Below are 55,411 nucleotides of genomic sequence, written 5' to 3' on the forward strand. Positions count from 1 at the left end.
AGAAAATAATTCTACCTACACAGTGCAAACGCACCTTATCCATGTATAAAGAATGTTAAAAAAAAAAAGGAATATTTTAGGGGCTCCTGGGTGGCTCTGTTGGTTAAGCATCAGACTCTTGATCTCAACTTAGATCTTGGTCTCAGGGTCATGAGTTCAAAGCCCTCATTGGGCTCCACATTGAGCGTGAAGCCTACTTTAAAAAAAGAAAAAAAGAGAGAAAGAAGAAAGAAAGAAAGAAAGAAACAAAGAAAGAAAGAAAAAAAGAAAAGGGTGCCTGGGTGGCTCAGTCGGTTAAGGGTCTGACATCAGCTCAGGTCATGATCTCGCGGTTCAGGAGTTCAAGCCCCACGTCAGGCTCTGTGCTGACAGCTCAGAGCCTGGAGCCTGCTTCCCATTCTGTGTCTCCCTCTCTCTCTGCCCCTCCCCAGTTCATGCTCTGTCTCTCTCTGTCCCAAAAATAAACAAACGTTAAAAAAAATTTTTTTTTAATATAAATAAATATGTACGTACCTAGTGACAACAATCCCACTGTTGGGAACCTTTCTACTCAAATAAAAATACTAACATAAAAGAATATCCCTACCAGTACAAGCAAGTTTATTGTGAATTGTTCACGGTAGGGTGAAAATAGTGAACAACTGGAGTGGCTATGAATAGGAATATTTTTACTGAATGAAATAAGGATGATAAAAATGATAGGTGACGTTTAATGAGAATTTACCATGTGCTGGAGATTCTCGAAAAACTTAAAAAAAAAAGACACAGAGTAAAAAGTAAGCTGAGAGATGAATGAAAATGTGGAAAGGACCCAGGGGCAACTTACAGTGACTCACACTGGCTGACCGGTGACAACGCAGGCACCAAAATGAACAATGGTGGGGGCGCCTGGGTGGCTCAGTCGGTTGAGCCTCTGACTTCGGCTCAGGTCATGATCTCACAGTTCGTGGTTCAAGCCCCGCGTCGGGCTCTGTGCTGACAGCTCTGAGCCCGGAGTCTGCTTCGGATTCTGTGTCTCCCTCTCTCTCTCTCTGCCCCTCCCCCATTCATGCTCTGTCTCTCTCTGTCTCAAAAATAAACATTTAAAAAAAATAAATAAACGTGAATCTAAATCAAAGTAAACAATTAGAGACAGGTGGGCAAGGGGTTCTTAACCGTGGCACTACTGACGTTTCAGGCTGGATAATTTTTTTTTTAATGTTTATTTATTTTTGAGACAGACAGAGAGAGAGAGAGAGAGCACAAGTCGGGGAAGGGCAGAGAGAGAGGGAGACACAGAGTCCGAAGCGGGCTCCAGGCTCCAAGCTGTCAGCACAGAGCCTGATGCGGGGCTCAAACCCACAGACTGTGAGATCATGACCTGAGCCAAAGTCGGAGGCTTAACGGACTGAGCCACTCAGGCGCCCCTGGATACTTTATTGTAGGGACACTTCTAGACATCGTAGGATATTTGGAAGTGCGTCTGGCCCCTCCCCGTCACATGCCAGTAGAACATTGCTGTAGACTGAATGTGTCTCCCCAAAATGCATATGTTTATGTCCTAATCCCCAGGGTGGTAACATTAGGAGGCAGGGGCCTCTGGACGTGACTAGGTCAGGAGTGCAGAGCCCTCACGAATGATATTAGTGTCCTTTATAAATGTTCCCTCTGCCTTTCCCCATCTGAGCTTATAGCAAAACAACAGCCATCTGTGGGCCGGGAAGCGGACCCTCGACAGACACTGAACCTGTTGGCCACAGCTTGGACTTTCCAGCCTCCAGAACCGTGAGGAAGAAATTTCTGTTTTTATAAGCCACGTGTCTCAACAGCCTATGTTATTTTGCCAGAGCAATCCAAAAGAACTAACATACGCCTCCCCAGCTGTGACCCAAAATGTCCCCAGGTATTACCAAATTTTCCCCTAGGGGGCAAAATCACACCAACTGAGAAATGCATTCTACAAGAGTGAGTTGTTCAAGTCAACCTTGGGCGGCGGGGCAGGGGGGCGGGGGGCAGGGGCAGAGGCAGGGGAGGAGTTGTCTGCTTTACAGTGAAAGAGGTATTCAGGGCCAAATGTAATAGAAAAACTTTAACTGGATCTTGGATTTAAAAGAAAGACTTTGGGGCGCCTGGGTGGCTCAGTCGGTTGAGCGTCCGACTCTTGATTTCTGCTCAGGTCATGATCCCAGGGTTGTGGGATCGAGCCCCCAATGAGGTTCCGAGCTCAGTGTGATGCCTGCTTGGGATTCTCTCCCTTCCTCTTCCCTCCTCCCACTCTCTGTCTCTAAAATAAATTTCAACTTTTTTTAACTTAATTTATTTTTTAATCTACATCCAAATTAGCGTATAGTTCAACAATGACTTCAGGGGTAGATTCCTTAATGCCCCTCCCCCATTTAGCCATCCCCCCTCCCACAACCCCTCCCATAACCCTCAGTTTGTTCTCCATATTTGTGAGTCTCTTATGTTTTGTCCCCCTCCCTGTTTTTATATTATTTTTGCTTCCCTTCTCTTATGTTCATCTGTTTTGTCTCTTAAAGTCCTCATACGAGTGAAGTCATACGATTTTTGTCTTTGACTAATTTCACTTAGCATAGTACCCTCCAGTTCCATCCACGTAGTTGCAAATGGCATGATTTCATTCTTTTTGATTGCCGAGTAATACTCCATTGCATATATATACCACATCTTCTTTATCTATTCATCCATCGATGGACATTTGGGCTCTTTCCACACTTTGGCTGTTGTCGATAGTGCTGTTATAAACATGGGGGTGCATGTGTCCCTTCGAAACAGCACACCTGTATCCCTCGGATAAATGCCTAGCAGTGCAATTGCTGGGTCGTAGGGTAGTTCTATTTTTAATTTTTTGAGGAACCTCAAACCCACCTTAACAGTCTTGGTCAAGGGCATGGCCCCCCTCTCACCGTACAAGCTGACCTAAACTGCGGATCAGGAGCTGAGGAAGAAACAGAGGTGAAAGAAACAGCAGAATCCAGCATCTGGTGCCACGATGCCACGGGTGGCCCCCCAGTCTCAGTGCCATGAGCGACGTCCCTGCCTCCTTTGCCCCTCCGGGGTGGCAGTGGTGGTGTAGTGTTGAGGATGGTTCTGTGCCAAACCTTCGGTTGTGGTTCTTGCCCTGTCACCTCGAACCTGGCTCTCCAGCTCTCCCAGAAACGCTTTGGGCCAACCGATGTCTACGCAATAGACATTTATAAAATGGCTCGTCAGCAATCATAAAACCACTGGTTCGTTTGCAGCCCGAGTGAGCAAGTTGGGTTTTCGACAGCCAGTGTATTTCATGGCCTAAAGGAAGGAACAAATACGGTCTGTCTAGTAATTATATTTTACAGGTTTTATGGTTATCCCAAGTCTGTCGTTAAAGGTTACGCTCCTGTGCGATTAAACGGACGCAAAAACGTCTTGTGCTCTGACGGGGTGGATGTCTTGTGGAACCCCTTCAGTTCCTTCTCCCTGAACGACAGCAAACACGTCGAAAGGACCTGCCAGCACGAACACGAGGAAGCAAGCGTGTCCGGTTTAATCATAAACGAGATCTTCGGTGGCACCTGGCTGGGTGCCTCTTCCTCCTTCTCTTGCCCTGGCGGCCTGATTTCAGCTCAGGTCAAGATCCCAGATCGAGCCCTGCTTGGGATTCTCTCTCTGTCTCCCTCTGCCCCTACCCCTCACCCCACCCTCGCTTGCATGAGCACACACTCTCTGTCATCGCACAGAGCCCGATGTGGGGCTTGATCTCACGAACTGTGAGATCATGACCTGAGCAGAAATCAAGAGTGGGATGCTTAACTGCCTGACCACACACACACACACACACACACACAAATCACTTTTTAATTTAACATGGTTTTCATCTTAGTACTTAATTTGTGGACCTAATTCATTTTTGTAGTATTTTATCTTATTTTAGTGTATAAATGTACTATAGTTATTGTCCATTATCCTACTAATACCTGACTTCTTTTTCATTTCAACCAATGCTGCAGTGATAAATAGTAGATTCAGAAATACGGCTTGGCCAGTGAATGTCAACAAACTGCATCCCTGTAAGTAAGGTTACTTACAAAGTGGTGGCACACTTGAAAGTATTTTTGCCAAGGGGCGCCCTGGTGGCTCAGTCGGTTAAGCGTCCAACTTTGGCTCAGATCATGATCACGTGATTTGTGGGTTCGAGCCCCACGTCGGGCTCTGTGCTGACCGCTCGGAGCCTGGAGCTGCTTCAGATTCTGTGTCTCCCTCTCTCTCTGCCCCTCCCCCGCTCACACTCTGTATCTCTCTCAAAAATAAACATTAAAAAAAATTTTTTTAGTCTTTTTGCTAAAAAAGAAAACATTTTTGCCAAAATTTTCTCCAAAACAATTTTGCCAGTTTACATTCCCACCAGCGGGTACCCATTTTCCTACATGCCCATCGACACTGTATTCTATCAGTCCTTTCCAATTTTTGGCAATCTAAGAGGTGAACAATGGTATTCAGTTTTACTTTGCATTTCTCTTACTACTGGCTTCTTCGTAAGTCAATCGTCTGTTTTTATTATTTCTAGTCTTGAATTGCCTGTTGGTTTCTTTTTACCTGTCTGGATCGCTGAATAATATTCCATTGAGTGGACGTGCCCCAGCTTCTTTATCTATTTGCCCTGAGTTTCTTTAATTGGTGTATTGGTCTTTTTATTCATTTATAGGAGCCCTTTACATGTCATAGATAGTAATCCTTTGTCTGCTATATGTGTTACAAATATATTCTCACAGACTCTTATCTCTCACTTTTTTTTTTAAAGTAGGCTTCATGTCCAGCATAGAGCCCCACACAGGGCTTCAACTCATGACCCTGAGATCAAGACCTGAGCTGAGATCAAGAGTCAGACATTTAACCGACTGAGCCATCCAGGCACCCCTACTCACCTTTTAGTATCTATCCCAGTATGGAAGATTCTGGTTTGTAATATATATAAAGTCAGGCTGGTAAATATTTTCTGTATGGCTTCTAATCTTTATAAATGTGTGTTGTATCTTGCCATTTAACTAAATTGAGCTCAGTCTTCAATGACGAGTATAGTCAGCAGGGTGAGGACAGAGAACAGTATGCCAAATGGAGAGACCAGAGAGGCAAGTCCACAGACAGGAGCGAGTGCCAGGGTTTCTTCCCTGGGCTGGCTTCCTCCCAAAGTGCATTTCCGCCCCAGGGCAATGTGACTGTTCTTGCTGGGCTCCAAGTAACCTGCTGTTTAGCTACAGGGCGGGGAACCAGAAGGAAACTGTGAGTCTTAGACCTGCCCTCATTTGGCAGGTTACCTTGGCTAAGTCACCAAGCCCCAGGAATGTTTCATGTCATGTATCCATCCATCCGTCCATCCATCCATCCATCATCCATCCATTATCCACCCATCAACCATCCATCCACTCATCATCCAACCACCCATCATCCAACTACCATCCATCCATCCATCATCCATCCGTCTGTCCATCCGTCCATCCATCCACCATCCATCCATCATCCATCTGTCTGTCCATCCATCCATCCATCCAACTACCATCCATCCATCCATCATCCATCTGTCTGTCCATCTGTCCATCCGTCTGTCCGTCCATCCATCCATCCATCCATCATCCATCCGTCTGCCCGTCTGTCCATCCGTCTGTCCATCCATCCATCCATCCATCATCCATCCGTCTGCCCATCTGTCCATCCATCCGTCCATCCATCCATCTATCCATCATCCATCCATCTGCCCATCTGTCCACCCGTCTGTCCATCCATCCATCCATCCATCATCCATCCGTCTGCCCATCTGTCCATCCATCTGTCCATCCACCCAGCCATCCATCATCCATCCATCTGCCCATCTGTCTATCCATCTGTCCATCCATCCATCCATCATCCATCCGTCTGCCCATCTGTCCATCCGTCCGTCCATCCATCCATCCATCCATCATCCATCCGTCTGCCCATCTGTCCATCCGTCTGTCCATCCATCCATCCATCCATCATCCATCTGTCTGCCCATCTGTCCATCCATCTGTCCATCCATCCATCCATCATCCATCCGTCTGCCCATCTGTCCATCCATCCGTCCATCCATCCATCTATCCATCATCCATCCGTCTGCCCATCTGTCCATCCGTCTGTCCATCCATCCATCCATCCATCATCCATTCGTCTGCCCATCTGCCCATCCGTCCATCCATCCATCCATCTATCCATCATCCATCCATTATCCACCCATCAACCATCCATCCACTCATCATCCAACCACCCATCCATCCAACTACCATCCATCCATCATCCATCCGTCTGTCCATCCATCCATCCATCCACTATCCATCCACCATCCATCCATCATCCATCCATCTGTCCATCCATCCATCCATCCATCCACCATCCATCCACCATCCATCCACCATCCATCCGTCTGTCCATCCATCCATCCATCCATCCACCATCCATCCACCATCCATCCACCATCCATCCATCATCCATCCGTCCGTCCATCCATCCATCCATCCATCATCCATCCGTCTGCCCATCTGTCCATCCGTCTGTCCATCCATCCATCCATCCATCCAACTACCATCCATCCATCCATCATCCATCCGTCTGCCCATCCGTCCATCCATTCATCCATTCATCCACCATCCATCCACCACCCATCCATCATCCATCCATCATCCATCCATCATCCATCCGTCTGCCCATCTGTCCATCCGTCTGTCCATCCATCCATCCATCCAACTACCATCCATCCATCCATCATCCATCCGTCTGCCCATCTGTCCATCCGTCTGTCCATCCATCCATCCATCCAACTACCATCCATCCATCCATCATCCATCCATCTGCCCATCCGTCCATCCATCCATCCATTCATCCACCATCCATCCACCACCCATCCATCATCCATCCATCATCCATCCATCATCCATCCATCTGCCCATCTGTCCATCCATCCATCCATCCATCTATCCATCACCCATCCATTATCCGCCCATCAACCATCCATCCAACTACCATCCATCCATCCCTCCCTCCCATACTTAAAGAGCAATTACTACCTACCTATACTATTTTAGGTACTGGGGATAACTGGATAAAAGAGAAAATGTTCCTGCTCTCACAATACTTACCATCCGGTGGAGAAGATGTAATATATAAGCAAATAAATACATAAATAAATAGGCAATTTCACACAGTGATAAGTGCTATTTCTATAAACACCATGAGGTCACGTACGCAGCCAGTATGTGCGGCATGTTGGGGGCATAGAGGAGAGTGAGGATGCTACCTCGTTAGGGTGGTGGGAGAAACCTTCTCTGAGGAGGTAGTATATGAACTAGGAAGGGAATGAGAAGGAAACAGCCATGTGAAAAGCTGCAGAACGTGTGACTCTTGATCTCAGGGTTGTGAGTTCGAGCCCCATGTTGAGTGTGGAGATTACTTAAATAATAAAGTACAATAATCAATAAAATACGTCCTGCCTCTTTCATCTGCAACCGTGTTTGGGTTCAGACATCACTTGGGGGCCACAGTAAGGGGCTTGACTATTTTCCCAACGCAACGAGAAGCCACCGGAGGGTTTTAGAGAATCGAGGATCCCATCTTGGAAGCTTTCCGGCAGAGACGGCTGCTGCCGTGGGCCTGGCCTCCGTCTCCAGGGGTCTACAAGATGATCCAGCTGGGTATGACTTTAGATTAAATCTAAAATGGTTAACATACATCCCACGTGGCTCGCCTATGCTATGTGGATTGGCACCCGCATACTGGTAATCTGGCATGTAAGCGAGAGGCCAAGGGAAATTATCAGAAAGAATACATATTTATATCTACCGCCATTAACAATGCCTCTCACCCTTAGACGGTATGTTGTCTGTTTTAAGAAAATAATAATGGTACAGGGGGGGCCTGGGTGGCTCAGCTGGTCAAGTATCAGACTCTTGACTTCGGCTAAGGTCATGATCTCACAGTTCATGGGTTCAAGTCCTGCGTCGGGCTCTGTGCTGACAGCTCGGAGCCTGGAGCTGCTTCGGATTCTGTGTCTCCCTCTCTCTCTCTGCCCCTCCCCCGCTTGTGCTCGTGCTCTCTCTCTCTCTCTCTCTCTCAAAAATAAATAAACATAATTAAAAAATTTTTCTTTGTTATTGAATACACCAAGCCAGAGCAGAGGGCAGGAAGCAAAGAGAGACTGTCTGCCCCAAGGCAGTGGTGAGGGAGTCTGGGAACAGACTGAATTTTCTTTTTGGGTAACTGCCCGGTGGTGAGTAGCCATGGGTTAGTTAGGGCCTGGGGCTCTTCCGAGGTGGGTCGGTGGGTCACTTAACAAGCCCGTCTGCCTCATCTCCACGGTCCCTGTGGTGTTTTAACCTTGATCAAGTCTCTTCACTCAAGCCCACTGCCTGCCTGTGGCCTCTCCACCCACCTCCCCTCCGGCAACCACCAGCTTGTCCTCTGGTTCTGCCCGGCCGCCTCCGTTTTGTTTAGTCTGTTCATACGGCCGCACTTCTTAGCCAGGCACACGAGGCGGGCAAGGGTAGGGTCCTGCCACCTCGCAGATCCTTGCCTCACCTTGTCCCAGCCCCCGTGCTCCCCTCACTCTAAGGGCCTAATATCCAAACTCCTTTCAGTCCCTGAAGCCCGTCCTTCCCACCCAGCAACCCTCTCTGGCTGTATCCCTCCTGCCCTTTGAGACTTGAGTGTGGATGGGACTGTCTTCCAGCAAGCCTTCCCCACCCCTCCCCTCCCCTCCCCTCCCCTCCCAGCCCAGGGCCGGTCATCCCCCAGGGACCTTATCGGAGGGCTTTGTACTTTGGGATGCAGTGTTTTGGTCTCGTCCTTGGAAGCAGGATATGGGTCAAGGTTGCAGTAAATATCTGCTGCCCGAATGAACACATAGGAGAAAGAACGGAGCGCTTGTGTGGGGCCTGTCCTGGGCTAGTTGTCGGATGTCAGGGAAGGTTCCCTGCAGATCCCCCAGGGGGAGAGCACACCCGACGGGATGCATCCCTTGGAGACGTAGTCCCCCTGCTCGGCTCTCAGCCTTGCCCCCGGCTTGGGGCTTGGCCCCCTGCTTTCCCTGGGCCATATGCTGCCTCCCGCCGCCGCACCCCCTTTCTCTGCGTCACCAGGCTGCAGCTGAGCGCTGAGGGCCATCCCGCATAGGAAGCCAGCCAGCCGGGCAGCCGCGGTTATATTTAGATTTCTGTCACCTGAATCGGGGCAGCGGTGGCATCTCGGGAGGGAGCTGAGGCAGGAGACCAGGGCCGTGAGGACACGGGCAGGAAAGTGGGGCACGGACGTCAGGCTCCCTGAAGCAAGTCAAGGGGCAAAGCTGGAGAGGCGAGGTCAGAGGTGACTTTAAAGAACGATCAGTGCCAGCTGGGTGGAGGACGGTGGCCCCGGGGAGGTGAACTCAGAGCCGCTCGCCGGCCCTGGAGGCAGGGCTGAGGCAGGATCCGGAACCCCCACCCCCCCAGCCAGGGGAGGCCGTGGAGTGAGGGGTCTGGGGCGGGCAGCAGGGACATGGCCACAGGACCCTAGACACTGGGAGAAACCAGGAGGAAGCAGACTAGCAGGGTACTTTTTTTTTTGAGCCCCAAGGCCTTCCCTGCCCCAGGTCGGATTGATCAAGTTACAGCCCCAGGGGCAGGGACTGAGGTCCCAGTTATCACCGATGCAGTTTTTCCTCCCTCTGCCACCTCCCGAAGGGGCTGCTTCCAGACATCGCTGCCCCCACCCCTGCTCGTCGCTGCCCCTCAGGCCGACCCCCAGTCTCCGAGTGCCCAGTGCAGACACCCAGCCTCCCTGCCAGACTCACCTTGAAAAACAGCTCTACTGTGGTCTCACTGACATAAAACGAGCTGAGCCTCTTTAAAGGGCACAACTTGAGGGGCGCCTGGCTGGCTCAGTGGGTGGAGCACAGGACCCTTGATCTCCGGGTTGTGAGTTCGAGCCCCACATGGGGTGTAGAGATTACCTAAAACTAAAATCTTAAAAAAAAATAAATAGGGGCGCCTGGGGGGCTCAGTCGGTTAAACGTCCAACTTCGGCTCAGGTTGTGATCTCGAAGTCCGTGAGTTCGAGCCCCGCATCGGGCTCTGTCCAGCTCGGAGCCTGGAGCCTGTTTCAGATTCTGTGTCTCCCTCTCTCTGACCCGCCTCCATTCATGCTCTGTCTCTCTCTGTCTCAAAAATAAATAAACGTTAAAAAAAAATTAAAAATTGGGGCGCCTGGGTGGCTCAGTCAGTTAAGCGTCCGACTTTGGCTCAGGTCGTGATCTCGCGGTCCGTGAGTTCAAGCCCTGCGTCGGGCTCTGTGCTGACTGCTCAGAGCCTGGAGCCTGTTTCGGATTCTGTGTCTCCCTCTCTCTCTGACCCTCCCCCATTCATGCTCTGTCTCTCTCTGTCTCAAAAATAAATAAACGTTAAAAAAAATTAAAAATAAATAAGTAAATAAAATAAATAAATGAAGCATACGAGTTGATAAATTCTGACACATAGCCATTCTGACAGGTGTCTGGATCCCTGAGGATTCTGTTTGCACCCCCTGGTCACTGAGGATGATGAGGGGGGTTTTGTGGGCATGCTGGCCAGTTGATGAGATGTCTGTTCCAATATTTCCCCCGTTTGTTAAATTTAAAAAAATTTTAGGGGCGCCTGGGTGGCACAGTCGGTTAAGCGTCCGACTTCAGCCAGGTCACGATCTCGCGGTCTGGGAGTTCGAGCCCCACGTCGGGCTCTGGGCTGGTGGCTCAGAGCCTGGAGCCTGTTTCCGATTCTGTGTCTCCCTCTCTCTCTGCCCCTCCCCCGTTCATGCTCTGTCTCTCTCTGTCCCAAAAATAAATAAACGTTGAAAAAAAATTTTTTTAATTTTTAAACATTTACTTATCTTTATTTATTTTTTTAATGTTTTTATTTATTTTTGACAGAGAGAGAGAGAGAGAGAGACAGAGCATGAGTGGGGGAGGGGCAGACAGAGAGGGAGACGCAGAATCCGAAGCAGGCTCCAGGCTCCGAGCTGTCAGCACAGAGCCCGACTCGGGGCTCGAACTCACAGACCGTGAGATCATGACCTGAGCCAAAGCCGGACGCTCAACCCACTGAGCCCCCCAGGCGTCCCAGTCCATTTTTTCTTCATTGAATTGTTTTCTTACCGTGAAGTCTTATATGCTTGAATACTCCATACACACGACTCTCTCGAATACATGACTTTCAGATATTGTCTTCCAGTCTGTGGCTCGTCTTTGCATGCTCTCGAGTGTCCCCGAAGTGAAGCTTCTAACTGTGATGAAGTGCTCTTTATTTCTTTTTTTTCCTATTACGGACAGTGCTTTTGATGTAGTGCCTAAGAAATCTTTGCTGAGCCAAAGGTCACGAAGATTTTGTGCTATGTTTTCTTCGACAAGTGTCATAGTTCTACGTTTTACATTTTATGTTATTTATTTATTTAGCGAGCTGGGAACGGGGTGCCCTCTCCTTCACGTCAGGCTGCCCGCTGCTCCCCGTGTTACCAGCATCAAGCTCCGAGCCTCCACGGTTCCGGGGTTGCAGGCTTCCACCGTCGTTCCCAGCTCTGTGTTTGGGAACCACACTCCCCCTGTTAGCAGTTTCCAGATTAGAAGGTGTGGACCACCGCGCCCCCAGCCCAAAGCATTGTTTCTGCCCTGATGGCCCCATCCAGCCCTTTCTTCAACTGCTGTCATGACAACGGTCACCGGGCACTCGAGATGTAGCACTAGGGGGTGACCCTCATTCTACGTGTGATGTGGCTGCCGTGGGTGCCGACATGGACGTGGGGTCACGGGGTGAAGAGTGGACTGCGTCCCCCTCCCAGCTCCCTCCAGTCTGACCATCTCAGGTTCTGTGGCTTCCAGAGGTGAGGGTCTCTGGGGCCAGCCCCCTTTGGAGGACAGGGCGGGAGGACGCTGATGGGGGGACAGAGGCACCGCGGACGGCCACCAGGGGGCGTCTCCCGTTCTCCCGGAGCCCTGGGGCCTCTTCACCCGCCTGGACCTGCAGAGTGACCCCTGCCCAGGGCAGAAGGAAAGCCAAACAGACCGCCCAGCCTCCTGCCCCATCTCGTGGTGGCAAGACAGCGGCGGGGCCAGGGGAACAGTGCGGGCAGCACCACAAGCCCTGGTGAGGGCCCCGAGCTTTGCTCTCCAAACACTAGGCCTTGGTCTGTCCGCATTCTGTCTACTGGGTGAACTCCTACGCATTCTTCAAGGCCCACTTCAAATGCCCCCACTGGACCACCCAGCCCTGCCACTGCTGTGCTCCCACAGGGTCAGCATCCATTGCTCCCAACAGTAACTACGCGTGTGCCCTTCTGTCCTGGAGAAGGTGGGCTCCACCGGGGACCCTGACCCGCCGGGCTCCGAGTACAGACCCGTGAGCTCGGGGCCCGCGTTCTGTCCCGCCCTCACCTTCCTCCTGCACTTTGAGAGACTTCCCTGGGGGCAGGAGCTGGCTCTGACCCCCTCCCCACCCAGCACCGGGCCCGGTGAAGCAGGAGTTTGCTGGAAGGAGGTCGCCTCCTTCCATGTGTGTGACTCACTTGTCTGGGTGGACGGCGTGGGTTCTTGTCCCAGGCAACACACCCCAACCGGGCGTTCTCTGTCACGCCCAGGGCTGTGTGGGCGCCGCGGTCCGGGAGGGGAGCTGCGAAGGCACCCCGTCCCCACTGGGGACAGCGGACGATCACAGCAGAGGCTCCACGGCTCCGTCCCCGGGGCACCTCGCGTCACCAGTCAGCTCTCTTATTTCGCCGGCGAGGAAACTGAGGCTCAGCCCCGTACAAGGGGCTGTTGTCGAACCACGCCTGGGATTCTGACCCGCCGACCCCGGGTCTGGGCCTGGCGTGCCGGATGCACGTGGGGGTCAGCAGGTGCGTCGAATCCGCTGTGTCATTGGCACAGGGCCAGCCCCGAACGCAACTGAAACCACTTACCGGTGAGTCAGCGGGACGCAAACCGAGGAGTCAGAGGATGAGCTCGGCCCACAGAAGCACGTGTTCACTTCCCAAAAGATCAATTTTTTAGTGTTCATCTATTTATTTTGGGGGCGGGGAAGGGCAGAGAGAGAGGGAGGGAGAGAATCCCAAGCAGGCTCTGCACCAACGCGGGGCTCGAACTCACGAACTGTGAGATCATGACCCGAGGCGAAGTCAAGAGTCGGACGCTGAACTGACTGAGCCCCCAGGCGCCCCCAAAAATCATTTTATTTATTTATTTTTTATTTTTTTAATTTTTTTAACCTTTATTTATTTTTGAGACAGAGAGAGACAGAGCATGAACGGGGGAGGGTCAGAGAGAGGGAGACACAGAATCGGAAACAGGCTCCAGGCTCTGAGCTGTCAGCACAGAGCCCGACGCGGGGCTCGAACTCACAGACCGCAAGATCACGACCTGAGCCGAAGTCGGACGCTTAACCGACTGAGCCACCCAGGCGCCCCCCAAAAGATCATTTTAAATGTGCCTTTAGGGGGGGTTCTGAGCAGCCCCACTTTGGCTCGACCCTCCTAAGAAAGAGCACAGACTTTGCGCTCGGACAGCCGCGGGGCTCCAAGTCCTGCCCCGGCCCCGGAGCTGACTCAGGCTGTAACCTCCCAGAGCTGAAAGGCGCTGGTGACGGCCGCCAGACCAGTGGAGATGTGGAACAGTCCCCACCCAGGCCAAGCCGGGGACCGTCCTGGGGGTGGCTGGAAAGCGGCCAGAGCGGCAACTGTCCAAATCCTGGAAACTCGCAAACCGTGCAGATCAGGAATCTTGTTTCCTGAAAGCCGGCGGGTAAGCGTTTGCCAGAAAGCCCAGGGTACCGTCACGGTCACGGGCAGCCGGGCAGACACAGCACACCGGGGTGGCTATTTTTACCGCCAGGCTGTTTGTTTCAGCGAGAAGGGTCAGGTCAACAAAATGGTTGGTCGGCTGCCCGCCCCGGCCCCCCGTTGTGAGCGGTCGTGGGCGCCCCTGGCGACTGTCCCCGTGCTGGCGGGGACCCGGCCCTGCCGGGACGGCCAGCGGGGCCCGGGGCCCAGAGCAGCAGGCTCCTGGCCTCCCCACAGAAGCTGGCCGGCAGCCCCAGGCTTGGCCACAGTGTCCTCCAGCGTCCGTCCCACGGGAAGCTCGCCGGGGGTGTCTCGGGGTGGGAACCAGCGTCCTCGCTTTTCTGGGGCCCCTGGCCAGGCTGCCACAGCTGGGAATGCTCGCTCGGATAGGCTGGTGTGCGGGGACCCCACGGCCGCCCCAGCCACACTGCCCAGCCTGCCCCCGGGCTTGACCCCCCACGACCGGTCGGTCCTCGGCGGGGCCTCGCAGGAAGCGATCGTGCCCCCTGGAAGCGTCGGGACCAGCTTCCCTGGAAGGGGGTGGGCTGCCTGCCGTGCGGGCGCCAGGGCCTCCCCCACCCGAGGGCTGAGCAGGAAGGGGAAGTGTGGTCTGGCTGGGGCTCACTGCTCCGGGGTGGGCGGGAAGCCTGTGGGCGAGGAAGGCCTCTCCCTAGCTGTGCCTGAGCCACCACACTCGGGCCCCTGCTGTCCCCTCAGCCGCTCACAGATGGACACGCTCGCCACCCAGGTAAGCATCTGGGCTTGGGGCACCCGAGCGGCCGCCTGGCGAGGGCTGGGGTTGCAGCTCAGTCTGAGGCTGGGCTCGGAGGGTCCCCTCTGCCCCTCACGGGCTGGGGGACCTCAGATCCCTGCGCCCGTCTGCGCCTCCCTTTCCCGGGGGTATGTTGGGGCGGGGGAACCTGCCTATCGGGTTGAAATGACACCCGGACGGGGACAGAGACGCCTAAACGGTACACAGGTGGTTCCCCCTCTCTGGATTCTGACGGCGACTTTCGGTGCCTGATAAGCGACAAGACCCGAATGGGTCTGCGTCGGGGACGGGGTGGGCGAGGGGGCGACAAGGCGGATCTCAGGCTGCATCTTGGGACTCGGCAGGAAAAACCTAGAACTCCCGCAGCCTTGGCATCTCTGTGCCCGTGTCTCTCGTGTCCAGCGATCTGTAAGGCATCCTATGTGTTCCCGTGGCGGTCGCGGGTCAAGCTCGGCTGCGCCCCGGGGTCAGATCCCCATCTGGCGAACGGCCGCTGCCCGCTGGGAAATGACCTCCGAGGCCTCCCCGTGGTATTTCCAGTTCTATCTTGTCTCGCATCACTGGTCCTGAGAACCACTCCCGCGCCCTGAGCGTGGTAAGGACAAGGCCTGGGGCTTCCTGTTTTGTTTTTAGTTGTTTTTTGTTTTATCTTTATTTATTTTTGAGGGAGAGAGAGAGAGAGCAGGGGAGGAACAGAGAGAGAGGGAGACACAGAATCCGAAGCAGGCTCCGGGCTCCGAGCCGTCAGCACGGAGCCCGACGCGGGGCCCGAACTCGCAGACCGTGAGATCGTGACCTGAGCCGAAGTCGGACGCTTCACCGACTGAGCCCCCCAGGCGCCCCACTTCTTGTTACACTTTAGGGCCCTTCCTTCCACCCCTCCTGCCCTCAAAAAACTGGAAAACTCCAGAGAAATAGGGGAACAATGGCCCCACATTCCGCCACTTGGGAAAAGCCGTGGCAGAGACTCGCGTCTGGCCCTCTAGTTTTTTTCCCAGGCGTGGACACTGTGAAACATTACCGTTGTCTCGTTTTGACGTGAACACAAGGTAGAGAGGAAATTCGGGCCTCGCTGCCGTCACCCCCACCCACTGACCACACCAGTGCCGTTGCCAGACAGCCACCAGGTGACAGGGCTCCGGGGGGCCCCCCCACACTCTCAGAACCAAACAAGCAAGAAAGCCAGCAGGGGCGCGAGACAATTTGGTTGGACCCAAGGAAGGACTTCTGGGTTGCAGACGTCCGGGGATAACTCGGGAAGCCTGAGTACTCCGCAATTCCGGAAGGTTCTGCAGAAGTCAGACACAACACATAGAACGCCGCGGAGACGCCCGAAAAGCCACCTGTTCAGGAAGGGGAGCAGAGCTCTTGAAAGACGTGATGCGTGAGGTCTGGAAAACGTGTTCCGCTCACGCTTCACAGGGAGGCTGGGCGGCAGAGGTGAAAAGGAGTCTTTCCCTCGGTACAGAACCGAGATGGGGTCTCTGTGCTCTGTCCCGGCAGACTCCGGCCACACGCGCGGGCGACCTGCGCACAGGTGGCTGGCTGGGGTGTCCGCACGGGCTGCGTGTGGCTTTTCTGGCGAAGGGGGGTGCCCCGAAGCTCCCCCCAGGCTGCTTTTCTCGGGGTTTTCTCCCCACTGCTTGACTGCTTCATCCGAGCCCATCGAGGGCCCTTGTGCAATTTTCTCCCAGTCCCACGCTGCCTGTTCCCTGCTTATTTGCGCCAAAGCCAACATAGTTCTGCATTTAAATTTTACTTCCTTTGGATTACTGGTGAGGCTGGATTCCTAGAAATGATATTACGGAATCAGAGGAGATGTCTGTGTGTTGTCACGGTTTGCTCCCCCGCACAAACCTTTTTTTTTTTTTTTTTTTTTTTTGAGAGAGAGAGACTGAGAGTGGGAGCCAGGGAGGGGCAGAGAGAGAAGGGGACAGAGAATCCCAAGCAGGCTTCATGCTCCGCGCAGAGCCCAATGTGGGGCTCGATCCCACGACCGTGAGACCATGACCTGAGCTGAAATCAAGAGTCGGATGCTTCACCGACTGAGCCACCCGGTGCCCCTTCACCATTTTTAATTTTTGCTTGCATATAGACGTAGTTTCTTTTTTTTTTTTTAATTTTTTTTAATGTTTGTTTTTGAGAGAGACAGAATGTGCGTGGGGGAGGAGGAGAGAGAGGGGGAGACACAGAACCTAAAGCTGTCAGCACAGAGCCCAATGCGGGGCTCGAACCCACAAACCTGAGATCATGACCTGAGCCGAAGTCGGAGGCTTAAGGGACTGAGCCACCCAGGCGCACCAGGTGTAGTTTCTAAGTCCGGGCAGAAAGATATGTCAGTGGAGCGACCCACTATAATGGGTGAGAACGAATGAACAGGGTCGAGTCCTGTTACGAAACCCGCGGGACACGAGCCCAGCCCAAGGGCTGCACGGCTCATTCTTTCTCGAAATTGTTTAATGAGGTATAATTAACACCAGGGAAACGTGTCTGTCTTAGATGCACAGTCAACACGTTGGGCAACAGTCTACACCTTGCCTCTTTCATTTCCTGCGTCCAGGACTCATCATCTGTACTGTCCTGGGCATTGGGAATCCGCGTTTTACGTTGCTGAATGGGGTCTCACCGCGCGAACATCCCAGCCTGTTTTCCCATTCCTCTGTCGAATTCCGTTCCGTCGGTACACGGTTTTACTTGTCTTGGGCTGGGGTCAGTGCGTATGACACGACACCCCCAGGTGCTAAGAATCCGAGCGTGAGCGGGGCAGGAGGGAGAAGAATTAAAAGCAAGGGGAAGAAGGCTGAAGTTAATTTTAATAACACATTGCACTGAACCCAACACATCAAAAAATCCTTCCCGCACGTAATCCATATAAACGTTTATTAATGAGATCTTTTATGTTCTTCCTTCTACACTAAGCATTTTTCTTTTTATGTTTATTTATTTATTTTGGAAGAGAGAGAGCAGGGGAGGGGCAGAGAGGGGGGAGGGATGGGGAATCCCAAGCAGCCTCCACGTTGTCAGCACAGAGCCCGACGTGGGGCTTGATCTCATGCTCTATGAGATCATGACCTGGGCCATATCAAGAGTCGAACGTCCAACCCACTGAGCCACCCAGGCGCCCCCACACTGAGTCTTTGAGACCCAGCAGGTGCGCCACAGCCTCGTGGTCTCGGGCAGGGCTGGCCTCGGCCAAGGGGATTAGCCTGGAAGCCCTAACTCCAGGCAGCGAGCAAGGGGCGGGGCCCCATCCTCCCGCGGAGCTGCGTGCGACCTGCCTCGTCCCACGGAAACTTCCCCGAAGCCTCTCCAGCCTCCTCGAACCCCATCCCTCCGCCCCCCCACACACACACGTTCTCCCCGCCTTTTGGGACTCATGACTACTTCAGATCATTCCTTTCTCGTGAGAAAAAGTTGAGTTTTTCAATCACGCAGGACTTGACCAGTAGCGTGGGTCTTGAAAGAAACACAGGGGCCTCACACCCAATACTTTTTTCACAAGCGAGGCTGGATTAGGGGCGAAAATGCTGGAGCTCCTCAGGGGTCAGAGAGACGTTTCGGGAGACGTGTCCTGCGTGTGGACGTATGCATGGCTGTCGTGTCGTAAGCTATTTCTTACGCTACAGAATTTGGTTAAAAAAAAAAAACAACACGAAAAAAAAAAAACAAACCCAGGAAAAAGCGAGTGTGGAATCAAGCCAGTCTCCAGAATTCCCAGTGGGGGTTGGACTGGGACTTCTGTCGCCGACTCCCTGGAAATGCCTTTTGGGGAAGTGAGAGCCGGGGCCGGGTGGGTGCCTGGGCTCAGTGCCTCCCCCGCGGCGAGGGCGAGGATGTGCGTCATGGGAGGAAGGCAGAGACACCCGCGCGCAGGCGGGCAGGGTCTCGGCTTCCCGGGCCAGCGCCCGATGCCCGCGGCCGGTGGCGAGGCCAGGCCGGGCCAGGCGGCTGGACGGTTAGGAGGCAGACCCCAAACCGCCCTCCCGCCTGCATCATCGGAGGCGGAGCGCACCTGTAGGGCCGGGAGAGAGGCGGCAGTCACGTTCATCCTCTCGCAGACCCGCACGGAGCGCCTACTGTGTTCCAGGTGACGGAGACAGTGGCAGAGAGATGGGCCCCGCTCTGGGTGGCGGAGCTGACTCGCCAGTGTGGACCGCCGGGAACAAACGTCCGGTAACCCGCCGGAGTCACGGACGTGGGCTCACGCACGGGTCTGCCTTCCCCGCCCCTGCCCAGCACCCAGCCGCGGTCGAGGCCACCTTTCCTCGGCCTCAGTGTCCCAGCTTCTCTTTCCTTCTGGGTTTTCATCATTCTGATGGTGGAGCACCTCCCCCACCCCCCCACACACACACTTAAGCTGTTATCAGTTTCGGAGGTCACAGTGTGAATGAGATTCAGAGTCTGTCCTGAGGGCAGGATGACTAAGGAGAAAGGGGAAGAGGGAGCAAAGGGCACTGAGATGGGTGGGGGGGTGCCTAGCAGGAGGAGGAAGCCTGGATAAGACGGTCTTTGTTCCTAAATCGCATTCGGTTATATCCTCTGAGGACTCCGGACAAGATCCTAGGATGCCCCTGCTCTGGCCAATGCCTGAGGGAATTCAAGAAAGGAACCCAGTGCCCTGAGGACCCGAGGCAGTCATTCACACCCTAGTAAAAATCAGTTTCTCTTCCTCAGAGTCTGGCACACCCAGGCAAATGAGTTTGAATGGAGAGGAAGTGGGGAGAGCTGGGAACTTGGCAGAGAAGTGACTTGCCGATGATGGAATTTGGGGCATCATGGGAAGCATCTTGGGCATTTGGGTCGGGGGCTTTTTTGGTGCCTTTCCGTCTCCCTCCAGTGCCGCTACCGCCTCTGACTGTGGGGCTTCCTCACCTGCCCCAGCTGGGGGGGCTCTGCCAACTGGCCCGACGGACGTCCCACCCGGAGGCTGAGCCCCCCCCGCCCCCCACCACCGGAGCGCTTGTTAAAAATGCTGATCCCGAGTCCGACACTGGGCCTACAGATCAGAACTGGGGGCAGAGAAGGGGCCCGGGACTGGCATCTGTGCTTTCACACATTTCCCAGAGCCCCCGTTTGGGGGTCGCGAGTTAGGGTCCTGGAGTCCCAAAGACCTGGGTTTGGTTTCTGGTCTTCCCGCTCACTGGCTCAGTTGCGATCTCTGAGCTCCCATGGTCTTATCTGTAAACTGGGGTGGTAACCACAAGCCGCCGTGCAGGGGAGTAAATGAGAGGGGCGCGTAGGGCACCGGGTAGCACACGGTGAGGGTGACTTTTCTGAGACGCGTTTTCCTGCCGCGGTTGTAATTACGCCGAACAGGGCACGGCTGAAGGCTGAGGTCTTGCCACTGCTGGAAGCTCTTGAACGAGGGTTCCGCTTTCAGTTCTGTTATGAAAAGAAACATTTACCAGCTCGGCGGCAGCCTCGTGGGGTAAAATGACCACGCGACCTGGCGTCAGACTGCCCTGAGCTGAAATCCTACGTTAGTCCCTTGCTGGCTGTGTTACCTTGAGCAAATCGCTTAACCTCTCCGAGTCCTAGTTGTTCACCTGCAAACGAAGCGTGATAACTAACACCACCCACTCGGGGAAGGTCATCATCAGGATTAAGAGATAACGTGTAGATCACCGGTTCTCAACCTCGGCCCGCCTTGTATTAGACTCATCTGGAAATGTTTATTACAACAAAGAAACCAACCCCCCAAGGGCCAGGCCCCACAGGCCCCGCAGGCCAGTTACATCGGAGTCTCTGACGCGGGGCAGACAGACAGCTGGGGTCGTCCGGGTCCTCGTCTGCGTGCAGGAGGAGGCGGGGGAGGAGCTCAGAGGGAGACGTGGCTACGGAGGAACCACCCCGCGGGGTTCGGAGACGGAGGAAGGGGCCACGAGCCAGGAGCACGAGTGGCCTCTCGAAGCCCACAGAACCAGGAAGCGGCACGTCCCGGGGGTGGACACAGCCCTGCCCACGCTTGGATTTCTAGCTCCGTGATGGTGGCGTCGGGGACTCGTGACAGGCCCCGCACTCCTGCTGTTGTATGCCTCTGTGCTCCTGCCCCCGCCCGGGGGGCTCCCCTCTTGCCCCAGTGGGGGGGCGGCCACCCCAAAGACGCTTTAGTCCAATTCCAAAACTTTTAAGTTACTTTCGATTGCTGAGCACAGTGGGTAGAACGTGGCTCATTGCAAAGCTTCGGTTTCTGACTCAAAGTCGCTCACTTTGCCCCAGTGGGAGTGAGTGGAAGAAGGGGTGGGGGCCGCCTCCGCACCCCTGCGCCCCACCCTGCGCTGAGGACAGCCAGACAGACGTTTCTCCACGGGGAGTCTCCCACCAGTGGCCTTTCCTGCTGAGGTACTTTGCGGTTTTGGGTGGAGACTCCACGCCCGGCCCGAGAGGTCCCTTGAGAGGCCCCGCAGCGTCTGCGGGCTGATGGCCGACGCCCTGGGCCCCGTGCTTCAGCTCCGGGGAGGCCTGCGCCCCACGGTCCCGTCCGGGCGGCCGACACAGGTGGCCTTCAGCTCCCACACTTTGCGGGGCGTGAGCTCGGTCCCGCCGGCCACCTGCACCCGCTCCCCGCGGGCTGGATCCCCGCTGTCGCTGCCCAGAGCCCGTCCGTGTCCCCTCTCGGGCAGCACCACGGCCACTGAGCCGGCCTGGGGCCCAGAGGACACCCAGCGGGGACAGGACGGGGTTCTCTCGGGACCCTTCTCACTCAGCCGCCCTGTCCCAGAAAGACAAGCTCGTCTGGGTTCTGCGGAGAAGGCGTCTCAGAGCAGTGCCGTTTGTCTGGCCCTGGGCTGTGGGGGAACTTGGGACTCTTATTCCCACTTGTGGGCCCCGGTCCTTCATCCTGGGGAGTCCCGTGGCCCCCACCGTCTCACCACCATGGCTGTGCTCCTTAAAGGAAGGCGTCCCGAACCCCGCTGGGCCTGTCCCCAATGACTCAGGGCATCATACGGACACCGGCAAGGAAGGACTGGCACCTAGAGGGAGAGCATTCAGCCTCCTTCCTGCCGGGTGACCTTGGGCAGGCCGCTCAAGGACGCAGTTAGCGGACAGATGAAAGCGGAACACATTCCAAACATCTGCTGGCAAGGCGCCCGGGGGGCTCAGTCGGTTGAGCACCCGACTTCGGCTCAGGCATAATCTTCTGGTTCGTGGGTTCGAGCCCCACGTCGGGCTCTGTGCTGACGGCTCGGAGCCTGGAGCTGCTTCGGATTCTGGGTCTCCCTCTCTCTCTGCCCCTCCCCTGCTCGCACTCTGTCTCTCTGTCCTTCAAAAATAAATAAACATTAAAACAAAAAAAAAAGGAAGAAACATCGGCTAGCAAAGCAAAGCCATGCCACACGTTTGTAAGAACAGAACTGCAAGATATGCATCCACTGCGTGGTTCTCAAAAGTGACCCAGGCTTCACTTTTCTGACATCATCCTTCTTCCCTGCTTCTCCAGGGAACTGAGGAGAAGGAAACTTCTTTGAACTTGAAATCGGAGGAGTAGCTTTTCATGGGAGCTACGCTAGACAGTTAATTGACTGGGTTGTGGTTTTTTTTTTTCATTTTTATTAAAGTAAATACACAGGTTTTTTTTTTTTTTAATATTTACTTTCTGGGGAGAGGGCAAGCAGGGGAGGGGCAGAGAGAGGGGGACAGAGGATCTGAAGTGGACTCTGTGCTGACAGGCTGACGGCAGAGAACCCGATGTGCGGCTCGAACTCCTGAACCGAGAGCCAAAGTCGGACACTCAACCAACTGAGCCACCCCGGCGTCCCAGTAAATACACGTAGTTTTAAAAATCAAAAAAGAAAATAATAATCAAGTAAAAAAATAAAAATCAAGTGATTCGGCGGATTCACGGCAGAAAATTGCAGCCCCCCGTCTCCCCACGTCCATCCTCCCACCCCGTTGTGCTCTCGGATGCAACAGCTTTGAACTCTTGTGCCCTGGTGTTTACTTTTATAGCCCTAAAGAGTATGTTTAGTTGCTTTTTGGAGAAATCCTTCAAGATTAAGAAAAAAGAAAAGGTAGAAAATACGGAGGACAAACTAGACAAAAGAACCAGGAGATGCACGTTTGAGTATGAGAAGAGAGAATGAGAAAATGGGGGAGAATATTCCATCTGCTCCTCCATCTGCCTGTCCTTCCTTCCTTCCTCCCTTCTTACTCCCTGCATCCTTGCTTCCTTCCTTCCTTCCGTCCTTCCTCCTTCCTTCCTCCTTCCTCCTTCCTTCCTCCCTTCTTCCTTCCTTCCTTCCTTCCTTCCTTCCTTCCTTCCTTCCTTCCTCCTTCCTCCCTTCTTACTCCCTTCATCCTTCCTTCCTCCTTCCTTCTTCTTTCCTCCTTCCTTCCTCCCTTCTTACTCCCTTCATCCATCCTTCCTTCCTTCCTTCCTTCCTTCCTTCCTTCCTTCCTTCCACCCCCAGAGCTAAAGAAGGTCAGGTTCCAATTACGTGTATCAAACAAAGAGTCCACCCTCAGACATGTGGCATTCTCTTAAGTCCAGTGCCCTATGACCTCACCGGGCCCTGCAAAACCACATTTCACAGGGTCCTCCTGAGAGCCAAGCCTCCAGTCTCCACGCTTTCCCTTTTCCCCCTTCTTCGTGTGCCTCTGTTGCTCTCTTCTGTGCATCCTGAAAAGGTGACCTACAGCACAGCCTCTGCTGAGTGCACACCTGGGGTGGGCTACCTGGCCGGCCGACACTTGTGTCTTTGAAGAGAGAATCCCCAGCACATCTATCACCGTGGATAAATGATGCTGAGCGGAAAGTTGAGCCAAAAAGCTGCAGAATGACGCGTGCACAAGTTACACACGCTTGGTTTTGCGCCATGTAACCTGATGAATAGCCAAAAACGTGTTTGATCAAGCCAACCTTCACCAAAGAAACGAAGCTTGGAACTGAAAATCCAAATTATAATAGAACAATGTAATAAATGAGGACACTCTGCCAGTAATACAAACACGTGTTTAAATAGTAAGCCAACGGGCACCTGGGTGGCTCAGTCGGTTCAACATATGACTTCGGCTCAGGTCATGATCTCACGGTTCGTGGGTTCGGGCCCCACGTCGGGCTCCGTGCTGACGGCTCGGAGCCTGGAGCCTGCTTTGGATTCTGTGTCTCCCTCTCTCTCTGCCCCTCCCCTGTTCATGCTCTGTCTCTGTCTCTCAAAAATGAATAAACAATAAAAATTGTTTTAATTATAAATAAATAACTAGGGGCGCCTGGGTGGCGCAGTCGGTTAAGCGTCCGACTTCAGCCAGGTCACAATCTCGTGGTCCACGAGTTCGAGCTCCGCGTCAGGCTCTGGGCTAATGGCTCAGAGCCTGGAGCCTGTTTCCGATTCTGTGTCTCCCTCTCTCTCTGCCCCTCCCCCGTTCATGCTCTGTCTCTCTCTGTCCCCCCCAAAAATAAATAAACGTTGAAAAAAAATTAAAATAAATAAATAAATAAATAAATAAATAAATAATAAATAGTAAGCCAAGTCTGATGGTTTTGTAGGAACAATGGCCTTAGCAGCCCTAACCTTGTCCCTGTTCCTCTGCCTGGGTCCCTGTTTACATCGTTACTACTAACGTCACTCAAAAGCACGAATTGGAAAGGGCTGTACATGGAAATACACGCGTGAGTTTCCACTGGCTAAGTGATGCACAGGAAGCTGATTCTCACACACCCAGAATATGCCAGGTCTCAAGGATCACGGTTTACTTCAGTAGCCAAACGAACAGGCAAAGCGCCCACGCTCTGCATGCGGGGAGCCCCGCTCCTCCCGCAAAGCCCTTGCATTCCTGGAGGCTCCTCCGACGAGTCCATCCCACAATCGCCTGGGGCCTGGCACCTGCTGTCTGTCCTACTTGTCTGTACGTCATCCCTGGTTGGGAAACCACAGCGCACATGTCATTAGTCCCCAGGCTCTGCTCTTAGAAGCTTTTATTTTGCAATTGAGTTTCCAACACGGTACAGGCAACAGCTTCAGACTGAACATCAGTCACAACTGTCCCACGGAACTACTAGACATCCTCCCACGGGGACTTTCTTTTTTTTTTTTTTTTTTCAACGTTTATTTATTTTTGGGACAGAGAGAGACAGAGCATGAATGGGCGAGGGGCAGAGAGAGAGGGAGACACAGAATCGGAAACAGGCTCCAGGCTCTGAGCCATCAGCCCAGAGCCCGACGCGGGGCTCGAACTCACGGACCGCGAGATCGTGACCTGGCTGAAGTCGGACGCTTAACCGACTGCGCCACCCAGGCGCCCCAGACATCCTCCCACAGGGACTTTCTAACAAGCCTCACGCTTTCTGCACTCTTACCGTTGGCTTTTTTTCCCTCTCTTTCTTCCCCAGCGTCACTGAGGTATAATTGACTTAATAACACCGTGGAAGTTTAAAATGCACAACGTGTTGACTGCATACACTCGTATATGGTAAAACTTTGGTTTGAGAGCATAATTCGTTCTGGAAACACGCTTGTAATCCGTAGGAACTGTGTATCAAAGCAAATTTCCCCATGAGAAAGAACGGAGGGGCACCTGAGGGGCTCAGCCGGTTAAACGTCTGACTTCGGGTCAGGTCATGATTTCACGGTTCTTGAGTTCCAGCCCCGAGTCGGGCTCTGTGCTGACAGCTCGGAGCCTGGAGCCTGCTTCGGATTCTGGGTCTCCCTCTCCCTCTACCCCTCCCCCGCTCGCAGTCTGTCTCTCTCTCAAAAATAAATAAACATTAAAAAACAATTTTTTAAAGCGTATTAGAAACGTTAGCTCATCTTGTGGAATGCTCGCAGAACAAGGTACTCGCAATCCAAGGTTTCACTGTATCGCGAAATGCCCGCCACCACAGCCAACGTCATTCTTTTCTGTCTTGAGAACACTTAAGATCTGCTCCTGCCAGACTTCTCTGCTTGCTTCCCGAGCTGGCCAGCTTCCAGCCCCCAAATTCCTGTTACTTTTCCCCACGGACTAACTTTGCATTCACCTTCCCCCTTCTGACCCACGCCTCCCTCGGAGAAACCCATCAAGGTATATTTCTAACCACCCCCCCCACCCCGTGCCAAAAACAGCAGGGGTTTAAGTCTGTGCTGCCCCCTGGATATAAAAGTGATGCAATTAGTTATTGCTTTCAATGGCGTTACTCCCCTGCCCGTTTGACGACCGAAGACAGAGCGATGTGTCGGCCTCCTCCGTACATCTCTGATCTCCGTGCGCGTGGCTCCCCTGGGGAGTGGCAGACGGGTCACTCCCGTGCCGCACATGAGGACGCACGGAGTTCGGAGGAGATTAAGGGCCTCGCCTGAGGGCTCCCAGTTGCTGATGGGCAGGGTTCGTCTAAGCCATCACCTGCCTGACCCCTAAACAGAGGTATCCCCAAAACGTGGTAGACAACGCCCCCCCCCCCAGACGCCCCGTTCACGTCTCATATTCCTCTGTCTCTGTTCTTCTCAGGGTCCCATCGCGATGGATTGGTTGAGGGACAATTTCTGGGTCATCCTAGCTGTGGCCATCTTCACTGTGTCCGTGAGCCTGGCCCTCATCCTGTACTGTGCCTGTAGACAGCTGTTTAGACAAGGTAATGGCGGTCTCACCTGGGCAGGTGGAGGGCGGGAGGGCTGGGGTGGTCATCTGGGCATTAGGGCTTCTTCAGGGCAGAAAGCGTAGTTCTGGGCCTGAATAGGCTGAGTTTTGGATTAAGAATCGTGTATTCTGGGTCTGAGCCTAGCCCTGCCACTAACTTGCATGTCTGGGCCTCGGTTTCCCCATCTGCATGGCAAAGGGAGGGAGGCTAACTAATCTTCAGGAACTCTTGGGGCCCCCAGGGTGTGGGTGAGGGCAGAACCTGTGAGAAGCCACACACTGCTCCACGGCTTTCTCTCTCCATCGTGGCCCTGCTCTCACCTTCGGGACTCAGAAGACAGCACGAGTCCAGAGGATGTCAGAGGCTGTCTCAGCTCCAAGCACATCGAGTGGTACGCGTGTTGTATACACCGGATACGCACAGCCTTTTCTGGGTCAATCATTCCCAAACGAAGCAGTTTTCTAAAAAAAAACAAAAACAGACTTTTGAGGCATGAAATATGGGCTCGGTCCACGATGGACACACTGGCCACCACCATTGCCTTCTCTAAGGTCAGACTCTGAATCTCCCAGAACAACAGCTACCTTGGCCCCAGGTTCTTGGCACCCTCCACCTTCGTGGAGGCTTTCCACTAACTTAACATCATCTCCAAGGGGGTTTCCACTTTGCCGTCCATCTCCCATCGCCCCTGTGACCCAGGGACGGTGAATGCACCAATCCCCCAGGGCAGTGTGGGCAGGCCACCCTCAGCCACCAAGGCACTGACCTGCCACGGCGTCTGGGACAGCCTCAGAACCCTGCTCGCCGGTCGCCGAAAGGTCCGGGCTCCACAAGGAGTGAGACCTTGTCATCTTCGTCCATCTGTTTGAGAGATAAGAAAGTTAAGGTTCAGAGAGAGGAAGAGGCTTGACTGAGGCCTCACAGGACTTGGTGCCCGAGTTGGGACCAGAACTTAGGTCCACTGGGCTTCCTGTCCAATGTTCTCTGCCCTCAACCCCTTGATGATAAGCAGTTGTTTTTGTGTTGTTTTATAGATTAAAAAAAATTTTTCTTTAATGTTTATTTTGGAGAGAGAGAGAGAATGAACGAGTGGGGTAGGGCAGAGAGAGAGGGAGACATAGAACCCGAAGCAGGCTCCAGGCTCTGAGCTGTCAGCACAGAGCCCGACCCGGGACTTGAACTCCTGAACCCTGAGATCACGACCTGAGCCAAAGTCGAATGTTTACTTGATTGACCCACTCAGGCGCCCCTTTTTGTGGTGGTGGGTTTTTTGTTTTGTTTTGTTTTTTTAACACAAAGAGTATATTCTGCCTCCTATAGTCCTCTGTCCATCTGCCTTCTTGAAATGTTGGACACAGACGAAGTAGGACCCTGAACAAAACCTGGCCCGTTCTCTTGGACCTTAAGCCACCACTATCACCACGCAGGTTAAAAAATGAACAGTGACGTGTTCGTCTGGCACGGCCCGGTTGCAAACTGCTTCCCCGGTCTTCCTCTCGCTTCCTCCCAAGCACACAGTTGGTTACCCGTCCCAGGGATGTTTCTGAAAGCCAGGGGTGCACGAGGTGACGAGGAGACGAGCAGGGCCCCGCGCCGGGCGGCCTGGGCAAGGGCTTGTGGTCAGAAGGCCCGCGTCCAAGCCAGTCTCCACCGCCCGCCAGCCCTGTGCCCCCAAGTCTGTTTCTCGCCGGTGGTTCCTCCCCCACCTGCTCTGCACACGCCCGATGTCTCCGGACTTGTAACAGTCACACCTTCTGCTGATTCTTCCCAGATGATCATTAATGCCTATTTGGTCCCTTAGGCAAGAGGTGGGACGTTGCCAAGCCCTTGGGAAGAGGGCAAAGTGACGAAGAGAAAACGTATGAGTAAGTACAGCGCCCCCCCCCCCCCAAGATGCAGCTTTGAGAGCCGCCTGGTCACGTGCGCCCGTGCACCTGCGCGTCTCTTTGGGGGAGGAGCCCACTGCACCTGGGCAGCCCGGGAGCCGGCTTGTCTGCCAATGCCCCGCCCTCCGGGGAGGGGTCTGGAGCTTTGGGGCTGCAGGGCACCTCCGGGGCTCTGCTCTCCCGGTTGTCTTTGTCTGGTCTAGTTTGGTAGAGGTCACAGGTCAGGCTGTGTGTGCTGGGCCCACCCCTCGCGGTTAGGTCTACCCTTTCTTTTCTTTCTTTCCTTCCTTCCTTTTCTTTGTCTTTCTTCCTCTTTCTCTCCCCCTTCCCTCCTTCCTTTCTTCTATTTCTTTCTCTTCTTCTCTCCCTCTCTCTCTCTCTCTCCCTCCCCCCTTCCCTCCTTCTTTTTCTTTCTCTCAAGATTTTAAGTAATCTCTGCACCCGGGGTGGGACTCCAACTCACAACCCTGAGATCAAGAGCTGTAGGCTCCACCAGCTGAGCCAGCCAGGCACCCCTACCCTCCTTCCCTTTCGATGGCCCACCAGTGAGGTCCTCTCGAGGCTGTGTGCCTAACGAAACTATGCCATTGGCCTTACTTTTGCATTTTGTGATCTGTTTGGAGCTTTTACGATTGCTGTGTCGGGAGTCCCCAAGATCGCCTTTAGGCTTGACGATTCACGAGAAGCGCTCACAGGACCCGGGAAAGCTACAACGGTCATGGTTACGGGTTATTACCGTAGAAGGGTACAGAGTCAACTCTGCAAAGGGAAAGCACATACCAGGGTGGAGCCCCAGGGGCAACCAAGCGGAAGCTTCCAGGAAGGAGTCTTCTGCTGGTGCACCGTGCTTCATTCTCCCAGCATGGATGTGCGGCACCACATGCAAAGCATCGCCAGAGAGAGTCACCGAGGGTTTTTCCTGGGGGGTCAGTCACACAGGCAACAGAGCGCCCACACGACCCGCTTTAGCTACTCAATCCCCAGGCCCTTTCAGAGGCCAAGCTGATATACCGCATGACCTGGGGCCCCAGGCAAACACAAGCAGGCATTCACCAGCAGTCACCTCCCAGGCCCAGGTATACACAGACACTACCATCAGGAAAGATAATCTGAGGGCTGAGAGGTTAAGGGCCGGGTGCTGCTCAAGGTCCAGTCCTTTCTTTGGAATGTAATGCGGTGTCTGAAACAAAATCTGTGCGTTTCTTTTTTTATTTTTTTTAATGTTTATTTATTTTTGAGCAAGTGGGGGAGGAGCAGAGAGAGGGGGAGACACAGAATCCGAAGCAGGCTCCAGGCTCTGAGCTGTCAGCGCAGAGGCTGATGTAGGGCTCGATCCCATCAACTATGAGATCGTGACCTGAGCTGAAGTCGAATGCTTAACTGACCGAGCCACCCAGGCGCCCCCAAATTTGTACTTTCCTAGAGTGACTTTTGTTGTGGATCCAGCAAATAATAGACCTCTTCCCCACCGATTCTGACCCCCTTGAGGAGTAAGACAAATGTGTCATGCAGGTAAGTAAAAAAATATTGCCTTTAATGAGAATAAACCCGGCGTGGCACAATGGGGCTCTTATCCACCGGCAATGGCATTTGCTAGTTCAAAACCAGGCAAACTTTCCGATGCAGGGCGCAGCCTGGAGAACCTCAGGTCACCCGTGTGGGGCAGCCCCTTTCTCTGAACAGCACAGACTCGAGCACAGTGTGTGTTTTCTGCAGTCAGGCTGGCTCTGGAGGAGCCAGTGGGAGAAGAAGGTTCTTCCCCAAAGCAGATCAACTTCCCTCCTCTCCTGGGAGCAGCCATGAGGGGTGGACAGAGGCCACTAATGGAGCTCTTGCCACACAGACCCTTGTCCACGTATCCCAACAGGCTTATGCACCCCCAGGGGCGCTCAACCACATACAGGGGGCCAAAACTTGGCTGAGAACAATCTCTTCCAGTTTGGAGGTCAGAGCACATGGAGGGAATCGTGGGTCTAGGCCAAGAGGCTCCCCCGTGGTCTCTCTTTGTTGGACCTTCTTACCAAAGTATGATACGAATGCAGAAAGGTGTACAAAGTCAAGCAGGGCTCAGTGAATTTCCACAAACTGGACAGACCCAGGTGGCCAGTGCCCAGATCAAGAAACAGAATCACCAGTTCCTCAGTGACTTATATCCCCTTCCAGCCACCATACCCCAAAGATAGCCACTCTCAGAAATAGGAAAGGCTAGTTTTTTCTTGTTTTTATGCTTTCTAGAAATGGAATCAGCCAGGGGTGCCTGGCTGGCTCAGTTGGTTAAGCATCTGACTCTCGGTTTTGGCTCAGGTCACGATCTCGTGGTTGGTGAGTTCAGGTCCCACATCGGGCTCTGCACTGACAGTGAGGAATCTGCTGTCAGATTCCCTCAGTGAGGGATTCTCTCTCTCTCCCTCTCTCTCTCTCTGCCCCTCCCCTGCTCACGCGGACTCTGTCTCTCTCAAAATAAATAAATAAACTTAAAAAAAATTTAAGCAGTAGAATCAGCCAGCACACGTTATCTAGGGTTTGGCTCCTGTTGGTCAACGTTTCTGTGCACGTCATTGTGCATGGTTGCAGACGGTTCGTCCTCATGAATTTATCCACTCCGCGGCTGATGCGCATTTGGGTAGGGTCCAGCTTGGGGTTCACGCTGCCACGAACGTTCTCGTGTGTGTCATCTGGTGGCCACATGCAGGCATCTCAGCAGGATGCACCGAACACGCAGTCACGCGCTGTGTGCGTCCCCGTGTGTGCCGTGTTAGGAACACGCGTGTCTTGCAAATGAAAACACACCTGCTACTTACCTCCCCCCACCCCTGCCCTCTCCAGCTCCGGGGATTCCAGGAGGACGCGCTCTAAGCGAAGTCCCTTCCTTCCCTCAAATCCAGCTGTTCCCGGGGCTGGAGGAAACAGTTTCTTTACAAACGGGTACAACACCTAGAGAAGGAGTGCCTCCAGCTTTTAGGAATGAAGGTTTCAATGTTCATCTGTTTTCTGATGTTTTCCTTTCGTAGGCTGACGGACACGCTCAAAACCACACCCTGACTCCTCCTCTTTCTGTCTTGCCAGGAATGTTCTTAATGAATCACCAGTTCAGTTACCCCCTCTGCCGCCCAGGGGTTTGCTCTTCCCAGAACACACCCGTAAGTATCTGCTGCTGGTGACATTCAGGGCAGGGTAACAAATTCATCTAAATGTCTTAGCTCAGGGGCACCTGGGTGGCTCAGTCGGTTAAGGGCCCGACTTCGGCTCAGATCACGATCTCGCGGTTCGTGGGTTCGAGCCCCGCGTCGGGCTCTGTGCTGACAGCTCGGAGCCTGGAGCCTGCTTCCGATTCTGTGTCTCCCTCTCTCTCTACCTCTCCCCTGCTTATGCTCTGTCTCTGTCTCTCAAAAAAATAAATAAGAAATGTTTAAAAAAAATTGAAAGAGACAAATCAATTAAAAAGGGGGCAGAGCAAATAGCAAAGCTCCTGATGGTCAAGGTGTACGTTCATATTCAAATCCCAGCTCGGAGCACGAGTAAGATGGAACTTGGGGGGTGTCACCAGGACTCCCTCACTTTGCATCAGAAAATCCCTGCCTGGTTCGCTTGACCGGAATGTTCTTCCTCGAGCTGCCCATGTGGTGGTGTCCTTTATCCTCCCCACTGCCATGCGGCCACTGCCGTCCGCCCTCTCTAAAGTGAGCCCGCTAACTTTCCTTTCGAAACGTGAAGGCAGTTACCCAACCTCGCCTTACTTACCTGCTGCTCGTGTGTTTAAGATCTCTCTCCTGCCCTGGAACAGAAACTCCAGGAAACAGGAGCCTCTCGTCTTCCTCACCACGGTTTACCGGCCACTAAGAACGGTGCCTGGAGGTTAGGAGACAATTCAGGTCTTGACCGAATGGACACATAATAGCTTACATGTATGGGGCAGCCCCCGTGTGTCCGGGCCCGTGTGACGCACTTCACGGGCACGATCTCCTGTCGGCCTCTCCACAGCACTACGAGGCAGGCACATTCACTATTCCCCTTTGACAGATGGGGACACTGAGACACACAGAAGTTCAGTGTCTCACCCAAGGCGACACAGCGAGTGACTGCTGGAGCCTGGATGTGAACGTGGGTCTCGCTGCAGGGCCGTGCAGGGAATGACGGCGGTCTTCTTCTCAGGTCCTCTTGGGAAAGACAGAGTCGCGGCAAGGCTGCGGCGACCCCATCTGAGGGTCTGAGGTCTAGCTGCCGTTTCGTCTTCCTTCCCGCGGCCACCTTGGGGCTTTTGCTACGTGTTCCCTCTTCACTCATTCTACCTTTTGCAAACCCCGCTGTCCCCTTCCTTCTGAGCAGAGACTCGTGCCCGAGCAATCATGGAATGTTCTGGAAAAATGTGCCAAAAAGGAAATAAGCTTCGTATCACTTCCTCGTGAGAATGAGGGTCCCCCATGACCGTGCTCATTCGGGGACTGGCTCGGGTCAGCGTGCCGTCTGCACTTCTGCTTTGCGTTTTCTGTGTCGTGCGGGCTCAGGCAGGGGGACGTGGGAGCCAGGGCGTCTGACTGCCGTCTGCCATTCACCCACTCGGCTGATCCTGAGACGGTGTCCTGTCTGTACAACAGTGTCCCCCATCAAATGGGGAGCTGGTCCAGCAGGAAGTAGCCAGACCACCCAAGCCCGTGAAAATCATGCTGAGTCACTGAGTCAAAAATACATATGGGGGCGCCTGCGTGGTTCAGCCAGTTGAGCGTCCGACTCCTGGTTTCGGCTCAGGTCATGATCTCACGGTTTCGTGAGTTCAAGCCCCGCGTACGGCTTTGCACTGGCAGCACGGAGCCTGCTTGGGATTCTCTGTCCCTCCCCAACTTGCACTGTCTCTGTCTTTTTATATATATATGAAAACACACAGCAGCTTGGCCTGCAAGGACCTTTTCGTGTGCTCTAGTCCCACAGGACACCCCGAGCCAGCCGCCGGCCACATACTCGCTGGTCAATAAGGTCAGAAATAAGACCCTCTCCATCCCGAGCTACATCGAGCCTCTAGATGATTATGATGATGTCGAAATCCCCGCGAAAATGGAGAAGCGTCACTTCTGAAACACCTGTTTCTCCTTTCCGGCGAGCTGAGGAGGGTTCACGCGGAGGATTGTACGCCAATCGAGAACGAAAGCCCCTCGGTAACGGGATCCTCAGAGCCGGCGGTAATGTGGCGCAGCTGTGTAAAATAAACATTTCCTGAGGCTTCGACGGAGAGGCATCAGCGGCCACATGACCTCCCAGAAGAAAGGGGCCGCAGCTCTGCCCTGGAGACCCGGAGCGGTCAGGCCTCCAGCTACTGTTGAGGGGTGCCCTGGGGTTCCGTGGCTCCCACTCGTGACAAACCACCCTGTTCTTGACACCCCCCCCACCCGCCTCCCCTTCTCTTGTTCGGTTCTAAGCGATCCCAGCTCTTGGTGTTGGACTCTGCAGAACACCCAGGCTCTCATCCCCGGCTGGGCCCCACGGGCCCACCCAGCTGCCACACCCAGGGCCGTGGGTGGGAGATCCGACCGAGTGCTCCGGCTGAGTGCTCCCGTGTGCAGGTTACTACATCACACCCGGCAGGCTCTTCAAGGGTGAGTGGTGCTTTCTGTTCTTGAGAACTGTCCCCACCTACACACACCCCACACCCCAGCGCCCCCCCCCCCCCCCCCCCCCGTGATGTGGGCCGGGCGGACCGCGGAGGTTCAGATGCTCACCCAGATTTGTGCTTCCCGGTAACGTGTCACGGTCCACAAAGTCACATGCGGCCTTCTGGACCCAAGTGCGTAAGTTACACGTAGCGGTATCGTTTTGCAGTGTGTGTGAATGCGGAGCGGGGGCGGGGGGAATCACAGGGAACGGGAAACAGAGGGACGATTAAATGGCAGATTCGAGATGATGGTTCGAGGGCTTCATGCCCCCCCATTTTACGCTCATGACTGCTTCCTCCCCTGCGTACATTCCCTGCATACGGCCCCGAGATCACCGCCCCCAGAACCCCTCAGCGTTGCGGCGCTGCTGACGAGAGGCAGGGTAGAGGACCACGGTCCTGTTCAACAAGTGCCCTGGTCCCCAGGGCCCGAGTCAGCTTGGAGGCTCCGGAAACTGGCGCCGATCTGCTGGAGCCCCAGGACTGGAAGCTTCCTAAGCAGACTGGAGATGCTGGTTTCCCAGCAACCCCTGGGAAACCCGGCAACGAGCAGACTCGCAGGGAGAGCGCCGTGAACCGCAGAAAGGCCCGGAGTGACCCTGGGACCGAGCTCCTTTGCAAGAGATGGACGGCGGGCACCTGGTGCGCTCAAGCTTACCGCCTCAACCGCTGCTGGACCAGTGGGGACGTGTGCTTCCTCCGGGCTCCGTCTTTCTGGATTCCACGGGGACGTCCAGTTTCCTGTGTTACCACCACCTTATAGTAGGCCGGGGGTTCCCTAACTGCGGCCGTGTGGAACTCTGGGACTCCGTGAGCCAGAGAGGACTCTTTCCTCCAAGTTCTAGGGGGAAAAAAAAAAGCCCACGCACAGAAGTGTTTCACTTGTGTGGCTTCCTCTTCTAAATTTTCTGAAAACCACCCACATCTATGACGAGAGTTAAAAGCAGATACTAGACATGTCTTCCTGAGGCCCTTCCCGTCCCGGGACGCCTGGGGCTCAGCGTCCCTCTATTCTGACAGCTTCCAGATGGCAGGCTCCAGCTGAGCCTTCTCCTCAGTCCCAGGCTGGCTGCCCCCAGGACACCCCCGCATGACCTCCCGACAGGCCCTCAAGGTCAACACACCCCAGAAGGAACTGATGGCCCACCTCCCCCCACACACACCCACCACTGGTGTCTCACTCTCCGGTCCCCTTTCTGCACAGCTTTCTAAAGGGAACATCTAACCACTCATTCTCTTGTTTAAATCTCTTCTTCACCCATTGCCCTCAGAAAAACACCAAACTCCTTAACTTGGGTTACGAGATGTGTCCACTTCCCCTTACAACTTCCACTCCGTCCAAACGTTTGCTCCTCGGGCCATCTGAAATGACCTGGTCTGTGGTAACCTTCCCTCTGCCTAGAACATCTCTCCCCACCTTTTCCCCCTTCCCGTCTCTGCTCAGAGTCTTTCCTCAGCACCCAAAACTTGAGTGTGGTGCCCTCTTTGAGGCTCTCTTCTCACAGCAGGAGCGCCCTGGGATAACCTGTTTACCTATCCTCTTCCCCCACCTCAGACCGAGAGCAACATGGGGACAGGGACTGGGGTCTCTCTTTCCCCCAGGGTTTTCTCTGTTCCTAGCACAGCACCCAGGTGCTTCGTGGATGCTCGACCTGAGCCAAAGTCAGCTGCTCAACTGAGCCCCCCGGCCACCCCTTTTCCATCCTTCTAATTTGGGGCTCCCCTGGGGTGGAACTTGCCTGGCTCACGGCTATATTCCCAATACCCAGCACAAGCTCTGGCACACAGTGGGCCCTTACTAAATGTGTACTGGGCATCGCACATTACTAGAAAGCCCACCAGTCGGTTTGACAAAAGCAAGCAGTTTTTCTCTGAGCACGTATGATTAGGTTGAGAGTTTATCCTAGGCATGGGTAATAAAGACATATTTTTGCCAGTCTGGTTAAAAAAGATGTTAGCAGTTTGGATGATAGCATTAAATACAGTAAGATTCGACAAGGCCTTTTTGTGTATTCTAGTCCCACAGGAAACCCCAGGTCAGCCATCCGCTATATACGGACAGATAAATAAAGGAAGAAATCAGAAGACAGTGTTCATCCTGAGCATATGGAGTCTGAAGATCACCATTCTGAAACTCCTGTGCTCTGCCCTCTTAACTTCTCTGAGAGCTGATGGTGTGTTCCTATCAGAAATGGGTAGATTATAGCTCTCTTTGAAACAGTCAAGCTGATCTTTATGATACAAATAGGATTGTTTTCAGGAAATGCTCTGGTGTTACAGTAACACATTTTACAAATCATTTGTATCAGTTAGTATGGTTAGACGGCAAGGCACAGACTGTACAATAATGAGGAATATGTCACCACACACAAGAAGTCTAGAGGTAAGCGCTCCAGGATTCAGCAGGTCTAAGACTCAGGAGCACCGGGTGACTCTTCTTTGATTCTCTTAGTGTTACTACTCATGCTGACAAGGTAGCTGCCATAGCTCCAAGCATCACATCCTCACATGCTAACATTTGAAGTTAGGAGAAAAAGGGACATTTCCTCCCACGTAGCTCTTTTTACTGGAGAGAGAATCTTTCCTAGAAGCCCCAGACGACTTTCCCTAACGTCTTACTGGCCTGGATTGGTGCACGTGCCCAGCTAGGGGAACGGCCGGGGAGTGAACACTGGGCATTTTCAGCCTCCCAAGCTGGAAGTGGGCTTGGCCATCCAAGAAAAAGGAGGCAAGAGCCGCTGGATAGGCAATCTCCCCGGGGCCAGCTCACATTCACAAATAACGCTGTTGAGTATTTGCCCTTGTTTCCGTTACAATTTCAGAGGTGTTAGGGGATTCAGGCTAAAGGCTGGTGTCCAGATTCCACCACTCACCTTTCTTCTCTTATGGGGTTTTGACAAAAAATGGACAGAGGACTGGCGGTCAGATGGGGATCATAACCGTAAAGGCAACAGAAGGAGTGCTAGTCTGGTCCGAGTTCTGAGGGTTTCACTCCGACGGGCCAGTTCTCACCTGCCCCCTCTGGCAAAATCCCAGGCAGGTCCCATTGGCTGTTCTGGTCACCCTCAGGTAATAAAAGGCCTCCAGGTGTGGATTACACAAGCATATGCATTTGTCAAAACTCCAGGAATGCACACTTAAGGTTTCCGCATTTCGGGGCACCTGTGGAGGGGGGTGGGGATGCTCAGTTGGTTGAGCAGCAGGCTCTTGATTGCCATTTCGGGTCATGATCCCAGGGTTGTGGGATCCAGCCCCGTATTGGGATCTGTGCTGGGCATGAAGACGGCTTGGGATTCTCTAAAATGAAAAGGAAAATAAAAATATACTTAAAAAAAAGAGATTTCTGCATTTCAATCTAAGTAAATTTTACCTCAAAAGAAAAAGTGTAAACAGACGCTCCGCTATGCTTAAGGACCCGTACGCTGCAGTGTTTAGGGGAAGGTGGAATGCTGTTTGTAATTACCTTGAAATGCACCCGAAGCCAAGGCCGCTGTAGAGCCGGCACTTCCGCCCAGAGAGTAACGTGGAGCTCCACGCCACCACCCCAGGCGCAGGCAGGTCGGGGTCTGCAGCGCCGGCTGCCTCCCCTCTGCCCGCGCACTTCCAGGCGAGAGGGAACGGGGGAGCATCTTTCGGCACAGGGCTCAGGGAGGGAGGCTGGAGCCGGCCTCCCTTTCGAGGCAAAGCAACTCCGTCCATATTCTCAGCAAATGTCTCAGGCTCTCGGCGGTACAAGACTCCCTCCCGACCCAGGAGGACGCTCCCTGACCTCGCTCTGCGGCCCTCTCCAGAGCGGTGGCGACCACGCAGCCGGGCCGCCGGCCTGGAAGCCTCTTCCGTCGCCCTCCATGGGCGCCACGTGTGCGGGGCCTCACCACGCCCACTCCCGCCTCGGGGCTCGAGCATGTGACCCAGCGTGGCCAATCAGAGGGTCTCACTCCCTCGGGCGCAGAGACTGATTGGTTGATGTTGTTGGGAGCGGAGCAGGTGCTCTCCGCCAGAGGGGGTGCGAGTGCGCAGGGTGGACCCCGCTGCGGAGGCCCCGCCCCAGGTGAGAGAAGGGGAGGGTCCACACCCCAACGGCTAGCTTCCAGCGCCTGTACGCACCCCTGCTTGGATGTAGGCGCGACCTCCGGGTTTTTTAGTAACAGGACCCCATCTTCGCATGCTTTCAGCTCTGCCGCGCAAGGCCCGTCCCCGCCCTCGCTGCCTACCCTTGGCCTTACTTTCCTCTGGCTGTTGCAAAAGCCGCCTGACTCCTCTTCTCTCCCAGTGCAGCCACCACCTGCTGTCACAGCGAGCTTTCTAGAACACAGAGTTGGTTAGATCAAGGCCCTGCTTTAAATCCTTCAGTGGCTCCCTTGTGCTCAGCAAGACAACCCACACACACCTTCGCACACCATGCAAGGCCCGGATAACCTGCCCCCCACAGGCCTCGTTTCAGTGCCCGCTGTCTCCCCGGTCACACAGTCTGACCCTGGGAAACCATTTGCAGCTCTCCCACCTCCAATGCCCTCCCCCCAAAGCATCAAAATGGCGCCAAGGCTTTGTTCTGCTGGGAGCACCCTTTTTCCTCCTTCCCCACCTGATGCACTGTGACTCCCCTAAACTTAGCACCCAGGGGGAGCCTGGCTTTCTCTCGGAGGTCTCTCCTCCCTGGGCTGGGGGACCCTTCCTCAGCATTTCCCTCGCACTTTTCACAGTGCATGACTCCCCTCGCCTTCCGGTTCTATATCTTTCCTTCCCATTGGGTACTGCGCCCCTCAAGGGCGAGGGTTATGTCTTAGGGTGAGTCTAGATTCAGGTATGCCCAGGACGGTTTTGGCTTTCGTTCGATGTCTCCTCGTAATGACTAGCACCCCCCTCTCCACTCTCAAAAGTGTCCCGGTTTGGACGATACATTATATGTTCGCCCTAATTATCCAGCGTCTGCACAGAGTGGGGGTCACCGTTATTTTCCAAATGAATGCATGAATAAGTGATCCTTCCTAGGGCTCATTTTCTTCTATCAAATAAATAGCTGAAGTGGACAATCGCCAAGTTCTGTACCGCTTACCGTGAGTCAAATAAAGTCAGTTATCCAGAAGGCTAAGACCAGAAGTTCTGATTTAGCTTCCCCTTGAAAAGGACCCTCTCTACAGAATTCCAGGTTGGAACCTATTCACGCCTGGCTCAACCACCTTAGAACCCATTACCTGCCGGGAGTCTGAGTATTGACACATTAAATACCGCAGGTTCCACCGAAGACACAGTTCCCTCCGTTAGCTCCACTGGAGGCTGGAAAATCTCCAGACAGCAGATAAAAACCCGTTTACGTGTGTTCGTGACATGCGTGTTGCATCAGTAGTATCCTTACAGCTCACACGCGTGTCCCGAGTTGTGATGGGCTTGCGTCCCTCGCTATTTCTCCCGCCCTCCCTGAGTGCGCGTGCAAATGCTCTGCCGAGCTGCGGAATAAAACCTCACCTCCGTTCATCCCGGGCTGCCAGAAACCCTCCACTATAAACCTGCAGGTAACCCGCGACTGTGGCCCCATTTTGTTTGAGTAGAGCTGCGTGTGCCAATCACTGCGTACAAAACCATTGTAAGAAGCAGCCAGTTACTATGGCTGCGTCTTGATCCTTCGATTGTAAAACTCAGTTTTTATGTTTACCCACATCTCGCTGCCAAAATTTAGCACAGTTAAAGTTTTAGATCAGCAAAGTTGAACAATTTAAATATACCGCAATGAGGAAACGACACTAAATTGCTTAAAATGACCTCGGTCACTTACAAAGTGACCCATAAACTAAGACCATGTGAATTTTTTTTTAACAGTAGATGACTCTACATTTAAAAACCATTTTTAATGATTTTTTTCTTATTTTTGAAAGGGAGAGAGACAGCATGTGAGCGGGGGAGAGGCAGAGAGAGAGGGAGACACAGAATCTGAAGCAGGTCCCAGGTTCTGAGCTGTGAGTACAGAGCCCGACACGGGGCTCGAACTCACAAAAGGTGAGATCATGCCCCCCTCTTTTTTTCCCTCCACAATTCATTATCAGTGGAACATGGCTTTGGTCTTTTGTTTTTGTTTGTTTGTTTGTTTGTTTGTTTAAGGTTTTATTTTTTAGTAATCTCTATGCCCAACATGGGGCTCAAACTCAGGGCCCTGGGATCAAGAGTTGCATGCTCCGCTGACTGAACCAACCAGGCACCGATGGCTTTGGTTTTAATAAAAATTGCAGAAGGTGGTATTTACGAAAAATGACATTTTCCTGATGGTAAAAAAAAAAAAAACTTATTTGCATAGCTGGTACATTTCTGCCTCCCATGAGGTACCAAACAAAAATAAATCTCCCAACACATTTAATGTCCTCTCCACAATGCTATTCTCAGTGACCAAGATAAACTTCCTCTGAGAACATTAAAAAGAAATACTACCCTGCCTTTCCCACTATTGTTTAGAAAAGATATTCAACCAATATTTCATAGATCAAAAATCTCTGTTGTATCACTGTCCTAGTTTATTTTTATTTTATTTTTTTAATGTTTATTTTTGAGACAGAGGGAGACAGAGCATGAGTGGGGGAGGGGCAGAGAGAGAGGGAGACACAGAATCCGAAGCAGGCCCCAGGCTCTGAGCTGTCAGCACAGAGCCCAATGCGGGGCTCGAACCCATGAACCGTGAGATCGTGACCTGAGCTGAAGTCGGATGCTTAACCGAATGAGCCACCCAGGCGCCCCTCACTGTCCTAGTTTAAAGTAATTCCACAATTCTTCACAATTTGAGATTTGCCAGAAAAAAAGAAAACCTATATACAGATTTCTTTTTAACTTTTTTTTTTTTTAACATTTATTCATGTTTGAGAAAGAGAAAGTGACAGAGAGCAAGCAGGGGAAGGAGCGGCAGAAAGAAAGGGAATCCAAATCCCAAACAGGCTCCAGGCTCTGAGCTGTCAGCACAGAGCCCGACGCGGGACTCGAACCCACAAACCGTGAGATCACGATCTGAGCCGAAGTCGGACACTTAACCGACCGAGCCACCCAGGCACCCCAAGATTTTTTTTTAAAGTTCAGTTTTAGGGGCGCCTGAGTGGCTTAGCAGGTTAAGTGTCCGACTTCAGCTCAGGTCATGATCTCATGGTCCGTGAGTTCGAGCCCCGCATTGGGCTCTTGCTGACAGCTCAGAGCCTGGAGCCTGCTTCGGATTCTGTGTCTCCTCTCTCTGCCCCTCCCCTGCTTGCACTCTCTCTCTCTCTCTCTAAAATAAAATAAAACGTTAAAAAAAATGAGTCCGTTTTATCCACTTTGGAGAACAATTGGGCAGCCAACTGGCAAAATTGAAAACGTGGACACCCACGTGACTCGGCAACCCCAATTCAGCAAACAGACCCAGGAACAGTGGTTTTTGCACCTTTTGGTACGATGTCTCTGTTACACTCTTACAAATGAGGACACCAAAGAGGTTTTGCTCATGCAGAAACTATTGATATTTACCTTATTGGAAATTAAAACTGAGAAAGATTCAAAATATTTATTAGTGCGTTAAAAATAACAATAAATCCAGCCATGTTAATATAAGTAACATTTTTATTAAAATAGTTACGTGTCCTCAAACAAAAGCAACTGCTTTTGTAGAAGAGTCTCCTTGTGTTACTAGTTTTGTAAGTCTCTTTAATGTCTGGCTTAATAGAAAACATTCTCATATCTGCTTCCGCAGTCAATCCACTGCAATATTAATACCATGTAGCCTCGGGAAATCTCCACTGTCCATTTATGACAGAGTAAACACGAGTAAGGGCAAAAACATTTTAGTATTATGATGTAAATAGTTTTGATTTCAGGGTCCAGGCCACGCTTTGAGAACCACTGCGCTAACGAAACTCAAGCACGTATCTAAAGATGTTCTTTCCAGTATTGTTTACTATAACGAGAAAGTGCGATCAGTCTAGTCTACGCATCTGTCCAAATGTAGAAGCCACAAGATCCGTGGGGGCCCCGCTGCTGCCTTGCTCGCCCCGGTATTTCCAGTGACTTAGCAAGTGTTGGCGTGTGGTGGGTGGAAGGAGGGAAGGAAGTGAGAGAGGCAGTGAGGGAGAAAGGGACGAAGTAGAACTATTGTTCTGCAACTTGCTTTAAAATTTAACTTGAGGGGCGCCTGGGTGGCTCAGTCGGTTGAGCGTCCGACTTTGGCTCAGGTCATGATCTCATGGTTTGTGAGTTCGAGTCCCGTGTCGGGCTCTGTGCTGACAGCTCAGAGCCTGGAGCCTGCTTCGGATTCTGTGTGTCCTCTCTGCTCCTCCCCTGCTCACGCTCTCTCTCTCTCTCAAAACTAAATAAAGATTAAAAATAAAAAATTTTAAACATTTAACTTGCGCCTGGTGGTTCAGTGGGTTAAGCATCTGACTTCACCTCAGGTCATGATCCCACAGTTTGTGAGGTCGAGCCCCGTGTCAGTCTCTCTGCTGTCAGCACAGAGCCCGCTTCAGATTCTCTGCCCACCTCTCTGTCCTCCCCCACTGGTTCTCTCTCCCTCTCTCTCTCTCTCTCTATCTCTCTCTCTCTGAAAACAAATAAAATAATAATGAAATAAAATTTAACTTGATTTTATGGACTTTTATTTCACAAGGTAGATTTTTAGTCCACAAGGTAGGAATGGCCTAAAGCCATGTGGTTCTCTTGGAACTAGTAAGTTTATTTTCTATTGTCTAAAAATAAAGATGTATTTAAGATGTTTTGATCTGTTAAATCACCACTGGCAAGAAACCACTGCCACCTCGTGGTCCACACAATATGGGCAAAATGGCCTTTGCTGTTAAGGAAAAATAACTGAATATTTTGCCCATATTTTATTTGGGGGTTATCCTGTGATTCAGACAGAAAACTGAGCCATTTACTTAAAGGACTTTTTGGAAACGAAAAACAACAGCAAAACAATGTTTAAAGCAACTTAATAGGTTATCTTCTGTATTTAAAGATCTTTTTCTTTCTCTCCCCTTTCATGATTTTGCCTTGTCTCTCACATACAAGGCGAGAGATTTTTAAGACAGCGTGCAGAAAAAATGGCAGTGCATAGTAACTGCTCAATAAATGTCTGCTGCTGATTCTAGAACATTAGGAGCCACAGTGAATTATGAAGATTTTGAAGGCAACTTACAATCATTGCATTGACAATGAAAAGACTCAAAAGATTACATCGGGTGATGTAAACATAGTATGGTCAAACAGAAATACTGCACAATGACAATTTATCACAAAGTAAAACGCCAACTCTTCCAACAAAAGAAGGATTTCACAAAGTACATGAAAGTGGCGGGGGAAACTGCTTGAATCACAAGCGAAGCCATTGACAGATGAGAACAGGACAGAGAAAACTGACACGAAGCCGAAAATGTGATAGCGATAATGATTCATGTTCCGCATTACACGTGACCCCCAAATTTACTGGCTGAAAACAACAATCGTTTCATTATCTGCTTCTACAGGGAAGAACTCGCAGGAGGATGGGCTGGCTCTCAGGAGGTCGCAGTGGGTTGGGGCTCCCAACCCTCACAGGTTACCCCGCCCAGGTTAACCCCCAGCAGGTGTCTGTTGCCCTTGGGATAAAGCCAAAGAGAGCGCGTGTGGCTGCGCAGCCTCCGGGCGCACCCGGCCGTCCGCCCACGCTGGCCCAGGCTGGACACCTGCTACTTTCCCCGCCCCAGGAACGGTCTCCTTTTTCTAAACCTGACACCTGTCTTCTCTAGCCATCAACCTGAGAGGTCTCCTAGCAACGCGGCTCCCTGCTGCATCCCCGCGGGCATCCAAGCTGGCCAATCAGAGTGCCTCATCCGCTAGATACAGTGATTGGCCCGGGGACTGGGCATGTGACCCACGCAGAGCCAATCAGAGTCCTCTCCCTGTGAATTGCGGCCCATGAGGTCCTGAGCACTGAACCTTCTCTCCACGGGGAACCAACTGTATGAGGTCAACACAGAGAAAAGCAAAATTAAGAGATGGCGTCCTTATGACAGAGTTTAAATCCCTGAATCCTGGCCTTTCCCGAAGTCAGGCTACCCCTGTTCCTGCTCCAGGAGCCGAGTTTGTTGTTAGCGATGGGTTTTTATTACTTCCTAGTCCTTCGTGAGCCCGGCCCTTCCAGAAAGCCCGATTTCAGAAAGCCTTCGCAGACTGTCCTTTTATAAGCTCTTATATGCACTCTCCACAGCACCCATGGAAGTTCTCGTTTTATATATATTTGTGGAATTGCTTAAATAGCTCCGCCACGTGATTTCAAGTTCCATGAAAGGGCCTTGGGTTTGGCTCAACGTTCATCACATCACCAGTGCCTGGCAGGGAGTGGGCACTCCATAGATATTTGTGGGACAAATGCATTCCATGATGAATCCGCGCTGCTGACAGGGGAACCATGTTAAGCCCAGAAGGCATCAGAAAGAAGAGTTCTTGGGGTGCTTAGGCGGCTTAGGTAAGCGTCAGACTTCAGCTCAGGTCATGATCTCACGGTTCATGAGTTGGAGCCCCACATGGGGCTCTCTGCTGTCAGCACAGCAGGCCGCTTCAGATCCTCTGCCCCCCCCCTTCCCGCCCCTCCCCTACCTGTGCAATCCCTCTCTCTCAAAAATAAATAAAAACAAACAAACAAAAAAAGACACAGGATACTGTAGGCCTAGTTATTGTCAAACTAAGGTTATTTTTCCCTCAGCAAAGCATTAAGACAGTAGGGAGTTTCTGGGGCACCTGGGTAGCTCGGTCAGTTAAGCATCCGGATTTCAACTCAGGTCATGATCTCAAGGTTTGTGTGTTCGAGCCCCCTGTCGGGAACTGTGCTGACAGCTCAGAGCCTGGAGCCTGCTTCAGATTCTGTGTCTCCCTGTCTCTCTGCCCCTACCGGGCGCACACTCTATCTCTCTCAAAATTAAACATTAATAAGTAAATAAACGGGAGTAGGGAGTTCCTGGAGAAATGTCCTACTCTGCCTATCGCAAGTATTTGTCAATGGACTGCAGGTTATAAGGAAATTTAACTTTATCTGTCATTTCCTTATCACGATTTTGAGTGTCTGGCCTCACTTCAGAACCTGCCCTTTAAAACATCACCCTATCATTGTGTATCCAAGTCGCCAAACCTTTGACAGGGCATTGCAGATAGGATGCATCAACAAATGAGGCCACAAAGGCTTGCGGGGCGGGGACTAAAATTTCCGAACAAATATGTAAACCTGTTCGCTGGGGTCGCTCACCCGGACTCACGGGCCACAGCCTGGGCGCCAACGGGTCTAGGACCCGGGAGGATCAGCAGGTGCACGACCCTGCGTAGCGCACGTCCCTCCCTGCGTCTCGACCCGCACGAGACCCAGCGGGCGCAGCGGGGCTCACTGAGTCTGCGCAGAGGCTCTCCCAGCGCGGGCGAGAGGCGAGCGCGGAGGGGCTCACCGAGTTTGCGCGGAGGCTACCCCCTCCCCCCCGCCCCGCCCCACCCCACCCCACCCCACCCCACCCCACCCCACCGCGAGCATCCGGGAGGTGGGGCGCGGCGGGGCCGGCCGAGTCTGCGCAGAGACGACCCGCGGGAGGGTGCGACGCCGGCGCGCGAAGAGCTGGGGCTGTGCCCTGGCAGCCGAGGAGGGGGCCGCGGTGGAGCGGAAAGCGGGGTGGCCTGGAGGTGAGGCCCGCTACGTGCGTAGGGCCGGGGCCTGGCGCCTGGGCCCCTCCGGGAAGCGGGGCGGGGAGCGGACCCTCGGAGGTGCGGCCTGGGGCCGGCGGGGCTGAGCCCCGCCCCGGCTCCCGGCGAGCGCCGCCCGAGACCCGCCCCCGCCGCGTGTCCCCGTCGGTTCGGGTCCAGTTCCCTCCGGGGGGCTGTGAACTGCCGGTCCTCCGGGCCCGCGATGACCCCGATGGCACAGGCCGCCCCTGCTCCCTGTCCTGCGCGGGGCCAGGAGCTTTCGTACGAGACCCGGTTCCTCCTGGAGTCACCGAAGTCCCAATGGGCGACCAGACTGGGCCCCGGGAGTGACCTGTGTGGGCCACACATGTTCTACCCGATCTAAAATATTCCTCCCGGGGCGGGGGTTGGTTTCAGAGGAGCAGGGTGAGGCCACCCTCTTCCTTGGACAGGTCTGCATATCCTTTTATGAGTAGCTTTGAAAGTCCTCTCCTCTGGGAAGCCCTCCAGAATTGCCACCAGCATCTTTAAGTTTGTCGTCTTGTTTAGCTTGTGGAGCTAGTGCTTACTCATAAGCACGTACCAGCTTGTTTCACGTGTGTGAGTGAGTGTGTAAGTCTCCCGGGTCCCTCTCCAGGCAGGGGCTCTGTCTTTGTGGAGCATCACCTAGCGCACGCCGACACGAATATGAGTTTAAAAGGACTGAAATGGTGGTAAGTCACTCACTGAGTGGGCCTGCGACCTTGGGAAGTATTTGTGTAAGTAATAGGCTGGAAAAGGATAGCCCCTGGGCCAGGTAGGACTGTAGACAACCCCCCCCCCCCCCCCCCCCGCTCCTGCCATTTGTTTCTTATTTGAATCGATGGCCAGCATTTTAAAATGAGGAAATGTCTTTCACATCTCACACAAGATCTAGATTTTAGCATCTCTTGAAAACTCAGATGTGGCCACGTGGGACCCACATGCCTTCGCGGAGCACTTAGCAGGAATAGAGTAGCCTCTGGGTCCTTTAGGTTCGGCATGAAATTTCCAGATTCCCCTGTCCCCACTCATCTCCGCTGGGTCCCTGACGGTAGAGCAAAGTGTCACGTCGTCATTTACCACCTAGCTCGCGTCACTCATTCGGATGAACTGCCTGCCCGGCCTCTTGCAACTAGTTGCATTCTTGACTCCAGGTGGAGAGGAAGGAGGAAAGACGTGCCCCCCGGGCACAGAGACAGCATGGGGGAAGCACGGTGTGTGGGAACACCGGAAGATACCAGAGCTCAGGTTTGCTCTTAGGTGAGGGGCATTAGGCGTTAATTGTGTCCCCCACCCCACCCCCCCAAAAAAGATATACTGAAGTCCTCATTCCAGTAGCTCGGAAGGTGACCTTATTGGAAATAGGATCGTTGCAGGTGTAATTAGTTAAGATGGTGACATACTGGAGTAGAATAGGCCCCAGATTCAGTAGGACCGGTGGCCTTTTAAGAAGAGGGCCATGTGCAGAGACACAAGCAGGGAGAAGCCATGTGGAGGGGTCACAAGGACTGCCAGAGGTGTGAACATTACTGTCGGAGCCCACGGAAGGAAGCCACCCAGCCAGCGCCTTCCTTTCGACTTCTGGCCTCCAGAACTGAGAATAGTTTCTGTTTGAAGCCGCCTAATTTGTGGCACTCTGTTACTGCAGCCCTAGGGTATAATGCAGCTCTGTAAGCCAAAAGAAGCTATTACTTCCTTTAATAGATGATTCAGGAATTCACAGTAGGTTTGGGATCGTCTCGAAAGCATGATTTGAGAAAAATGTGTCATCTAACAGCATTCCCTTCATCCGCTGGAGCCAGAAAACACATGCAGAGGTTTTCCAGTGACCCAAACCTGAGAAGGTTCTGGACTAATACGGGGTTGGAGAGGGCCAAAAGAGCAGTTTGCAGAGTCAGGTAGGAAAGAGGGGAGGGAGTCCAAGATGATTAGGACACGGCTGCTCACATCATAGCCTCCCTGAGTGACCTAGAGAGCTGGGTAAGCACAGGTGGCCCGACCAGTCCTCCACAGTCTCTGACTCAGTAGGTCTGGGATGGTGCTTGAGAATTTGCATTTTTACCAAGCTCCTGGGTGAGGCTGATGTTGCTGGGCCTAGAAACCCCTAGAATACAAACCCCCATGAGGGCAGGGACTTCGTCTTGTTCACCAGCGTGTCCCAGGGTCTAGAACAGTGCCCTGACGCTGGAGGATCACGACAGACATTTATTCAATGAAAACGGTTGGGGCAGAAATGGAGAGTAAGAAAGGGGAATAAACATAAAATGATGAGTTCGTTTTTACCCACTGGACTCATCATCCAGTGAGACACTGCACTAGAGCTGCGTCGTGAGTATAGACTAAAGTGTGGGTGAGGAATAGGAGTTTCAGATTCATGCTTCATCCCACATAAAGGTGATAATCAAAGCCAGAGGTGATAAGGTCACAGATGTGTCCGATACAGACAGAGAGGACTTGGGGCTCAGCCTCGTGACACAGGTAATACAAGGAGAAATGGGTAAAGGTAGTAAAAAAGTAGAGTGGTTGGAATATCACACATTATGGAAGCCAAGGGAGAAAAGAATTTCCAGGATTATTTAGTCAAAGGAAAGAGGGTCTGGTCTAATCACTGTCCCTAGGCAGCGACTGTGTGGTGCTGACTCCTTTAAGGGCCAGGTCACTCAGGCCGTTCTGACCCCCTCTAGCATTCAGAGTCCCCAACACTGAAACTGCTGCTTCTTTAAATGCAGGTAACGGGTCTGACAGGTTCTGCCAGGCACTTAGCTCTTCAAAGGGAAACGCTTTGGCATTTTCTTTTACATCGGGGTTCATCATAAAAATTCAAACGTTCAAGCATGACTTGTTTGAACCAACATACCCAGGTCCTTTGTTTCTCCAACCCCACAGCTCAGAGGAAGCCAGTATTATGCTGCAAACCTACGTATATTCTCTTATTTTCTTCATACCCTCAACTACACAGCTTTCTAGCTTCTTGAAAGCTGGGAACTATGTGTTTGTGTCTCCTCACCTTCAACCCAGCCCCAGATTCAGGTATATATTTTTGCTCAAGATACGCTTGAACGAGTATCCAAGTTTATAATTGTCCAGTTTTATTACTGAAAACTCTATTCGCCACAAGAACATAGTTTTCTTTTTTCTTTCCCCTCTAGATAGAACTATAAACTATACATTGCAGGGAAAAAAAAAAAAAAACCCTCACATTAAATTATATTCAGCTTGGGTGAGGTGTCCATTTATTCCAAATTAAACTTGGTGGCTGGTTTCTAGTTAAACATTTTAATGGTTCCCATTTTAAAAGGTCATTTTCCTCTGAAAAGTAGTGCTTCATGTTACATCTGAATGTACTTCTTCTGTAGCACTTTCCTGGGATATCACCCCCCACCCCGAATCACAGTTGTCTTACAACCACTTAGCTGGTGCACACAAGTTTTGATAATTTGTATTTTGCTTGAAGATCATCCAGTTCATATAGATTTTCAAATAGGATACCCTAAAGCTGAATGTCATGGTCCCTAATTCTTTTCTTCTCTTCCAATTCTGTAGTTATGCTTTATTTCTCATCATCTATCCTTTTTTTTTTCAACGTTTATTTTTTATTTTTGGGACAGAGAGAGAGCATGAACGGGCGAGGGGCAGAGAGAGAGGGAGACACAGAATCGGAAACAGGCTCCAGGCTCTGAGCCATCAGCCCAGAGCCCGACGCGGGGCTCGAACTCACGGACTGCGAGATCGTGACCTGGCTGAAGTCGGACGCTTAACCGACTGCGCCACCCAGGCGCCCCTATCCTTTTTTTTTTTTTAATGATTTTTTAATGTGTATTTATTTTTGAGAGACAGAGACAGAGTGCGAACGAGGGAGGGGCAGAGAGAGAGGGAGACAGAATCCAAAGCAGGCTCCAGGCTCTGAGCTGTCAGCATAGAGCCCAAGGTCGGGCTCCAACCCATGAACTGCGAGATCATGACCTGAGCCGAGGTTGGTGGCTTAACCCACTGAGCCACCCAGGTGCCGCTCATCATGTATCCTTTTTATTTCTTAATCAGGTTCTAAATAAGCTTATATATTACTATTTTCAAGGGAATCAGCATATGAATTTATGCCTTCTATTTTTAAATTTTTAAAAAGTTTATTTTTGAGAGAGAGAGAGAGAGAGTGTGTGTGTGTGTGAGTAGAGGAAGAAGGTCAGAGAGAGGGAGTCACAGAACAGGAAGCAGGCTCCAGGCTCTTAGCACAGAGACTGACGGGGGGCTCAAACTCACCAGCCAAGAGATCATGACCTGAGCTGAAGTTGCGTGTAGCCTGAGCCACCCAGGCGCCCCTGCCTTCTACTATTTTTGAATTTTCCATATCCTTAATTGAAGTTTTTAACCTTCATTAATTCACTCAGGCTTATTTTGGGGGGCCTGATTTCACTGTGCTCTTAAAGTTGCTTTAGCTGAATTTTAAATTGTTTTATATCTGCATTTGATAACAGGGGAGGTGATTAAGGCTCTCCAGCGCGGCTGGGTCCCACAGATCTTACCCCGGAGTGTTCGTTACAGTGCCTTCAAGACAGTTTGTAATTTTGCTTTTGATTTCGTCTTTCGACCCAGCGGAGTTCTTCCTGCTCGTGTGCTCCAGTTCTCGTGCATTCTATGTGGACGCTCTGTGCGCCTGCACCTGCACAAAGGGTGCTGGGGTGCGGGTTCCAATCCTGGATTTCCTCCATCGGCAAGTCGGAGGTCCCCACTCCCGCAGGCTGGCCCCGCAGATTTCACCTGCACAGGGGCTGCTATATTGACCCGCGGGGTGCGGGTGGGCCACCGAGAAGTTTCCCGCTGGGGCGCTGCCGCCTGTACCCTGGGCGCGGAGGAGCCCAGGAGGCGGGGCGCCGCGGGGCACGCCGGGACGGTGCCTCCCCGCTGGGCGGCTCCCTCCTGCCGCGCGCGCGCGCGCGCCTGGGGACTTCTGGGAGGGGCAGCCGCGCAGGCGCACTCTGCCCTGGCTGGACTGAAGCGTGCGTGGGGGCTGGGGAAGGGGTGACTGGCGAGGACGCTCGGCCACGGGACCTCCACGTGGCTGCTGTCTTCAGCCGGCCCCCCTCCCCCCCCCCCCCCCCCCCCCCCCCCCCCCCGTCCTTGGGCAGTGGCCCTGGTGAGAGGGAGTCTGTGCGGCTTCCGGTGGCGCCCCGGCTCTTACCTGCTGGATTTTCCGCGCTGGACGCCTTTCTTGAGACCGCGACTTGCTGCGAGCAGCGCTGTAAACCGGGCCCTGTTGCAGATCCGGGGTGTTTGGACCATTCCGTAGATGGGATTATGATTTTACTTTTGCTGTGGCCACTACGGAAATTTGAGTGAAGATGGCGAAGTCATCCGGTCGTTGGCGGCCTCTCCACTACCTCGGAGAGAATCAACCCTTGAAAGCAGGCAAGTTACTTTGCACTGAAAGCCGTTCACCTCTGGGTTCCAATTCTGGAAACTTGGGCTTTGCAGCAAAGGTGATTCTTCGTTTGGGCTCCCGGAACACCTTTGCTTCTGCTGCTGTTTCCTTGTACAGCCTATGTCTGGTATTGTAGAAAACACTCTACATATCCATCTACCAGATTTCGAGTCTCTCCGAGCCAGGGACTCTTCGTGGAATAGGATCTTGGGGAGGGATGGGGAAGAAAGCATTGCAGGGTTTGCCGCTTTTTAGAAGCTGAGTGTGTGTTTAAGGAATGGAAGGGGGGGGGGGGGAATAAGAACCAGCATGATTTCTTCTTCTGTTCCAGGGCGCCCCAGGAAGTCTCCAGCTGGTGTGGGCCTTCTCCAGAGCTAGAATGGCCGGATCACTAACAGCCCCTAAGACTCTGGTCCATTGGGCTACACGGGATCAAGAGGAGATTACGAGGGTGAGGAAGAGACCTGAGAGCTGGAGACTAGGCTGCAAGGGAACTACTCTCCCGGTCCTCAGATCCTCTGCCAGTGCCTCAGGCGACTCTCCCACCAGGAGACTCCTGGTCCTGGGGAGGCCCTGAGCCCACGGTGGGTGCTGTGCTGTGAGTGGCTGAGGCCCGAGAGGCCCACCAAGGAGCAGATCCTGGAGTTACTGGAGCTCCAGTCCTGCGTGCGGAGACACCACCCCAGGGTGGAGAGGGGGCTGTGAAGTGTGCGGGAGCACCGAAAGGACTTGATGAAGCGGGACGGCGGTGGGAAACGGACGTGTGGTCTGTCGTGGGAGCCAGGTCAGTGGCCTTCAGGCAGAACGGAGGGGCAGCAGCAAGGAAGCTGCCAAGCTCCACTCTCTCGGACCAGGTGGAGCGGTTCGTGCGTGTGCCTCTCTCTCTTCTGCCCTCAAGGCTTGAACGAGACTTTTTTTTCCCTATAAATACTTCTCAATTTATTTTTAAAAAATTGTGCTCTTAACCCTTTTACGGGGCGACAAGCTATGTGAAGTCAGAAGTACAAAACTTTGTGTCCAGCGTAATATTGAGAGTGCTTTTGACGTAGTTCACTGGTTTATCCTCTGGATCAGCATCTACTGCGCAACGGGCAAAGGCTAGAATCCTTGAGCCAAGCTGCGAAGCTCTCAAGCTAAGTGAGGTGGAAAAATCGGGAGAAACAGAAGAAGGGAACTCTTTCCCATGCATTCCTTCTATCAAGCCTTCTAAACTGTTAAACACAGTTTTCCAAACAAGCACTTAAACTTCGTTACACAGAAGAGTAACAAGAATGGCGTCCCACCAGACAAAAGGGAAAACAATATAAATGTATGCGGAGCCCGGTGGGTAAGCCTGAATGTAGCACAGTCCTTCACAACCGATGGGGGCGATTCAACACGCAGCCAACAACATTCTAACCCCGTGCTTGATCTCAACTGGTTACTATGAAGCAAGGTGTAAATGTTTGGTCCCAATTGGGCTTCAGAAATGGTTCTTTTTTTTTTCACGACAAGCATGTCTGTCCTGCTATCGGTCTTTTTTTTTTTTTTTTTTTCCTCCTTTTTTTTCTTTCCCTTTGCGCCGACTCTGAGAAGGGTCTCCAGGTCTCCTTGGAAATTTCAGCCCTGGGCTTCAAGGCTGCTCTGTGCCACCTAACAAAGCAGAACATCAAGTCTCAAGAAAAACTGTTTCCAAGTAAGTTCCCCGCATCCCAGTGCAAAGCTCAAAAATATTTAAAGGAATTCAGGGGCGCCTGGGTGCCTGAAAGCCTCCGATTTCAGCTCAGGTCATGATCTTGAAGTTCGTGAGTTCGAGCTCCATGTCAGGCTCTGTGCTGACAGCTCAGAGCCTGGAGCCTGCTTCAGATTCTGTGCCTCCCTCTCCCTCTGACCCTCCCCTACTCGCACTCTGTCTCTCTCTCTCTCTCTCTCAAAAATAAATAAACGTTAAAATAAATAAAGGAATTAAAAAAAAAAACACCCAACAACATAAAATTTACAATGTGTGGGGCACAATACAAAATTAAAGGCATACAAAGAAACAGGAAAGTATGACCCATAATGATGGAAAAATCATCAATAGAAACATCCAGAAATGGTGCAGATGATACTATTAAACAGGACACTAAAAACAGTGTCCTCCATATGCCCCAAAAGGGAAAGGAAAACATGAGCCTGTACAGAGAGACACAGAAGACATTAGGAAGATATAACTTGGGGGCGCCCGGCTGGCTCGGTGGAGCGTGCAACTCTTGATCTCAGGGTCATGAGTTCAAGTCTCACATGTGGTGTAGAGCTTACTGAAAAAAAAAAAAGATGTAAACTGAATTATAGAATTTACAATGTATGTCTGAGATTAAAATATGCTGGATAGAAACTACCAAAATGAAACAGATAAAAACACTTAAAAAAAAAAGATGAGCACATCTGTGAGCTGTGGGACTTCACTCAACCAAACCTGTGTGCTGTTAGAGCCCTGGGGAAAAAGAGGAAAGCAGAAGACTACTTGAAGCAGTTGGGGCTGAGAGTTTTCTAGAACTGATGACAACTCTACATCCACGGATGCACGAAGCATAGACCAACATCAAGCAGAAGACACGCAAAGAAAACTGCACCAAGACAATCAAAATCAGATTGTTTGAAACCAGAAATAAATACGCAGACAGCATAATTGGCCAAGACGTGGAATTTCATTTTAGACACAAGGACTAAAGTTTTTAAGTAGAAAAAAGTACGGACTCTTTGGGGAAAATAACAATTGAGCACTTGGGGCGCCTGGGTGGCTCAGTCGGTTAAGCATCTGACTTCGGCTGAGGTCATGATCTCACACGTGGTTTGTGAATTCAAGCCCCGCAGTTGAGTCCCGTGTTGGGCTCTGTGCTGACAGCTCTGAGCCTGGAGCCCGCTTGAGATTCTGTGTGTATCTCTCTCTGCCCCTCCCCAACTTGCGCTGTCTCCCAAAAATGAATAAACATTAAAAAAAATAAAGACTTAGCACTTGACAATGGATCCCAATTTGTAAGGGAAGAAGCCTTCCATGATAGACCTTCAAACACATTACATTCCACAACTTCAGTGTAAATCCACTGGTTAGACTTGATAAGGAAATGGTGTGCTAACAGCAGTTAGACCCCATGTCGACTCACAAGGGCTACTTAGCAGCTTCAAGGTGGATGGAATAATGTACATTTAAGATGAAACACAGCAAATAAAAATTAGTAGAGTGCAGAGGTTAAGGTGTAATTTGTATTCTCTTTGAACTCCAATGCCTGTGACAAAGCATCCGGGGGGGGGGGGGGGGGCGGAATCCAAAGACAAGGAAAATGGGTAAAGGAGAAGAAGAAACTGCATTTATTTGGCTCCTACAAGATACCATGCGATGGGTTTCCAGACATATGGTTATATATTCTCCTCCCACGACCTTACGAAGCAGATACTTTTCCCACTTTATGGATGAGGACACTGAAAATCACGGGATAACAAGACAACCCAGCCCATGGGGAATTCTGAAGAGGCTGCCATGCGTGGTCAGGGTCTTCACAGACTGGCGGCATCGGCCATGGTGGCACTGAGGACAGATGGCTACTTTCTCGCCGACTCATTTGCACGTCTTGTGGTGCTACACCCCGTCTTTACCTGACTGGAGTTTATTTCTAGCTCACAAATGGGTCCATGTGACAGAGAAAAAAGGACAAAAGACCTCCTGAGGAGCCTGAGTTAACATTGTAGGAAAAAGAGGGACAGAGAGCGGGAGCTGGAGCAAATGCCTGTATTCAAAGGACGGACGGATACCGCTCTTGTCAGCGAGGCTCCCGGCACACGGTTTGTCTTCCGGTAGATTCTAGTCTTTTGAAGAACAAGCCATTTTGGAGCTCCTTTTCAGAACTGTCCTGAGCATGTGAATACATCTGAGGACAGCACAGGCCTGTGATGAGGATGGGTCCTGAGTCACAGCAGATACACGGGAGAGAGCTCACAGGAAGGAATGATGGGTCCGAGGAGGTGGAAGTGATGCGTAAGAAAACAAGAATGAGATAAACACGGGCCATGATTAAAGACGCTGAGGATCGCACAGGTGGGATATCTGATTTGCTCTTTTTCCCCCAGTGTGAAAGGGCAGGGAAGAGGGGCGTTTCAGGCAACCAATGACCGCCTTGCACTTGAGTAAACCGTAGAGTGGGTCAGTTCCGTCAGCCAAGGAGAGCTTTTGCTTCACGTGCTTGACCTTTTACCTGTCCCCCTGTCACATAAAGAGACATGATGGGTGGGGCACCTGGGTGGCTCAGTCGGTTAAGCGTCCGACTTCAGCTCTTGTCGTGATCTCACAGTCTGTGAGTTCCAGCCCCGCGTCAGGCTCTGTGCTGACGGCTCGGAGCCTGGAGCCTGCTTCGGATTCTGCGTCTCCCTCTCTCTCTGCCCCTCCCCTGCTCATGCTCTGTCTCTCTCTGTCGCAAAAATAAATAAAAATATTTAAAAAAAAACACATGATGGGTGACATGGACCTTTAACGCCATCATCATCATTTGCGGGGGGTTTGGGGGGAAGGGTTTGCACAGAAAAATAAAGGGCAGCAAAGGCATCGTGATACTGCCATCAGTTAACTGAAGTTGAGTGTCGAATTCATCTTTGTGGCCTCCTGTTTGTGGAAACCATTCATTTATTAACTTCTGGGTGGGAGCCCTGGACT

General features: G+C 52.4%; 2 protein-coding genes and 1 long non-coding RNA gene across 5 annotated transcripts; 2 read left to right on the forward strand and 1 right to left on the reverse strand.

The window, feature by feature from the left end:
* Positions 1-14,427: 14,427 nt before the first annotated feature.
* Positions 14,428-33,741, forward strand: SCIMP (SLP adaptor and CSK interacting membrane protein). The gene is made up of 5 exons (XM_047832038.1): positions 14,428-14,560; positions 26,009-26,132; positions 27,940-28,003; positions 31,091-31,164; positions 32,943-33,741. Exons 1-5 carry the CDS (start codon positions 14,540-14,542, stop codon positions 33,092-33,094), a joined length of 435 nt encoding a protein of 144 aa, XP_047687994.1. The 5' UTR covers positions 14,428-14,539; the 3' UTR covers positions 33,095-33,741.
* Positions 25,261-32,131, reverse strand: LOC125151302 (uncharacterized). 3 transcript variants are annotated; one of them, XR_007146724.1, is made up of 4 exons: positions 31,766-32,131; positions 26,905-26,999; positions 26,459-26,599; positions 25,261-26,119 (listed from the first exon to the last, which is right to left on the reverse strand). It is a non-coding gene; the product is annotated as an uncharacterized LOC125151302 (long non-coding RNA). The 3 variants fall into 3 exon arrangements; XR_007146723.1 differs by having other exon boundaries at positions 25,261-26,599; XR_007146725.1 differs by lacking the exon at positions 31,766-32,131 and adding an exon at positions 27,845-27,991 and having other exon boundaries at positions 25,261-26,599.
* An 8,574-nt stretch (positions 33,742-42,315) lies between the features above and the next one.
* Positions 42,316-50,727, forward strand: LOC125151816 (uncharacterized). The gene is made up of 3 exons (XM_047833282.1): positions 42,316-42,335; positions 45,160-45,308; positions 49,802-50,727. Exons 1-3 carry the CDS (start codon positions 42,316-42,318, stop codon positions 50,347-50,349), a joined length of 717 nt encoding a protein of 238 aa, XP_047689238.1. The 3' UTR covers positions 50,350-50,727.
* The last annotated feature ends 4,684 nt before the right edge of the window (positions 50,728-55,411 follow it).

This window comes from Prionailurus viverrinus, chromosome E1 (genome assembly GCF_022837055.1).
Source record: "Prionailurus viverrinus isolate Anna chromosome E1, UM_Priviv_1.0, whole genome shotgun sequence".
Classification (NCBI taxonomy): Eukaryota; Metazoa; Chordata; class Mammalia; order Carnivora; family Felidae; genus Prionailurus; species Prionailurus viverrinus.

What these genes read in the sequence shown, in the direction of transcription:
- SCIMP (XM_047832038.1), top strand. Translation starts at nt 14,540, where the DNA reads ATGGACACGCTCGCCACCCAG. An exon ending in TGGACACGCTCGCCACCCAG is followed by an intron (nt 14,561 to 26,008) that starts GTAAGCATCTGG and finishes TGTTCTTCTCAG; the next exon opens with GGTCCCATCGCGATGGATTG. An exon ending in TAGACAGCTGTTTAGACAAG is followed by an intron (nt 26,133 to 27,939) that starts GTAATGGCGGTC and finishes TTGGTCCCTTAG; the next exon opens with GCAAGAGGTGGGACGTTGCC.
- LOC125151816 (XM_047833282.1), top strand. Translation starts at nt 42,316, where the DNA reads ATGTGGTTCTCTTGGAACTA. An exon ending in ATGTGGTTCTCTTGGAACTA is followed by an intron (nt 42,336 to 45,159) that starts GTAAGTTTATTT and finishes CCCCACCGCGAG; the next exon opens with CATCCGGGAGGTGGGGCGCG. An exon ending in GAAAGCGGGGTGGCCTGGAG is followed by an intron (nt 45,309 to 49,801) that starts GTGAGGCCCGCT and finishes ATTTGATAACAG; the next exon opens with GGGAGGTGATTAAGGCTCTC.